The sequence below is a fragment of the Mobula birostris genome, chromosome 1, assembly GCF_030028105.1.
Source record: "Mobula birostris isolate sMobBir1 chromosome 1, sMobBir1.hap1, whole genome shotgun sequence".
In the NCBI taxonomy this organism is placed as follows: domain Eukaryota; kingdom Metazoa; phylum Chordata; class Chondrichthyes; order Myliobatiformes; family Myliobatidae; genus Mobula; species Mobula birostris.
The window spans coordinates 247,883,832-247,955,920 of record NC_092370.1 but is presented as its reverse complement, the minus strand read 5'-3'; the positions used below and the strand labels follow the sequence as shown (position 1 = coordinate 247,955,920).

At 42.4% G+C, this 72,089-nt stretch overlaps 1 pseudogene; it reads left to right on the top strand.

The window, feature by feature from the left end:
• Positions 1-44,135: 44,135 nt before the first annotated feature.
• On the top strand, positions 44,136-45,636 carry LOC140194089 (piggyBac transposable element-derived protein 4-like; annotated as a pseudogene).
• The last annotated feature ends 26,453 nt before the right edge of the window (positions 45,637-72,089 follow it).

Here is a 72,089-nt window from a genome sequence, read left to right as displayed (position 1 = left end):
GAATTGGGACCCATATCTCTGAATTAAAGATCTCTGTGTACTTGATAATTCTAGTTCTCATTCTCGAGGAGAAATTATTTCTCTCCAACGTTGATATCAAATTTTTGATTTACATTAAATTTATACACCTTGAATACTTTAATTGTGTTACCCCTTAATTTTCCACATGCAAGCTGCCTTCTCACAAAAGTGACCTAAAAATTTGAACAACTTTGTTCCAGATACATTTGTTGAAAATGTGTTGAAAACTCTTCCAACTCCAACATATTCGTTTTAGTGTCAAGATTGAATACCATATTCTGAATAGTATCTAATCAAAACTTTCTTCCATTGTAACTCTATTCCTTTGTATTCAGGCTCTCTTGGGATAAAGGCAAATCATCTATTACTTTATTAACATATTTTTGCAGGACCACTACTTTTTACAGATTTCTGTAAATGAGTTTCTTTGTTTGTCCTATCTTTTTATTTCTCCAAAGCTCCTAACAGTTTGCAGAACAGACTTCAATGTAAATTTTTAATCTGGCTAATTAAAATTACAATAGTCAGTTGAAAGGTTGTACCTCTTATTACAGGGCTTAATCCAGCAAATGAATTATTAGTATATTGTACAATTTTAATCCCTTATCTCAACAGCCTGACAGCTATATCTCACTCAGATTGTCCTCCAATGCTGAGAGGGAACATCCTTTCAATATTTATTTGAGATTAGCAGCCTTGTTAAAATAGTTTCAATTTTTCCTTGCTGTAGGCACTTCCCTATTCACTCGCCTTCTTTCCCACATTACAAAAAGACAAACAAGGGCAAGGTTTTAATGTTTGATGAGAAAGCAGTCCAGGTGGAGATGTTTTCTTTTATGCAGCTCTTCTTGTTTGGCTCCCTTTCTCTGATGTATAAATTTGATCAAGAAATATAGTGGCAAGAAGTAAGATATAAAATTCAAAGTTTAATGTATTTATACCATATACAAACTTGAGACTTATCTCCTTACATGCAGCCACAAAACAAAAATCCCAAAAGAACCCATTAAAAAGAACATTAAACACCCAATTCGCAGGGACAGACACGCAGACAAGAAGTAAGCAAATAGCATTCAGAACTGGAATTCTACGAAAGCCAAGCACTACTGCAGCTGGTGAAGGCAACAGCCATGGTTCATCGAAGTCAAGTAAACGTTGCGAAGCCACCGATGAGACCAGGCATCGTTGCAGCCGGCTCTGCATTTCAGCGTAAAGCTGAGTAAATATCATGGAGCAGCGAGCAGAACTGGTCCTTGCCTTGCCTCAGGACCTGACATCCTGGTCCTTTCAATCTAGCCCAGCGCTTAAAACATCCAACCATTGGGCTGTTCCTCACTCTTGGACCATTCTGCAGCCAGGATCCTGCTGCCATGATTCAGCCCATCCCTGACCTTTCCAACTCAGCCTGGCGCTTCAAATGATCAGACATCGAGAGTTTCTTCACTCTCGGGGAAAGCAAGAAAGGCTGGTGGTATTGGTGGGCAGATGGCAACTGAAGTACGATGCAAATAAGTGTTACGTTTTGGAGGATGAGAATAAGAGGATAAACTGCAATGTTAAAACGGATTCGAGAACTGAGAGCTCTGGATTTAAATGCATCTGAATCAATGGAAATAGCAGGGCAAGTTAATAGACTCTTTTATTTATATAAAAAAAAATGCAGGATTTTGTCCTTTATAATATACAAGAGTACAAGACATCAAATTGGTCTTCATTGCTTCGGCAGATTTCAACAGTAAGGCCACATCATTTGTATACCTGATGCCATACTCAGAATCAGATTTATTATCACCGGCGTGTGTCGTGAAATTTGTTAATTTAGCATCAGCAGTTCAATGCAATACATAATTTAGATGAAAAAAATATAATAATAATAAATAAATGAGTAAATCAATTACAGTATATGTATGTTGAATAGATTAAAAATCATGAAAAACCAAAGATAATATATATTAAACAAGTGAGGTAGTGTCCAAGGTTTCACATCCATTCAGGAATTGGATGACACAGGGGAAGAAGCTATTCCTGAATTGCTGAGTGTGTACCTTCAGGCTTCTGTACCTCCTACCTGATTGTAACAGTGAGAAAAAGGCATGCCCTGGGTGTTGGAGGTCCTTAATAATGGACGCTGACTTTCTGAGATACCACTCCTTGAAGATATCCTGGGTGCTTTGTAGGCTAGTACCCAAGATGGAGTTTACAACCCTCGGTAGCTTCTTTCGGTCCTGTACTGTAGCCCCCCCACCCCCCTCCATACCAGACAGTGATGCAGCCTGTCAGAATGCCCTCCACAGTACATTTACAGAAGTTTTCCAATGGTTCCCAACCTATGGACTCCTTGCTTAATGGCATTTGTCCAAGGCATAAACAGGATTGGAAATCCCTCGTCTATTCTGAGCTCCATCATTGGAACAGATAACAAGGCACTCAGAGGAAAATCTTGCAAAGGCATTCTCAGAGTGGTCTTGGAAAATTTGCAACATCCCCATTGACTCAGAGGAGTCCTTGTTCCAGGACGGATTCTTGTCACAGTATGTGGACAGGCCGACTAGGGGGAATGCCATACTAGATCTAGTACTAGGTAATGAACCGGGGCAGGTCACAGATCTCTCAGTGGGTGAGCAGCCGGAGGACAGTGACCACCGCTCCTCGGCCTTTAGCACTATCATGGAAAAGGATAGAATCAGAGAGGACAGGAAAATTTTTAATTGGGGAAGGGAAAATTATGAGGCTATAAGTCTAGAACTTGCGAGTGTGAATTGGGATGATGTTTTTGCAGGGAAATGTACTATGGACATATGGTTGATGTTTAGAGATCTCTTGCAGGATGTTAGGGATAAATTTGTCCCGGTGAGGAAGATAAAGAATGGTAGGGTGAAGGAACCATGGGCGACAAGTGAGGTGGAAAATCTAGTCAGGTGGAAGAAGGCAGCATACATAAGGTTTAAGAAGCAAGGATCAGATGGGTCTATTGAGGAATATAGGGAAGCAAGAAAGGAGCTTAAGAAGGGGCTGAGAAGAGCAGGAAGGGGGCATGAGAAGGCCTTGGAGAGTAGGGTAAAGGAAAACCCCAAGGCATTCTTCAATTATGTGAAGAAAAAAGGGATGACAGGAGTGAAGGTAGGACCGATTAGAGATAAGGGTGGGAAGATGTGCCTGGAGGCTGTGGAAGTGAGCGAGGTCCTCAATGAATGCTTCTCTTTGGTATTCACCAATGGGAGGGAACTTGATGATGGTGAGGACAATATGAGTGAGGTTGATGTTCTGGAGCATGTTGATATTAAGGGAGAGGAGGTGTTGTAGTTGTTAAAATACATTAGGACGGATAAGTCCCTGGGGCCTGATGAAATATTCCCCAGGCTGCTCCACGAGGCAAGAGAAGAGATTGCTGAGCCTCTGGCTAGGATCTTTATGTCCTTGTTGTCCACGGGAATGGTACTGGAGGACTGGAGAGAGGCGAATCTTGTCCCCTTGTTCAAAAAAGGTAGTAGGGATAGTCCGGGTAATTATAGACCAGTGAGCCTTGCGTCTGTGGTGGGAAAGCTGTTGGAAAAGATTCTTAGAGATGGAATCTCTGGGCATTTAGAGAATCATGGTCTGATCAGGGACAGTCAGCATGGCTTTGTGAAGGGCAGATCGTGTCTAACAAGCCTGATAGAGTTCTTTGAGGAGGTGACCAGGCATATAGATGAGGGTAGTGCAGTGGATGTGATCTATATGGATTTTAGTAAGGCATTTGACCAGGTTCCACATGGTAGGCTTATTCAGAAAGTCAGAAGGCATGGGATCCAGGGAAGTTTGGCCAGGTGGATTCAGAATTGGCTTGCCTGCAGAAGGCAGAGGGTCGTGGTGGAGGGAGTACATTCAGACTGGAGGATTTTGACTAGTGGTGTCCCACAAGGATCTGTTCCGGGACCTCTACTTTTCATGATTTTTATTAACGACCTGGAAGTTGGGGTAGAAGGGTGGGTTGGCAAGTTTGCAGACGACACAAAGGTTGGTGGTGTTGTAGATAGTGTAGGGGATTGTCAAAGATTGCAGAGAGACATTGATAGGATGCAGAAGTGGGCTGAGAAGTGGCAGATGGAGTTCAACCCAGAGAAGTGTGAGGTGGTACACTTTGGAAGGACAAACTCCAAGGCAGAGTACAAAGTAAATGGCAGGATACTTGGTAGTGTGGAGGTGCAGAGGGATCTGGGGGTACACGTCCACAGATCCCTGAAAGTTGCCTCACAGGTGGATAGGGTAGTTAAGAAAGCTTATGGGGTGTTAGCTTTCATAATTCGAGGGATAGAGTTTAAGAGTCGTGATGTAATGATGCAGCTCTATAAAACTCTGATTAGGCCACACTTGGAGTACTGTGTCCAGTTCTGGTCACCTCACTATAGAAAGGATGTGGAATCATTGGAAAGGGTACAGAGGAGATTTACCAGGATGCTGCCTGGTTTAGAAAGTATGCATTATGATCAGAGATTAAGGGAGCTAGGGCTTTACTCTTTGGAGAGGAGGAGGATGAGAGGAGACATGATAGAGGTGTACAAGATAATAAGAGGAATAGATAGAGTGGATAGCCAGCGCCTCTTCCCCAGGGCACCACTGCTCAATACAAGAGGACATGGCTTTAAGGTAAGGGGTGGGAAGTTCAAGGGGGATATTAGAGGAAGGTTTTTTACTCAGAGAGTGGTTGGTGCGTGGAATGCACAGCCTGAGTCATTGGTGGAGGCAGATAAACTAGTGAAGTTTAAGAGACTACTAGACAGGTATATGGAGGAATTTAAGGTGGGGGCTTATATGGGAGGCAGGGTTTGAGGGTCGGCACAACATTGTGGGCCGAAGGGCCTGTACTGTGCTGTACTATTCTATGTTCTATGTTCCATAAGGACTCAGATCGGAAATACACATTCCAAAGGGAATCAAGAAGCTCGAGTCTACGAGGCAGAATCCTTGGAAAGCTCACCACAAGCAGTGGAAGGAATACAACATCATAATCCCATCAAGCATCCAGGTTGGAAACTATAGGTTCTAATCTGATTATGTCAGTCACCTCAAAACCCACAGAACAGGAGTGCAAGAAAATCAGCCATAATCCCAATGGACAGAAGAAGATTTAACTTTATTCATAATAAAAAACATATTTACAGGAATAAACCATTCAATACTTTTTCATCCTTTACATTCATAGTCAATTCATATTTCATTCCTACACGTCAATATCACTGCTGACAATCGTGTGTCTCTCTGGGGTGGTATACTGCTAAAGTAACTACTGATCTTCACCCGGTCCGGCCCCTCCCTCACTGTTAGGGCATATTCTGGAATGAGGGTATGGAGCAAACACTAACTTCAGCAACCAATCTTTAGACCTAGTCCTGGATTCTTGATTAAATTTAAAATCTATTCAGAGGAATACATTTTTCCTGGAACTGTAGACAGCAGTTAATTGAACCACCAGAAAATGCTGATTAACATTTATTTTGGATGTCTGGAGAGTGAAGAAGGAGGTGTGAAAGTTACATGTAATTTGAAAGGAGCTTTGTAGATACACTGCACTGTAGAATTGTCCTTTGACCTTTAGCATCTAAAATGCCATGTAATATTGGGTTGAATAAGCCCCTTCCTCTGCAAGGGTCTCATTATGATACCTGCTGCTCGCTTTTGTTGAATAAAACACGTCTATCTCCACTAACTTCAGTGTCTCTCCGGTGACTTTGTCCATATTACAATACACAGCCTGAGGAAAAGGACCCTACACTGTGGTCCTTCCCCACTGAGCTCTGGTAGTGGCTGAACCTTGCCTCAGTGTGTCTCTCAGCACGTACTCCTGCAGCCTGGAATGTGCCTGAGAGTTTACCTTCATTTGTATATGGAGACCCCTACAGCATAGAAACAGGCCTTTAGAGCAACCAAGTACTTTTCCAACATCAAATACCCCTTTGACATTAATCCTATTTATCCTATTTTGACTTTCATGACAATTCTCCCTAGATTCCCTCACTCTCATGCACACTAGGGATAATTTTCAATGGCCAATTTGATTGCACTTAGAGTATTGTCATTAGTTTTGCGCCTGTTATCTAAGAAAAGATGTGTTGGCATTGGAGAGGTTCTATAACCTGTTCACAAGAATGATTCTGGGAATGAAAGGATTAATATACAAGGAGCGTTTGAAGGCCTGTACTCACTGGAGTTGAGAAGAACGAGGGGTATTCTCCTTGAAATCTATCGGGATATTGAAATGCCTAGATAGGGTAGATGTGGAGAGGATGTTTCTTATAGAGGGGGAGTCAGGAACCAGAGGACACAGCCTCAGAATAGAGAAACATCTATTTAGAACAGAAATGAGGAGTAATTTCTTTAGACAGAGATTAGTGAATCTGTGAAATTCATTCCCACAGGTGGCTGTGGAGCTCAAATCATTGAGTATGTTAAAAGCAAAGCTTGATAGGTTTGTGATTAGTCAGGGTATCAAAGGTTATAGGGAGAAGGCCAGAGAACAGGATTGAGAGGAATAATAAATCAGCTACAATTGAATGGTGGAGCAGACTCGATGGGCCAAATAGCTCTGGGCCTGTACTCCAGTGATTTTAGGCCCACAGCCATCAAACTCTCCTCATATGGTAACCCTTTTATTCCCAGAAACGCTCAACTCCGCTGGATCAATTGGTTAACTGGCCATTGTAAACTGTCCTTAGTGTAATTCTGCTCCTACGTTTCATGGTCTATGACCAGCATGTGTTTGGATAGCAGACTATCATCGGGTAAAAGTGCAAATTCTGTACATGCAGCACTATAGACCAGAACAAAACCCAGGCCTGTGGGGCTGTGAGCAAACATCACTATCTGCTCTACCGCCCTACCAGATGTCTTCACATCTACAACTACCTTCCTCGGTTTGAATTGCTCTTCAAAAGTTATTTCCATTGGGCACACTTTGAGTTCACTCTGCCCCAGCATGATGCGGCAATCAGAATCTAAATCAGGTTTCATATCACTGGTATGTTGCAAAATTTCTAGTTCTGTGAGAACAGAATATTGCAATACATAACAATAAAAAAACAATAAATTACAATAAGAAATACATTTAAAAAAAAATTAAATAAATAGTACAAAGAAAATAAGGTAGTGTACCTGGGTCTATTGTCCATTCAGAAATCTGATGGTGGAGAGGAAGAGCTATTACTGAATTGTTGAGTGTGTATCTTCAGAATCAGAATCAGGTTTATTATCACCGGCATGTGACATAAAATTTGTTAACTTAGCAGCAGCAGCAGTTCAATGCAATACATAATCTAGAAGAGAATAAAAAACAATAGATATAATAATAAATAAACAAGAAAATCAATTGCAGTGTACGTATATAGAATAGATTAAAAAAAACATGCACAAAACAGAAATACTGTATATATTTTTTTAAAGTGAGGTTGTGTCCAAGGATTCAATGTCCATCCAGGAATCAGATGACAGAGGGGAAGAAGCTGTTCCTGAATCGCTGAGTGTGTGCCGCCAGTCCTCTGCACCTCCTACGTGATGGCAACAGTGAGAAAAGGGCATGCCCTGGGTGCTGGGGGTCCTTAATAATGGACGTTGCCCTTCTGAGACAATGCTCCCTGAAGACGTCCCAGGCATCCTCCAGGCCAGTACCCAAGACGGAGCTGACTAGATTTACAACCCTCTGCAGCTTCTTTTGGTCCTGTGCAGTAGATCCCCCTGCCCCCAACCAGACAGCGACATAGCCTGTCAGAATCCTCTCCACAGTACAACCACAGAAGTTTTTGAGTGCATTTGTTGACATGTCAAATCTCCCCAACCCCCAATGAAGCACAGCCACTGTCCTGCCTTCTTTATGACTACATCGATATGTTAGGACCAGGTTAGATCCTCAGAGATCTTGACACACAGAAATTTGAATCTGCTCAGTCTCTCCACTTCTGATCCCTCTATGAGGAGGATTGGTATGTCAGAATTGGACACGATTCAAAGTGGCAGAACTGAGGCGAGACAGAGTCAGGGCAGCAGGGCCTTGGCCCAAGAGAGAGGAACAAGCTGGTATTTGACTGATTTAAGCTTCGAGCTGGATTGAAAAGGTCAATGTATTTGTTTTTTGGTCTCTGTGCTGTACTAAGGCTGTGGCCTGCAACTAACGGGCTCCTGGATTGGATGTGACTGGCTTCATGGCTGGGGATTCACTTTTGTGAACTTCAGTTCTGAATGCTATTTGCTTACTTTTATTGTTTGCTATGATTTGTTTTGTTGCACATTCGGTGCTTGATGGTCTTTTTTCATGAGTTCTATTGGATTTCTTTGTTTTGTAGCTGACTGTTAGAAGATGAATCTAAAGGGTGTATGTCGTATGCATAATTTGATAATAAGTGTACGTTGAACTTTGGAGAAGTCCTAGATGCTGGGACGGCTCATGCCCTTGATGGAACTTTCAACTTTCTGTGTTTTTTTTCCAATCTTGTGCAGTCGCCCCCTCCATATCTCCATGATGCAACCAGTTGGAATGTTCTCCATTCTTTATCTGTTGAAAATTGTGAGGGTTTTTGGTGTCATACCAAGTCTTCTCAAACTCCGAATGAAACGTAGCCGCTCTCATCGCATCTTTGTAATTGCATCAATATCTCAATATGTTTGGCCAGGATAGATCTTCAGAGATCGACAGAGAAGATTGGAAACAAAAAAAACTACAGGCTCATGCTTCACTTCAAATTTCAGAGAATGCATTGGCCTTGACGTAAATCTCAGTATGATTTCTTAGATACCCATGAAAGATCCTTTGAAATGGAATGGAAAGTTTTTCCATATTGATACCTCGATCATTCTCACTGAATTAATTATCTGGTCATTATCATATTTCTTTTTGCGGGAGCACGCTATGTGCAGATTGGCTTATGTCCTTCCTTCTCACAGTGACTGCACTTGAAATGAATTTCACTGGCTGTGAAGTAACAATGGCTGTTCTGAAATGCATGCGAAAAATGCAAATCTTTCTTCTCCCAAAAACACAAGGGAAATTTTTCATAATTACTTCAGCATTCATGCAGGAATCTGTGTGCCCGAGGCCAGTTAACCTATAGCTTATTCGGTTCATTCGTAAGTACACGAAACAAAGAGAAGTAGAACATAGCTATAGAAACATAGAAACATAGAAAATAGGTGCAGGAGTAGGCCATTCGGCCCTTCGAGCCTTCACTGCCATTTATTATGATCATGGCTGATCATCCAACTCAGAACCTGCACTGTAATTCTACCGTAAAATCAGAGGCCAGTAAATCAAAAGTCCATCACTTTGCTGTAGAAGCTTCCTGTGTGAAAAGTCCATCATGGGCACCAGCCACCACTCCCCAGCATCGTGGAAGTCTTCAAAAGGTAATGCCTCAAAAGGACGACATCCATCATGAAGGGTTTCCATCACCCAGGCCATACTGTCTTCTCATTGCCACCATCAAAAAGGAAATACAGGAGCCTAAAGAAACACACTCAATGTTTCAGGAACAGCTTCATCCACCCCACCACTAGATTTCTGAATAGACAATGGACCCATGAACAATTTTTCTACCTCTCTTTTCACTCTATTTACTTAATTTTGTATATACTATGTACATATTTCTTATTGCAATTTATATATTTTTAAACATTGCGTTGCACTGTATTGCTGCAACAAATTTCACAGCATATGTCATAGGTTAGTGATATTAGATTATGAAGACACGCAGTCCTCTTTTGTTGTCATTTAGTAATGCATGCATTAAGAAATGATACAATATTTCCTCCGGTGTGATATCACAAAACACAGGACACACCAAGACTGAAAAACTAACAAAACCACATAATTATAACATATAGTTACAACAGTGCAACAATACCATAATTTGATGAAGAAGTCCATGAGCACAGTAAAAAGTTCAAAGTCTCTCAAATGTCCCACATCTCACGCAGACGGGAGAAGGAAGAAAAACTCTCCCTGCCATACCCGACCACGGTCCGACTCTGAGTCATCGGAAAGCTCTGAGCTCTGATCAGCTCTCCGACACCGAGTACTGAGCGCCATCTCTGTCCGAGCGATTTGACCTCCTTCTCGGTCACCAACAGCAGGCAAAGCCAGGGATTTTGAGGCCTTCCCTCCGAAAGATTCCCGACTGCGCAGTAATGACAGCAGCAAACGAGCGTTTCAGAAATTTCTCCAGATGTTCCTCTGTGCTTTCACGTCCATCTCCATCAAATCAGAATTGTCCACGGTCTCTATTTAATGGATACGATATCATTTTTCACCGGAGGGCTGCGCACGCGGGGCGCGCTGCTTCTCTCTCCTCCCGCCGATTCTGATGGAACCTGATTCTGATTCTGATTCTTGCTTTTTCTTTCTTAAAAGTGGATGAATTCTTCTTTTGTTAACCTATCCCCATCTTCAAAAGATTCTTAACTCTATTTCTTTATTGCTCTCCTTGTATATTTTATTATTTGTAAAACATAAAACTAATTAAAAGAAAAACACAGGAGCCAAGGATAACTGTTGTATGTTTAGTTTTACTTTTAGTAAGATGCTCACATATGATCTGGTGGAGTAATCATGTATGCTATTTACATACTTTTACATATAACCCATAATAAATTATGTAAACTACAAAGAATGCTTGATCAAACAAAATATTTGCAATATTACTTAAATATTACTGAAATATTAAATACATGGCAGTGTATACAATATATATGGTCCAAGGGCAATCCTTTACTAATATTCAATGTGGCACCTTCATTAATATTTTCTACCAAATGCAGTACCATGAAATAGAGCCAATGTTCTTTGATTTTTGTAGACGAGTGTGTTTTCTGTTCTGTGTTGAACATATTGCAGTTATAAAATATTAATGGGGAAGGGACCAATAGAAATCATCTCCTCTGCTTTCCTATGGCATTAACAGTGAACAGAAAGCAAATCCTAATAACTATTACATTTGCTAATCCACTGGACTTCATTAATTATATCCTGTTCCCCAAACGTGCACCGGTGAAGAATATAAACATCATTATTAACAGGGCGAGCTTGCATTCTGCTGTGTTAACACAGTTTGTAATACTGATGTGGTTTCACTTACCCCAACAGAGCTTTCATCTCTTTTACTAACACCAATTGCCTCCACAGGTATTTTATGGAAGGAGAATTTTAATAGTGCATGGTTATTAAGTAGTGCAGGGAGTATTCAAAGCAAGTATCCTGCTATTACGGTGGAGAACAGCTACAATAATTATGAGAGTATAAGGGAAATGAAGAGGAAGCAGGATTGGAAGATCCTGTTGGACATTAGTAATTGGAATTCTGCAAGTCCAGTTTACATGCTCATTGGTGAGACTGACAGCAGCGATACTAAATGGCCTTGGTTGAGAGTGAACCAGGCTCTTGTGCTGCATTGTCGCCTGTTGCAGCCTTCCAGGGGAGGAGATGTTGGAGGCAGTGGGGCATAATAGGGGTATGAGCCATGTTGGCGGCTGGCGCCTCCAATTGGTGCTGCTCTCCAGTGTTCGCTCGGCGGAAGACAAGCTGGATTACTGCTGTATTACTGCATGATGATCGAGCTACTGAGGGTTTGTTCTTGCTGACAACTCCCTTGCACTTTCAATCTACAGCATCACACTCAGGGACTTGGTCTATATTGTGAATTTTCTTTTGTTGTCTGTATGTTTACTACTATCTTGCATGTGCTATCTGTGCGTTTTGCTGTGTATAACTGTCGGTACTGTGTTTTGCACCTTGGCCCCAGAGTAATGCTGTTTCATTCCGTTGTACTCATGGTTATTCAAGTATGTGTGAATGACTATTAAGCTTGAACTTGACCATAGAGCTCTCCAGTGTACCTGTAGCTGCCGACCTATGTGCTAAAATGGCCCAGTCATCTCCATTGCCCCTGTAGTCCTCAACCATTTTGAGATTCAGGCTGATCAAGGACCTGTGATTTTGGTGTGCAGTTGCAGACTGGATTTAGCCGAGTCCTGTGATGAGTAAACGCAGCCTCGCTGATTAATTCTTCAAAGTATTGATGGCAAGGATTGAGACTGGAAGGACCAAACACAGCAATGTGATGCTACATTGAATTTAACTGATGTTAAATTCCTGAATCCTACCAGTGAGTAGTAAGAGTGATGGGTTTCCACAAAAGCTCTGATTTCTACAGACAATAGAAAAAAACGTGCTGTTTAATGACATTCTCAATATAAAACCATAAAACATAAGAGCAGAATTAGGTCATTCAATCTATCAAGCCGCTTTACCTTAGATCTTGGCTGATCTTTTGCATTTTGTTATTTGATTGTTTGTGGTTTCTGTATTGCTATATTTACGCTCTATTCTTGGTTGGTGCGGCTGTAACGAAACCCAATTTCCCTCGGGATCAATAAAGTATATCTATCTATCTACCTATTTATTAGCCCTCTCCACCTCATTCTCCTGCCTTCTCCCCACAACCTTTGACACACTGAATCTATCAACCTCAGCTATGATGTAGCCTCCACAGCCATCCGTGGTAATGAATTCCACAGATTTCCCAACCTCTGGCTAAAGAAATTCCTTCTCATCTTTGTTCTAAATGGACATCTTTCTAACCTAAGTTTGTGCTCTCTTGTCCTAGACTCATGCATCATAGAAAACATCCTCTCCATATTTACTCTACCTAGGCCTTTCAATATCTGATAGGTTTCACTGAGATCCTCCCTCATTCTTCTAAACCCCAGATACCCTGATACTGGTCAAACATCTCTTCTCTTAAGGTAAGTTTCAGGTTGAAGTGCCCCAGACAAGTTCTAAGGGGTGCTAATTGATTTGAAAACAAAATCAGTTCAATGTAAAGCCAGGATAAATGACAGCATGCTTGATTTTTGCACAGAAAATATGAGCAGATGGTCAGAATTTTAGCAGAAAAGGCAAAATATAAGCTCAAGACAAACAGGAGTAACTTCGGGAAAAAAAAGATTTAGTTAATCAGGTGCTGTTTTCACAAACTATCCCTTCTAAACCCATCTTCAGATGCTTACTGCATTCTAAATCTCTGTCTACTTATCCATGAGTTTGATCTACAATTTTCCTGATGCATCCTGAGACATTATGTTCTGTTGATGAGATATGTAAATACAATAAACTTTTTGCAGGGGAGACATTCTAGAAAGTTTTGCAAAATCCAAAAATCTTAGCTATCCTTTTAAATTAAGTATGGAAGCCAAAACAATGGTTAATTGTACTGATTTATTAATGTCACCTGTATCAATATACAGAGGAAAAACTTGTCTTATATTTTGCTTTAACAAATCAGATCATTGCACTGTGCATTGAGGGTCATTCATTATGCACTGTGTCGTATGACATGGGTGACAATGGTCTTTCCGTGACCATGATTGTTCTTGGCAATTTTTTCTACAGAAGAGATTTGTCATTGCCGCCTTCTGGGCAGTGACTTTACAAGACAGGTGACCCCAGCCAGTATCAATACTCTTCAGAGATTGTCTGCCTGGTGTCAGTAGTTGCATAGCCAGGACTTGTGATGTGCACCAGCTGCTCAAACAACCATCTATCACCTGCTCCTATAGCTTCACATGACCCTGATTTGTCTAAGCAGGTGCTAAACCTTGACCATGGGTGACCTGCAGGCTAGCAGAGGGAAAGAAGTCTTGCATCTCCTTTGGTAGAGACAATTCTCCACCCCACAACCACAATGAGGTGGAACTAGGTAAATCAATAACAATGCAGAATAAACTTCTAGAGATGTATGGTGGAAAGTATATTGACTGGTTGCATCATGGTCTGGTATGGAAACACCAAAGCCCTTGAATGGAAATGTCAACAAAAAGTAGTGGAAACAGCCTAGTGAATTATGGGTATAGCCCTCCCCACCATTGAGCACATCCAGACGGAGCAATATTGCAGGAGAGCAGAAAGCAGTGGCAAGGACCCCCAGCACTCAGACCGTGCTTGCTTCTCACTGCTGCATTTGGAAAAAGATACAGGAGTCTCAGGACGCACACCACCAGGTTTAGGAATAGCTGTTAGCCCTCAACAATCGGGCTTTTGAACCAAAGGGAATAACTTCACTCACCCTATCAGTAAACTGTTCACACAACCTATGGAATCACTTTCAAGTACTCTTCATCTCATGTTCTCGACATTTACAGGTTTTTCTTTGTTCTTTTGTATTTGTACTATTCATTTTTTGCACACTGGTTGTTTGTCCATTCTGTTAGGTGCAGTCTTTCATTGATCCTATTGTACTTCTTGGATTTTACTGTGTATTCCCACAAGAAAATGAAACTCAGAGTTATATATAGTGACATATATAGAACCATAGAACATTACAGCACAGAAACCGGCCTTTTGGTCCTTCTTGGCTGTGCCGATCCATTTTTCTGCCTAGTCCAACTGACCTGCACCTGGACCATATCCCTCCATACACCTCTCATCCATGTACCTGTCCAAGTTTTTCTTAAGTGTTAAAAGTGAGCCCGCGTTTACCACTTCATCTGGCAACTCATTCCACACTCCCACCACTCTCTGTGTGAAGAAGCCCCCCACTAATGTTCCCTTTAAATTTTTCCCCCCTCACCCTTAACCCATGTCTTCTGTTTTTTTTTTCTCCCCTTGCCTCAGTGGAAAAAGCCTGCTTGCATTCACTCTATCTATACCCATCATCATTTTATATACCTCTATCAAATCTCCCCTCATTCTTCTACGCTCCAGGGAATAAAGTGCTAACCTATTCAGCTTTTTTCTGTACTTGATAACAAATTTACTTTGAAATTTGAACTAAACTAATCCCTTCTGCCTACACAATATGCAGGTCCTTTCATTTTCCTCACATTCACATGCCTATCTGAATGTCTCGTAAAAGTCTGTAACGTCTCTGCCTCTACCAGCACCCCAGGCTCACATTCCAGACACCCACCCCTATCAGCATAAAAAAAAATTGCCCCTCACATCTCTTTTGAAATTACCACCTCTCACTTTAAATGCATGTCCTCTCGTATTAGACATTTCAAACCTTGGAAAAAGCTGCTGACTGTCTACTCCATCTGTGCCTTTCATGATCTTTAAACCCTCTGTCAGATCCTCCTCACCCTCCACTATTCCAGAGAAAATGACCCAAGTCTGTCCAATCAATCCTTTAATCCAGACACTTCTCCGTGGATTGCCACCTTTTCGCTGTGGAGAAGCTTGTGTGGTCCTGTGATCCCGAGAGCGATGCCGTCTGGAGCTATGCTCCTGGTAGGGTCACCCATGGTGGTAAGGTCGAGGGTGAGGTCCCTGACAAAGAACAGTCCAACCAAGACCTCAACGGTGGAACAGGCGGACGAAGTTACTTCAAACTCAACGGTTGTGAAGGTGGATGAAGGCTGCAACAAATCCATCAGCTCCAATCGTTGTGGTTTCCATGCCATTGGAATCAGTTGGCTGATTTGTGAAGTATCGTGTGCTTCTTGGAGTGAAACATCAAGTATACGTTAAACAAATACACGCACAGGCGTCTTCACTCTGTGGACCACTTCTTCAGAACGAAGACCATCATCCTCGACCTCGAGGGATAGCCACGACGACGAATCCAGACAATATCCTGCTAAACAATGAAATGTATGATTGCAATCAGTATATCATGTACCTGAAGGGTAATAAATAATATTGCAACAGAATTAATGAACCTATCTTAATATACATCTACTGGTAATGTGGAGTAAATGGGGTGTCCAGTGAGGGGTAACACCTCTGGTAAAGGGCTTGTCTTGTCTGTTCTGGGGCAGCTCACTCACCTTTTTCCCCACCAGACACTCAGCTCTCACCTGTGGTTCCAAGTAGGTGTTTGCACGTGACGGTGACCACACCCCAGTACACCACTTTAACAGGTGAATTAAACCAGGTGAGGGTAGCCAGCGGCCTCATACCCCAGTGAATTGGGGAAATAGCTCTCACAGCATGACAAACTGGTGGAAAGGCAGATGAGGTCTACAGTGAGAGCTAGTGACCAGCAAGGCTCTGTGCAGAGCAAAGTGCGTGACAAGGCACAGAAGACATCATGGTCATCCACTGCAACCAAGGAAGACCCCTGTTTGTGGCTCCTGTTCATACTTCTGGACCAGGACTTCTGAGGGCAAGAGAGTGGAACTACCCCAGTGCAATGGCTGGGAGTCCTTGTGCAGGGTTCCATTAAGGTTAACTTGCAGGTTGAGTCTGTGGTGAAGAAGGAAAATGCAATGTTTGCATTGCCATTTCAAGTGTACCAGAATATAAAAGTTAATCGTATGGATAGTCAGAGGCTTCTTCCCAGGGCTGAAATGGGTAGCACGAGAGGGCACAGTTTTAAGGTGCTTGGAGGTAGGTACAGAGGAGATGTCAGGAGTAAGTTTTTTATGCAGAGAGTGGTGAGTGCGTGGACTGGGCTGCCGGCGACGGTGGTAGAGGTGGATACAATAGGGTCTTTTGAGAGACTCCTGGATAGGTACATGGAGCTTAGGAAAATAGATGGCTATGGGTAACCCTAGCTAATTTCTAAACTAAGTACATGTTCAGCACAGCATTGTGAGCTGAACGGCCTGTATTGTGCTGTAGGTTTTCTATGTTTTTATGTTTCACTTTAAAAGCTCTCCCGCACAGGTTTCCTGTTATCATCAGGTACAATGGACAGCCACCACTGGTAATATAACTATTATGATCATAGATTTTGGAGTAGTGGAGGTATAATTTGTCCATTTGTGCTGATCACCCCATCCTTGACTAAGCTGTTCCACCGTGAACACGATCTGTTATGAGTCAACATGATGCTTGCAGATCAGGTCATGCACAGCACATACCTCCGCCGCACCGCTCAGGTGTGTTTCTGGAGTACAGGGGCTAGTGACCCTTGTGCCTGTTTTGTGTTCTATGCTGAGCAGCAGTGAACCATCTGTTTGGCCTATCAGAGCTCTCTTTGGGAACTAGTTGACTTGATCAGCATTTCTGATCTGGTCATTGTTCACCATTGCACTTAATAAAAAAGAAAGTTTGTACTGGTAACTTTGCTGTTTGCTGCTTCGGCTATGAGCATCTAGCTATGATGAATGATGAGAAAATCACTTTCTCCCATTTTAAATAGCTTATTTTACTTTGAATGGGAATGGGAAACAGGTACCACCATCAACTGCCTGAACTACAGTTTTATTCAATTATATTAATTGAGACAAGTGTACGGTGTTGCAATTTGGGAGGACACCATCCAGGGTAGGACTTACACAGTGAGTGGTCTGGAAATGAGGAGTGCGGTAGAACAGAGAGATCTGGGAATACAGATCTGTAATTCATTGAAAGTGGCGTATTGGCCTTCATAAACCAATGTATTGAGTACAAGATTTGGAATGTTATGCTGAATTTGTATAAGCTGTTGGTGAAGCCTAATTTGGAGTATTGTGTATGAGTATTTCACGCACATCTGCTCTCACTCCATCCTCCCACCACCCAACTAGGGATAGGGTTTCCCTGGTCCTCACCTACCACCCCACCAGCCTCCGGGTCCAACATATTATTCTCCGTAACTTCGGCCACCTCCAACGGGATCCCACCACTAAGCACATCTTTCCCTCCCACCCCCCGCTTTCCACAAGGATCACTCCCTACGCGACTCCCTTGTCCATTTGTCCCCCCCCATCCCTCTGTCACAATGGTGGGGCATTGGGAGCAAGGGTGGACCCAAATACAAGACACATATTGTGAGGTTATGGTATGGACTCCGAGCCAGAGACTGGGCAAGGACTCAGTATCTGGGTCTTGCCTCGGGCTCGGACCCCAGAACCAGGCATGGACAAGACATGGGCTAGGGAGAAGAGGAACATGGAAAAACAGAGGCTCGATCTCGGGAGAGCAGGTACATGGAACCATGGACACATACACAGAACACAGAGTCCGGACCCCTCCTTGGAAACAGGACTTAGGGCCGGGACTCACACACAGAACAGAGAGCCGGGACCCCTCCTAGGGTACAGGACATAGGGCCGGGACTCACACACAGAACAGAGAGCCGGGAGCCCTCCTTGGCAACAGAACATAGGGCCGGGACTCATGACTCCCCACCGCGGGGCAACGGCAAGACGGCCTGACTTACCCCACGGAGGCGAGAACAATACAAGATAAGACATGACCCCCCATGGAGCAACAGCAAGACGGCCTGACTTACCCCACGGAGGCGAGGACAAGACAAGACAAACACCAAAGAACAACACAGTTCCTATCTAGCTCCAGCCATAGAACAAGACCAAGGTGCAGGCGAGGGCTACAGACGAGGGATAGAGGCGAGGGGGGCAGAGAGGGGACTCAGACACGGGGGTAGGACAGGAATCACAGACCGCCAGGGCCAGAACTTGACTAGCTACTCAGATGCTACTAGGACCAGGACGTGACTTGGTACTCGGATGCCGCCAGGACCAGGACTTGACTTGGACGTGGTACTTGGAACTGCCTGGTAGTGGCGAGCTCTAGACTCAGCCCAGGAACAGTAGACAGCGGCTCCTGATTCTCTCCGGCGGGTTAACCGACGGACCCACCTTGATGAAGAAACTTTGCAGGCTAGCTTCGGCGAGGTAACTGGACAGGGTTGCTCCGGTGAGGAAAGGCGAATTACCGGGACTCGCTTCGGCAGAGACTAGGCTTGCTCCGGCCAGATGACATTGGCACACCGTACCTTTGATGACTTTGCAGACGCTCCCGCCCGAACAGCTGAAAGCCGGAGACTATAAACTATCGGTTCAGCCGAGCATTAATTGCCCCTAATCACCAAAGCCGAGGGACATGGGAAAACAGGGAATCAACGGTCCAGATCGTAACATGAACAAGGTAAATTTAAAGGGACCCCGATCCGGACCATGACACCCTCCCCACCGATCTCCCTCCCGGCACTTATCCTTGTAAGCGGAACAAGTGCTACATATGCTCTTCAACTTCCTCCCTCACCACCATTCAGGGCCCCAGACAGTCCTTCCAGGTGAGGCGACACTTCACCTGTGAGTCGGCAGGGGTGATATACTGCGTCCGGTGCTCCCAATGTGGCCTTTTATATATTGGCGAGACCCGACGCAGACTGGGAGACCGCTTTGCTGAACAGCTACGCTCTGTCCGCCAGAGAAAGCAGGATCTCCCAGTGGCCACACATCTTAATTCCATGTCCCATTCCCATTCTGATATGTCTATCCACGGCCTCCTCTACTGTAAAGATGAAGCCACACTCAGGTTGGAGGAACTACACCTTATATTCTGTCTGGGTAGCCTCCAACCTGATAGCATGAGCATTGACTTCTCAAACTTCTGCTAATGCCCCAAATGCCCCATCTCCCCCTCGTACCCCATCCGTTATTTATTTATATACACACATTCTCTTTCTCTCTCTCTCTCTCTCTCTCTCTCTCTCTCCTTTTTCTCCCTCTGTCCCAACCTCTGGGTTTTTCCCCCCTCCCCCTTTTCTTTCTCCCTGGGCCTCCTGTCCCATGATCCTCTCATATCCCTTTTGCCAATCACCTGTCCAGCTCTTGGCTCCATCCCTTCCCCTCCTGTCTTCTCCTATCATTTTGGATCTTCCCCCTCCCCCTCCCACTTTCAAATCTCTTACTCACTCTTCCTTCAGTTAGTCCTGACGAATGGTGTCGGCCCGAAACGTCGACTGTACCTCTTCCTAGAGATGCTGCCTGGCCTGCTGCGTTCACCAGCAACTTTGATGTGTGTTGCTTGGAGTGTATTGTGTATAGTTCTGTTCACCAACCTTCAGGAAAGATATCAATATGATTAAAAAAGTACACAGAAAATTTACAAAGATGTTGCCAGGACTTGCAGACCTGAGTAATTGGGAAATGTTGAATAGGTTAGGTCTTTTTCCCTACAGCATAGGAGAATGAGGGGAGATTTGTTAGAGCTATACACAATTTATGAGAAGTATAGATAAGGTAAGGTTGTGATGGAAATTCAGATGAAGAGTAGGCCGAAGAGCCTGTTTCTGTACTGTATGACTCCATCATTTTATGAATCAGATTTGGACCATTTAGATCTCTGAACCATCTCCAAATAAAGATTGCCTGTTCACATCTTGGCCTGGATAATTGAATTGCAGTTTTATTTAATTTGCAATTAATCAAACCTTGAACATGATTGGTGAGTGCAAAAATGCCCAGCTGCTGAATCATGAATTTAAAATTTGTCTTGTCAGATTAATAATGTATTGAATGAATGGGCATTGACACTGATAAAATGATACGTAATGGTCATTCTTGTCAACAATGTACATAAAGTATAAATCTTTAAAAATAGGAACTGACTTCTTCCCTTAACTTCTAATTCTTCTATTACATTAAATAAGAAAAGGAATGACTTTTAGTAGATGTGGATAAATGTGATAATATATTGATTTATCTCTGGAAATTAAACAAATGCCACTATGCAGGATTGGAAAAAGCTGCAGAGAGTTGTAATCTTAGCCAGCTGTATGGGCACTAGCCTCCCCAGCATCGAGGGCACCTTCAAAAGATGATACCTCAAAAAGATGGCATCCATCAGTAAGAACCCTCATCAGCCAGGATTTGCCCTCTTCTCATTGCTACCATCAAGGAGAAGGTACAAGAGCCTGAAGGCACACATTCGATGCTTTAGGAACAGCTTCTTCACCCTCCCCCGTCAGGTTTCTGAATGGACAATGAACTCAAGAACACTACCTCACTGTTTTATTTGGCTCTCTTTTGTACAACTTATTTAATTTAATTATATGTAAATGTCTAATTGAAATTTATAGTTTTCATTATTACGTATTGCAATGAACTGCTGCTGCAAAACAACAGGTTTCACAACAAATGCCAGTGATATCAAACCTGATTCTGATTCGGGAAATTCACCAGTGTAAAATTGGGACAGTCGTTGTAATTCTGTGAGGGAAGCCTGACAGTATTTTGTGATTCACTTTACTCTGGTTGCGACCATTGAATTCTCACTGCTGTGAACCTTTGTAGAAGATTTGGAAGCTGAGTGATAAGAGACTGAAGAGTAAGATAGACATGTTTGTCTCAGGGGCTGTCATTGAATCTGTAGAGCTTATAGTATTCTGCCATTGCTGGATACCAAAGAGAATGTCCCACAGCTCTAAACCATGATCTCTCTGCAGAAACTTCCGATCAGTTTTCCACCCTGTCCATGTCCCCTGATTGCAGCTCAAACAGCTCTACGCAGAAGGCATATCCAGAACATATCACTGAATACAAGTCCACAACTGCAGATTATGGTAACACACACAAAACGCTGGAGGAATTCAGCAGGTCAGGCAGCATCTATGGACATGAATAAAGAATCGACACTTCAATTCAAGACTGAAGAAGGGTTTCAGGCCAAAAAGTCAACTGTTCATTCATGTCCATAAATGGCGCCTAACCTGCTGAGTTCCTACAACATTTTGTGTGTGTTACTCTCGATTTCCAGCTTCTGCACAATTTCTCATGTTATATGTTGCAGATTAAGCTCTTCACTTTACTAAAGCCTCATCAAAAAGAAGAGAGTGATATCAGGACCTTCAGCATTATCTTTAAGGGGACTTTCACCTTCTCTCTCTCACTGCAGGTGACATTTTGGAACATCTTTGTGATTGTTATCTCTTCAGTTGCCTCTCCTCATAACTACTGACCATAAGACCGTAGACCATAAGGTATAAGAGCAGATTGAGGCCATTTGGCCCATTGAGTCTGTTCTGCCATTTCATCATAGAAACATAGAAAACATACAGCACAATACAGGCCCTTCAGTCTACAAAGCTGTGCCGAACATGTCCCTACCTTAGAACTACCTAGGGTTACCCATAGCCTTCTATTTTTCTAAGCTCCATGTAGCCATTCAGGAGTCTCTTAAAATATCCTATCGTTTTCGCCTCCACCACCGCCACTGACAGCCCATTCCACACACTCACCACTCTCTGCGTAAAAAAACTTACCCCTGACATCTCTTCTGTACCTACTTCCAAGCACCTTAAACCTGTGCCCTCCTGTGGCAGCCATTTCAGCCATTTCAATCAGATGGCAGAGAGTAAGAAGCCATTCCAGAGTCATTGACTGTGTGTCTTCAGGCTCCTGTACCTCCTCCTTGATGGTAGCAATGAGAAGAGGGCATGTCCTGGGTGATGGGGATCCTTGATGACAGGTGCTGCCTTCTTGAAGCATCCCTCTTTGAAGATGTCCTGGATGCTGGGGAGTTCTAGTGGCCATGTTGGAACTGGCTAAGGTCACAAACTGTCTGCAGCTTATAATATATCAATCCTGTGCAGTGCACACCTCCCATACAGGTATTAACTATGAATAGTTTTTCGGGAGTCATCTAAATTAATTGGCACACTCTTTGTCCTCGCAACATCATTTACAATTTAACAGATTTGATTCAACAATTTCCTTCAAGGTGACATTCTTTAGTCAGTTTATCAATGCAAATCCCACAGTAAAATTGCCTGTGCAGAATTCTGACCAGTGATTCAAGTCCATGAGAACAAGATTATTTCACACTGTTTGACTTTTCATCAGAGTATTGAAGGAGCAACCAAATAAAAGAATGCAACATGTGGTAAAACAAAAATTTCTTATTAGCTGTTTAGCAGGATGTGCCTATTCTCATTGCTACCATCAAGAAGGAGGTGCAGGAGCCTCCTACACACACACACACACACACACACAAACACACATATTATTTATTTATATTTATATATATATGTGTGTGTGTGTGTGCGCATGTATCTGTGTCTATATACACATTTAAAAAATATATTTCTTATTGTAATTTTTTGTTTTTTATTATGTATTGCAATGTACTGCTGCCATAAAACAAACATATTTTATGACGTGCCAGGATGGCACGTTAGCGTAGTGGTTAGCACAATGCTATACAGTACAGGCGCCACAGGTTCAATTGCCACTGCTGCCTGTAAGGGCTTTGTAGGTTCTCCCAGTGATCTTGTGGGTTTCCTCCGAGTGCTCAGGTTTCCTCCCACAGTCCAAAGACCTGGTTTCTGACCCTGATTCTTATTCTATATTGTAAGCAGAGTAAAATGGCTTTGTGGGCTCCCAAAAGAGACTGAAGGTTCCCTTGATAGTAAAGTTTTTTTGCAGCAGTATTGTCCTCTCCTTGTGCTCTTGGCTGCTGTTGGTCTGTGGAGTGTGTAAGCAGTCAATCAGCATTCCATTAAGAAAGCACTCAAGGGCTTTAAAACAAAGTGCTCTTCATTGCTCAGTGCATTCATATCACAATGAGTCTTATTTCCAATTACTATTCACATCTGAAGTTTAGAGTGACATCATGACAGTTTAATAAAGAGAACATATGTGCTGAAGATTGTATGAGAACTACACACAATGATGTGCTGTAATAACAAATGTCTTACAAATGAAAGAACAAAATATAGAGAGCAGAAATTTGTTTTTGATTACTCTTACAAAATGTCTGATGTTGTCCTCCTTGATCAATACTAAGAAAATTAAAGGTTATATTATGGACATTTGAAGACACACTCTATGTTTTGGGAGCAGCTTCTTCCCATTTGCCATCAGATTTCTGAATAGACAATGAACTCATGTATACTAATTCACATTTAATTTTCTTCTTGCTCTCTTTTTGCACTACTTACTTTACTTTCTATAAATGTTATTATTTCTATTTAATTGTATATTATAGACCTCTGTATGTCAGGGTGTTGTGTCCTAGCTGTCTAGGTACGTAATCCTGGGCAGTACGATATGGAGAACAAGCTGTTGCCCATGTAGCAAGCTCCCCGTCTTCACGCATCTGATGAACCCAGAGGAACAGCAGAGACCACTGCAGTTTGCCACCAGCAGCATCGCAGGTCTTGCTTTCAGCGTTGAACTCAACGTTGGTCTGATATGGGGAGTCCAGCTCCAGATATTTCTCTTGAGGTTTATTCCTGAAGCTTTCCCCATGAGTGGGTATATCCACAAGGCAGTGGAGGTTTGAGATCAGAGATTTTCTTTACCTAATTGAGCTGCCAGCCATGGCTGATGAGCACCATCTGCAAAAGGTGACTGGTTTTAAGGTGCCTGTATCCTGCCTTTGCCCCTTCTCCTATCAGTAGGAATGACTCCACCAGGCTTAGTAGCTAAGCCACATGTGAAGGCCAGGAGCTAGACTTGGTTGTCAGGGCCTACTTGAGGCACACACTAGTGGGAGCATTTAGTAGGTAGTGGGAGTTAATCTCCTCTACCCTGCCCCCAGCTATGAAACTTAACTTTGATTCTGATTTTCCTTTATAGTGGAATTTTAAATTATGAGGAATAGCTTCAGAGTAAGAAATCTCTGAATTAAGGCAGAGTTGAGGAGGAATATTTTCTACATTGAATCTTTGAAATTTTACCCAAGGGAGCTGTGGAAATGCATTCAGGACTTACAGTAGGTAGGCAATCTTCTGATGAACGTTGCCTTATTGAATGGCAGATCAAGCTCTGTCTGTATGAATCTTGCTACTACTTTACGTGTACTTATGTATCAGAAACAGAACTTCTCTTTATAGACTCCTGAAAAATATAATTCTGATCAGAAAGCACTGAGGATTAGAGTGAACAATATCTACTTTTTGACTAACAGCAAAGACAGAGGATTTCCCGGACGGAAAAGCTGAAAGAAGTTTTCTGACTGTTGTCATTGTTGTCCTTGAGAAGAAACCCAATTGTAATTAAACTGCGGTTATAAACACAAGAGATTCTGCATGTGCTGGAGATCCAGAGTAACACACACAGAAACACGAGGAAATCTGCAGATGCTGGAATTTCAAGCAACACACATAAAAGTTGCTGGTGAGCACAGCAGGCCAGGCAGCATCTCTAGGAAGAGGTACCGTCGACGTTTCAGGCCGAGATCCTTCATCAGGGCTAACTGAAAGAAGAGCTAGTAAGAGATTTGAAAGTGGGAGGTGGAGGAGGAGATCCGAAATGATAGGAGAAGACACCAATTTCAAATCTCTTACTAGCTCTTCTTTCAGTTAGTCCTGATGAAGGGTCTCGGACCGAAACGTCAACTGTACCTCTTCCTAGAGATGCTGCCTGGCCTGTTGGGTTCACCAGCACTTTTTATGTGTGTAACACACACAGAATGCTGGAGGGATTCAGCAGGTCAGGCAGTATCTATTGAAGTGAATAAACAGTCAACGTTTCGGGCTGAGACCCTTCATCAGGACTGGGAAAGAAAGGAATAAGAAGGTGGGGGTGAGGAGAAGGAGTTGATTGATGAAATCAGGTGGGTGGAGAAGGGGCTGGAGTAAGAAGCTTGGAGGTGATAGGTGAAAAAGGTAAAAGGCTGGAGAGGAAGGAATCTGTTAGGAGACGAGCGGACCATGGGATAAGGGGAAGAAGGAGGGGCATCATGGGAGGTGATAGGCAGATGAGGAGAAGAGGAGAGGTGTGAGGGAAGCCAGAATGGGGAATTGCAGAGATGGGAAGAGGGAGGGGAAAAATGACCAAAAGTTAGAGAAATTGATACTCATGCCATCATGTTGGAGGCTACTCAGACAGAATAAGAGCTGTTGATCTTCCAACCCGGGAATGGCCACATTGTGGCAGTAAAGGAGGATATAAAGTGACATACCTTCTTACTTTGTTCCGCTCCCCCCCCCACATCCACCTGGCTTCACATATTATCTTTTAGCTTATGATCCTTCCCCTCTCCCCACCTTCTTATTTTAGCTTATTCCCCTTCCTTTGCAGTGCTAATGAAGGGACTCAACCCAAAATGTTGACTGTTCATTCATTTCCATAGATGCTACCTGACCTGCTGAGTTCCTCCAACGTTCTGTGTGAACAGCAGTTGTGGATTATTTATCTCAACTCTGCCGGAGGGAGAAGGCCTGGGAATTTCCTCACAGCAGCTCATTGTGTTGTTTCTTCAGTGGATTAGGAGAAGCTCCAGGGAAATATTCTGACCTGAGAGCTTTCTGTCAGAACAAAAACAACATAGAGACAATTATATATCTTGGAACCACCAAGGGACTTTCCTATTATTCTGCCTGAATCAGCACTCTGGTGGCTCAGTTTAAATTTAGGTGGTTTTAATTCCAGCCTCCCCAGAACTTTCTATCAAAGAACCAAAACAAGATAAAAGAAATGTTGGGTTGTAATTACTGCAGGATGCTTGCTCCCACTATGGAATGATGTGGCATTCAGTTAACAATGTGCAGGCACCAAACGTTATAGAATAGCATTCGAACCACATTCCTACTCAGAAGTGCAAGGTAAACATAATCCTCTGAGAATTAGCCTAGATTAAAGGTATTCTTTGTATATGCTAACACTGAATTACTCCGCTACAATGACAGGTCCATGTTTTTTGACCACAAGGAATACCTCCTCATATGTTTCAGCTTTTAGGCTGACAGAAGCAATCATACTCTCAATTAGTGTACATGTTACAGAACTGCATATTATAAGCAAACGAGCTTAACAAAGGTTGCAAGCCCACTTGTTTCAAAGCAAATGCTGAAGGAGCAAAATTTGCCTTTGGGCTCCAGCGCTGAATTGGTGTCTGGACATTGATGGTTTCAGTCCCCCCTTGGTCCCAAAAAGGATTGCACAAAAAAGAAAGGAAGTAAACTCCCACTGGGTTCCTTGGCTGCGTACATCTAGGGAATACACACTCCAGTCCCGGCAAACCATTGAGATTGAGATGGCTGTCCCACTCCAAATCCCAGTTTGTGTGAATACAGTGTAATTTGCAACCCCGTTACAACTCAGTGCCAAGTAATAACAGACAGTACATTGCATAAGATTAAAGGAATTATATTTATCAATCTTAACTAAAGGGTTAGTAAAGAAAAGAAAGAAAAAAACAAAAAGGACCCATTATAATTAAACTGTCAAATGTGCACAAGTTGGAGCTCAACTCTTCCAAAAATTCATTTTCACCGATCCTCAATCTCAGCACCTGGCTCCACCGGGTCAAATCCTATGACCGTTTTTCTCCAGCGTCTTCTCCCTTCATCTCTCATCGCACAAAAAAAAAGCCCAAGGCCAACCTTCCTAATTGGATGACACACATTCCTTATCATCCCTTATTTTAAACAATAACCTGAACAGGCTGAAAACAGAAGAGACTGCTCTTACAGAACTGCTAAATGAAATACATACAGAATAGCATTAAAATTGTGTTACAAAAGAAAGAAAGGAAGAGCAAGAATGTGATGCTGATGCTTCATAAGTTACAGGGCAGATCACATTAGGAATATTGCGAGCAGTTTTGGGATTCTTATCTGAAAAAACCTGTGAAGGGCATGCAGTCATGATTGCTTTAAGCATTTCAATGTCTCAGAAGACATACCCTCCTCCCTCATTTGTTGAGCTAATCAGAGAACGTGATGGAGGAGCAGAAGGCCTCCGTCAGCAGGGCAAAGTCCTCAGCAGGAGCGTTTGTTGCTGAAGCCACCCCTTGATACCACACAAGCGGGGTTTTGTAGGATGTGGTGAAAAACCTGCAAGCCCAGGTGTCTTGGTTGATGTCAGCTCGTCCTGCCACCAAGTGTGACAAGTCTGATAGGAAACTGGACCCAGAGGGGTGCTACTGACGGGAGTCTCTTAACAAGCAAAGCAACCAGTGTTTTCTGTTACAACTGTGGAGAGGATGGATATTTCAAGTAGGAGTGTGAAGGACAGGAAAACCTTTGGAAAGCAACCCAATGGTTTCTTACAAAGTCAGGAAATTTTGGAAAGACCCAGTAAAGGGAATGGCCTGGCATTTCGGGGTAACATATTAAAATCAATGTATCAAGGAATATACTAAAGTGCAAAACCCTATTCCTGAAGGCTCAGAGGGGCCGAGCTCCAGTGTATCTATACAGATTGAAGGTATTTATGTGACAGCCATACTTGACATGGGCCCTCAGGTTACTCAATTGTACCAATCCTTTTACAACTGGTATCTGACGCATTTACCAATGATACCACTCAGTGCCCTAGAGCTCCGGGGCCTTATTACTGATGACTACTTGTATGATGGCTACTCGTTGAAGCTGGAGTTTTTGGGAGAAGATGTTAAAGTTCAATGATGCCTTTTCTACTGATGAGTTTGATGTAGGTTGTTCCAAGAGTAGTCGCCGCACAATTCAAGTGACAAAGGACACCCCTTTCAGAGAAAGGTCTTGACAGTTAGCACCGGCAGCGGTGGAAGGTATTCAGCAGCACCTGCTGAAACTGAAGGAAACTGGAATTATCACTGAGTCAAGGTGTCCTTTCGTGTCACCCATGGTGGTGGTGAGGAAGAAGAATGGGAAGGTACGAATATGTGTTGACTATTGAACAGTTCCCAGCCAATATACTGTTCCATAGATCAAGAATTCCCTGACCTGTCTGAGTGGACAAGTGTGCTGGACCTGAGGAGTGGGTGTTATCAGATACCCACGAATGAAGCTGACAAAGAGAAGACTGTATTCATATGTCCACTTGGATTCTTTCAGTGTGAAAGAATGCCCCAGCGTGTACCAGAAGCACCAGTTATTTTCCAACGTGTCATGGAGAAGTCTGTTGGGGACATGAACTTGCTTGAAGTACTGGTGTACTTGGATGATCCACAGTGTTCTGGTCTACAATGGAGGAGTACGAGGTGAGGCTACGGAAGGTGCTAGACTTCCTGAAAGCTGAAGAATTCAAACTGTCACTGGACAAGCGCCAGTTCTGTAAGATGTTAATCCACTATGTCAGGCACAGAGTCTCACAGAATGGAATAGCTACAGGTCCATCCAAGATAGTGATTTGACCGCAGGGCCAAGGCCCAAGAATGTGAGTGCTCCAAGCTCGTTCCTTGGATTCTGCGGGTATTACCAGAGATTCGTGAAGTTCTACTCCAAAGTAAAGCATGCTTTGAATCAGCTGCTGTGTGGGTACCCTTCCTTGGGGAAGGAAGGAAGGAGAAGAAGGTAAAGTTTATCTTAGCCCTTTGGAGCCTTTTGGGAAAATATGAGACGCAAAATGTGAAGAAGTCCTTCAGCAACAGAAAGAGTTGCCGACTAAAGCACCTGTGCTGGCCTTTGCAAACCACCAGTTGCCATATGTACTGCATGTTGACAGCAGCAGTGAGGGTTTAGGGGGTATTCTATATCAGGACCAGGACAGAGGATTGAGACCTGTTTTTTCATCACCCAGAGTCTGTCACCCTCAGAATGAAACTACACTACACACAAATTGGAGTTTCCTGCATTGAAATGGGCTGTGATGGATAAGTTAAATAACAAGGGGAGGACTGACAACAATCCATTGACTTATATCCTGATCTTGGCGAAGTTGGATGCATCAGGTCATCGTTCGTTGGCGGCAATGTCTGCTTATGATTTCAGCCTGAATTATCTGCCGGGGAGCCAGAACATTGATGTAATGTATTGTCCCGACATTCGCATGAGGTGCTGGAAATGGACGGAGACTGGGAGAACCTTCTTGCCTCTGGTGTTAAAGCAATGTGCCAGCTTTCCACCATGGGGTAATAAGAGGCAAGGCTGTGGCAGGATAGAGCTATGGATTATTTGCGAGCTCCTGGTTGCACCATTCCACAAACTTACTGAACTTGACTGCTCTGGATATGAAGCAGTTGCCTGCCCTGAATCCTGAGGAATTGGCAACAGTACAGCGAGATGATCCTCGTATAGGTTCCATTTGGTCACCTGTTGCAAAAGGGGATATGGCCTGAGTTGAAAAGGCGAATCACCCTACAATACCCCTACTGACAAGAGGATGGAACAGACTGGAGTTGAGGAACCAGGTTCTATACCGAGTCTCGTCCTCTTCAGACAAGCCTCAGCGTTCTCAGTTGATTTTGCCTGAGGAGTATCAGAGGATTGTGTTGAAGTCACTTCATGATAATTCAGATCATTTGGTGTTTGACAAGACCTACAGATTGGTCTGAGATGTTCTATTGGCCCTGAATGAAACCTGAGGTTGAAGAGTACTGGAAGTCGTGCATTCGATGTATTTGGAGGGAGACGTTGCCTATCAGAGTTGCTGCATTATCCCATTTACAGAGTGTGGAGCCACTTGATTTAGTGTGTTTGGATTTCCTCTCCATAGAGGAGATGTGAATATCTTGATCATCATTGATCACTACACCAGAAAACGCTCAAGGATCAGAGAGCATCCACAGTCACCAAAGTGTTATGGGAGAAGTATTTTGTTCATTATGGCCTCCCAAGAAGGATACACAGTGATCAGGGAAGGGATTTTGAGAATTGGCTCATACTGAGGATGCTTGGCATCGAGGTGAATGGTCACGCCCTATCACCCTCAGGGTGATCCCCAGCCTGAAAGGTTCAGCCAGACATTGTTAGACATGCTTGGAATTCTGGAAATCAGCAAAAAATAACAAGTGGTGCCAGCATATTGAACATTTGGTCCACTGCACAGTTGTACACAGAATGAGGCTACCAGATACTCGCCATACTACTTGATGTTTAAGCGAGAAGTGAAATTCTGTAGATCTCTCTTTTAGAGCCAGTGGGGAAGCCTTGCTACTGAGTATGTGTCTGACATGAGGAAAGAACTGTAGAAGGCTTATGAGCTAGCAGATGTCTTCGTTACCAGGCAAAATCATGGAAACACAAGGAGATATTGGATTATGAGGACACTCAGTCCTCGTTTATTGTCATTCAGAAATGCATGCATTAAAAAATGATACAACGTTCCTCCAGAATAATATCACAAGAAAACACAGGACAAACCAAGACTAAAACTGACAAAACCACATAATTATAACATATAGTTACAACAGTGCAAAGCAATACCATAATTTGATAAAGCGCAGACCATGGGCACGGTAAAAAAAGTCTCAAAGTCCTGATAGACTCATCAACTCATGCAGGCGGCAGAAGGGAGGAACTCTCCCTGCCACGAACCTCCAAGTGCCGCCAACTTGCCGATGCAGCACCATTGGAAGCACCCGACCACAGCGGACTCTGAGTCCGTCCGAAAACGTCAAGCCTCCGACCAACCCCTCCAACACAGCCTCTCCGAGCACCATCCTCTGCCGAGCGCTTTAACCCCGCCCCAGCCGCCGAGCAACAAGCAAAGCTGTGGACTCGGGGCCTTCTCCTCCAGAGATTCCGGATCACACAGTAGCAGCAGCAGCGAAGGAGGCATTTCAGAAGTTTCACCGGATGTTCTTTCATGCTCTCACATCCGTCTCCATCAAATCAGGATTGTGCACGGCACCCTACTTGACAAATAGCAGGCATCACCACTGGAGTGGTCGCTGTGAGCTGCGCCACACCACCATCTTCTCCTCCTGATCACTGACGGATATGATTAAAAGATTAGATTCTCTCAACTGATAACTGGAGACAGCGTTTTAATAAGAAATTTGGGGCTGCCAGAGAAGCATAAGTTAGCTGACCACAAGGTGTCTGTGCACTATGGAGTGCAGAGTCAGATGCCAAATGTGCCAGTTTTCTAGGTGAAGCCAGAAGATGCAAATGGACCTGTCAAAATTCTCCTTCGGAATCACTTTTTAACCCTAGGGCATGAAGTACGTGCTGACTCAGAGCTTGGTATGGAACCTACACCAAGTTGGAGAACTTTGTGCAGAAGGAGGAGAACAGAAAGGCAGATAGCAGAAAGACCGGAATAGGAGCCAACCACTGAATGCTGTATGGAATCAAGAGTGTGAGAAATGAGGGTGAGGTATACGTTACCCTAAGCAAACTCCCCAAACATTGATGAAGAGATTCCTGGCTCTCCCAACACAGGCTCAGATCTAACACAAGGAGGAGGGGAACAGCAGTGGACAGGCAGACGCGACACTAGACAGTGAAGGGAAATTGGGCTCTAATGTAATTTGGGAAGAAGCTGGGCTCAGTCAGGTGACAGGGGGACCTGAGTTGCCGGAAGACATGAGTAATGGGCAGTGGGCAGCATCCCCAAGTGGACAGGGAAGGTCTCAAGGAGTGTCTGAGGCTGCAGAAGCTGAAGATGAAATAAGAAGGTGTGAGAGAATCGGGAAACCTTTAGATAGGGTGGCGTATGATGCACCAGGGAAGCAGGGTGTTGTGTCCATCCCCATAATGGGATATGTTCCTGCCATTTACAAATGGCTTGGAAGTCTTGAAATCATGAAATTTATTTGAATACTGTGCTATTAATATTGGCTTGATAAATTTCATGACTTATTTTTGATGGAGGGAGAATGTAACACCCTGGTTAAGATTTCTACTGCTATGCTGTAGGGCATTTCATTTAGTAGCTTCCTGTAAAAGCAGAGTGTGCTGCTAATAGAATGTTTTGGTTTCAACAAAAGATAAGGGGCTACGATGTTCAAATTAAGAATTTTTTGTCAGTTAATCAAGATGGTGGAATTGGGTAAAGGTTCTAGAGAGAACTGGGTGGAGAGAAATTTGTGACAGACACTGGTGTGTTTCATGGTCTTTTGGTGGGAGATGCGGGGAAGAGAAATTCAGGAGAGACAGCCATAGGATTTGATCCAAGGGGAAGGCGCGATTGCAAGTGGTGTCACGAGACAAAGGAGTTCAAGGTGGGATGTTCTACTGGTGATTGGTGATGAGTGAGTAATGGTTATACCCAGCTTTTGGACAATAGGGGCTCTAACGATGTGCACATTTAGACTGGTTTAAGTGTAATGAGCCCAATTTTTTTCTTTTCTTTTTTTCTCCTTAATAATTGTTTGACAAAGCTAAAATTAGTAAATATACTTTCTGTATAACTGTAATAACTGTATGCATTGTACAATGCCATTTCTTGCCAATAGATAATTGTGTATGGGCAGTATTTACACAGCATTCACTCAAATCTGGGTTCTGTTAATCGAAACATCCCATCTTTCCTGTTTGGTTGCACCCAAATCATCCCGACCCTGGACATATATTGTTTAAGAAAGGTGGCCTGCTCACCACTGAGTCATGTGACTGTTAGCAGGGCTGGCTAACGAGCCAAGTTTGCATACAAGCCTGGTGAGGGGTTACAATATTTATTATGTTTCTTTATTATTGTTGCATTCTATATTTTATTGTGTTTTTTTTGTGCTGCGTCGGAACTGGAATGAGAATTATTCTGTTTTCCCTTACACTTCTGTACTAGAAATTACATTAAATAAGCTTGAATCCTGTAGCCTTTTCATTAATGCTATAGACATCACATGGACAACAAAAATAAATTATAGAGTCTTATTAAAATGATTAAATATTGTACACACCTATTACTTAGACAGCTCTCTGCATGGTCACTGAAATCCCTTTATTATCTCAAAATCAGTTATAAGCATCATAGCACATCAAATGGGATTCTAGATTGGTTTGTTCTATTGAGCCAGGGAAAGGATGGTAGGGTGAAAGTGCCATACTTGTCAAGAGAGGCAGATTCAATGTTCAAGATTCAAGATTGTTTAATGTTATTTCCAGGGCACAAGTGTAAAGTGGAACAAAATAATTGTTACTCTGGGTCTGATACAGTGCAAAAAAAACATAATAAGATAAAGAATGCAATATTGAAAAAACACAACCTTATATACAGTACATAGATTGACTATGTCCATAAGTTGGCGCTAAGTACAGGAGTGTGTATTAAGGTGACTCTGACAGGAAATGATAAATTAGTGTTGGTGGGGTGGGTCAGTAGGTTATTTCTTCTTCTTCTTCCTCTTCTTCTTCTTGGCCCTTCTCTCCCATTGGAGCAGAATCAGAATCAGTAGGCCATCGATCATCCAAAGTTGGTGGTATAGTTGGAGTTCACCAATGCTTCTGTAATCACTTGTATCATTTGTACTGGGGATTGCTCTATACAGCTTCACCAGAGCTCTGTTGGTCGACCTTACCTGTTTCCACCTCTCAAGATGCAGACCCTGAGGTCTGAACTTTGAGAGGCTGTGGATTATTTAGCCTCTTCGCCTTCTACACCTTATGAAATAAACCATAAAAAAATCCAAAACCTTGGTGTGTAACTGTTTCAATGTGCTTTCTCTCATAACATTCATAGAAACATAGAAACATAGAAAACCTACAGCACAATACAGGCCCTTTGGCCCACAAATTGTGCCAAGCATGTCCCTACCTTAGAAATTACTAGGCTTACCCATAGCCCTCTGTTTTTCTAAGCTCCATGTACATATCCAAAAGTCTCTTAAAAGACCCTATCGTTTCTGCCTCCACCACCGTTGCCAGCAGCCCATTCCATGTACTCACCACTGTCTGCGTAAAAAACTTACCCCTGACATCTCCACTCCAAAGCACCTTAAACCTGTACCCTCTTGTGGCAGCCATTTCAGCCCTGGGAAAAAGCCTCTGACTATCCATACGATCAATGCCTCTCATCATCTTATACACCTCTATCAGGTCACCTCTCATCCTCCTTCACTCCAAGGAATAAAGGCAGAGTTCACTCAACCTGTCTTCATAAGGCATGTTCCCCAGTCCAGGCAACATCCTTGTAAATTTCCTCTGCATCCTTTCTATGGTTTCCACATCCTTCCTGTAGTGAGGCGACCAGAACTGAGCACAGTATTCCAAGTGGGGTCTGACCAGGGTCCTATATAGCTGCAACATTACCTTCTGGCTTCTAAATTCAGTTCCACGATTGATGAAGGCCAATACACCATAGGCTTTCTTAACCACAGAGTCAACCTGCGCAGCTTCTTTGAATGTCCTATGGACTCAGACTCCAAGATCCCTCTGATCCACCACACTGCCAAGAGTCTTACCATTAATATTATATTCTACCATCATATTTGACCTACCAAAATGAACCACTTCACACTTACCTGGGTTGAGCTCCATCTGCCACTTCTCAGCCGAGTTTTGCATCCTATCAATCTACTTTCTGTCTACTTTCTGTTTTATAAGTTTAATCATTCATAGTAAATCACTGGGAATGATGACAGCTATGATTCCAGAATCCAGTTGTAATGTTAGGAACAATACTGTTCAGCTCATGTAAGAAATGTAATGTTTACTTAGCTAAAGGTCTGTCTCAGGAGAGGTGACACCAGAGGTGGTGTGGTGCGGTATCCATGCTCAATTGTGAGTTGGTCCCTCCCATTGGTGCTGCCCTCCAGTGTTTGTTTGGTGGAAGACAAGTTTGAGGAGAGAGTAGGTCACCAAAGACTCACAAGTTTCTACAGATGAACTGTGGAGAGCATTCTAACTGGCTGCATCTCCGCCTGGTATGGAGGGACCTCTGCACAGGATCGGAAAAAGCTGCAGCAAGATATAAACTCAGTCAGCTTTATCATGGGCACTAACCTTCCCAACATTGAGGAGATCTTCAAAAGGCAATGATTTAAAAAGGTGGCATCTATCATTAAGTGGCTCCATCGCCCAGGACATGCCCTCTTCTCATTGCTACCATCAGGGCAGAGGTACAGCAGTCTCAACATTTCAGGATCAACTTCTTCCCCTTTGCTATCAGATTTCTGAATGAAGGATGAGCCCATGTACATTACCTCATTTTTTTTAGCTCTCCTTTCGCACTACTTGTCCAATTTAATTCTTTTATGTATTTCTTCTTATAATTTATATTTTTTTAAATTATTTTGTATTGCAATGTACTGCTACTGCAAAACAACAAATTTCACAACATATGCCAATGATATAAAACCTGATTCTGATTCTGACCACATATGAAAAGGTTAGTGTGTAGAATCACTAAAGTCTAAGCCAATCAAAGACATAATTCTGTTTGTGTCATCAGAACAGCACATTAACATGTGGCTTAATGCTGCTGAATCTTTTTACCTCTGTTCTTCGAAACTCCTGTAATTAAATTAAATTTCAAATGGAGAGCAGATTTTCTGCTGTGAGCTATTGTGTCCACTATGCATCATTTATAAAAAGTTATTTTACTTGTGTCAAACTTCGACATATTACACATCACCCACAGAAAAATAACAGATTAGATGGCCAGACAGGCAGCTAATTCAATTGGAGAGTGATGAGAAATATTTTATATTAAAAAAGTTTGGAAAAACTAATAACATCATTACTCATTCCATTAGATCACTGGTTCAGTGAAACAGAATCATAATCTATTTTAAATTTAGAAAATGTTGGTTGAATGAATTAAATGAACAATTAAAAAACAACCAGATCATATATTCAAGGTTATTGCAATTGTAGAGAATAATTAATTCATATTAATACTTGCTATGTCCTTATATGGGGAAAGCATGTAATTGTCATGAGCCCTGTGCACCTGTATTTGTTAATTGTTTTCTTATCTAGAGATGTTAAGCCCATAAGCTTTCTATTTAATCTTGTCAAGCTTATTATGACTGGTGCAGGTTTTCCATACTGTGATTATTTAAAGTGGACTCCCAATTAACACTGATCTTGCAGTCCTTGTGTTTCGAGAAAAATTGGTCCCATGGTTTCACTTGGTCAAGCCATCAATGTTCTGTTGGAAGCCCAATGAATAATCTCTTGTCTCTGTTTCTACATGGTTGTCTGTCATTCCTCTGCAACTGGTTTCAGTTGTTGCCAGTGCACACCATGACAGTATTGTACCATAAATCTACAGGCCAGGCCAGAGAGAGACTTTCAACTTGGGCAGTAAGGGACACCTCAGGGATGTGTGCTTAGCCCATTGCTCTACTCACTCTACAGCCATGACTGTGTGTGTAGGCACAGCTCAAGTGCTATCTATAAATTTGCTGACAATGCAAATATTAGTGAAGTTTCAGATGTTGACAAAAGGGCATATAGGAGTGAGATTTATCAGCTAATTGAGTGGTGTTACAGCAGCACCCACTGCCCTCAGCATCAGTAAGACCAAAAAACTGATTGTGGATTTCCGAAGGGGTAAAATGAGGAAACACACACCAGTTCTCACAGTGGGATCAAAAGTGGGAAGAGTGAACAATTTCAAGTTCCTGGATGCCAATATCTTTGGGAGTCTATCCTGGACCCAACATATCAAAGCAGCTACATAGAAGTCATGACAGTGGCTATATTTCATTAGGAGTTTGAGGACATTTGGTATGTCATCAAAGGCACTTGGAAATTTTTACACATGAACTGTGGAGAGCATTCTAACTGACTGCATCATTGTCTAGTCTGGGTGGCTACTGCACAGGATGAAAATAAGCTGCAGAGCACTGTAAACTTAGGCACACAAAATGCTGGAGGAACTCAGCAGGCCAGGCAGCATCTGTGAAAAAGAGTGAACAGTTGATGTTTCAGGCTGAGACCCTTCATCAGGTCTTTGGTGGGTGCTGCTTTTGATTTCCAGCATCTGCAGATTTTCTTGTGTTTATAAACTTTGTCAACTACATCATGGGAACTAGTCTCCATAGTATTCAGAACATCTTCAAGGAGTAATTCTTCAAAAACCCCATCACCCAGGTCATGCCTTGTTCTCATTGCTACCATCAGGAAGGAGGTACAAAAGCCTGAAGGCACAGACTCAACGATTCAGGCACAGCTTCTCCCCTCTGCTATCCGAGTTCTGAATGGACAATGAATCCATGAACACTACTTCATTACTTTTTTATCTGTATTTTTGTGCTACTTACTTATTTTAAGTAATATATATATATATATATATATATATATATACACACACACATATGGCTATTGCAACTATACGTGCTATCAGTGCTCTGTGTGACTATTGGTTTTGTACCGTGGCCCTGGAGGAGCCTTGTTTTGTTTGGCTGTATTCATGTGTATGGTTGAATGACAGTTAAACTTGAGATTGAACTTGATGTATTTCCAGAGTAAACATGGTTCAGCGATGCGATTCCACCACTGTCTGCTCTGTATCAGCAGTTTCCACCAGCTATAGACTCATGCAAATCCACCCAACAATTATCCCTCTCTCTTCCTCCTCATACAGATTCTTATTGACAGGAGAACTGTGAAGAAAGGACTGAATGCGTGGCACTAATTGAATGAGGTAAAGGATAAGGCAAAGGTCCAGATAAACCGATTTTCCACAAACTCTCGTTATTGATTTAGATTAGCTAACGTGTGAAACTTTACTGCTTCTTGGGATGTGCACAGGAGTTGAAGGACAAGAAAAACACAACCAATACTCCCAATAATCTGAGGATGTGCATCTGAACACACAAATGCTCAATAGCATTAAGAGCTCATGCACACCTCCCTGAAAGGTCAACAAAGGTACTTTTCTGTTCTTGCCCTGACTTCTTCCCTTCTCTCCTTAAGATGAAACCATAATGCCTTCACCAAAAATTGATAAACATTTTTGACAAAAAATTGTAAAGTTCAGATTGTCGAAACATGAAGGGACTGTATGTTTATAGACAGATCCAATCACGCCAATATTTGGTGCCTGTTACTCTGTGTATTGCAGGGTGTGATGGATTTGTCTTCTTCTTTCTTCTTCCTGAGCCCTTAGATACCATTGGAGCAAAGGCCATCAATGACCTCCTTTTTTGGAGTCATCAGTGTTTCTGTAATCCACAGTACAGGGGATAGGCCGATACATCGTCACCAGAGCCCTATGGGCCAGCCCTACCCATTTCCTGCTCTAACGATGGGGATGTAGGGTTGGACTTTGAGAGCTGTGATGGATTTGTGCATGGATTGAATTATAAACTAATTACTTAAACTTGATAAGCTTCACAATTGATGCAGCTTGCAAATGGTGATGAAGAAAAGCAAAGAATGCAGTCCATCCTTAGACATAACAGTGATTGTGACAAGTACTCAGAAGGAGACAGAGAGACCTCCATTCTGGAAATAGGGGTTGGATCACCTGCGTGTAAGTGACATGAACCCTTCTTCCAGATATAATAGCAACAGTTCTGCAAGAACCTGTTGCTGTATAAAGCCTGAGTTCTATATACAGTATAGCAGAAGAAACGGCAGATAGCAATTGCATGTAGATCCAAATATAAACTAAGATTAACAACGCAATACCTTCTGAGAGAGAACAGTGAACAAAAGTCTGGCTGACATCAAGACTGATGCAGTGAATGTGAAATTTATTTTGAACATCATTTGTGTCGTGAGCAGACATGGCATGGAGCCGTGAATGCTTAAATTCGTAGTGCTGACCAATGGCAAATTTTGTGGAATTTGTTGCCATGAGCAGCTGTGGAGGCCAAGTCACTGGATGTATTTAAGGCAGAGATAGATAGGTTCTTGATTAGCCAGGGTATCAAAGGGTATGGGGAGAAGGCAGAGGAGTGGGATGACTGGAAGAATTGGATCAGCCCTTGATTGAATGGGGGAGCAGACTCAATGGGCCGTATGGCCTACATCTGCTCCTATATCTTATGGTGTAAATAGTTAGTAAGGCAGATTAATAAAGACTGATTTATTCATTTGGAGTGATGATACACCAATATATTCAGTTCCCTTCTTTTAAAAGAATTCAGTCTGTTTTAAGACTTCCTCTAGGAAAGGTTTGAATACACTGGGGAAAATGCAATGTGTCACTGGTATGCCAGCAACCAAAGTTACTAACAGTTGTAGCTGATACCCTGAGCAATATCATCCTGTGTAGATTAGCTAGGAGGAATAAAAGTCACCTGCAAGTTTCCATGCTACTCTGACATTCCCCCTGGGATTTGCATGTAACGAATGAAGCTAATCTTTCTTCATAGAAAAAAATCCCTGTTCCACAAATAAAATGAGATTTTTAAAAATCCTGATGCTGGTATTTCCAAGAATAAAATATATATATATACAGCAGCTAGTGTCCTTCAGACTTTTGCACAATACTGCACTGCTGTCACAAAAAAAACAGATTTCATGACTTACGTGAGTGATGATAAAACAAATTCTGATATAAGACCATAAAGACCACAAGAAGCAGAATCAGGCCATTTGGCCTATCAAGTCTGGTCTGCCCATCATGGCTGATACAATTTCCTTCTCAGCGCCAGTCTCCTGCCTTCTCCCTGTATCCTTTCATGTCCTGTCTAATCAAGAATCTATCAACCTCTGCCTTAAATGACCTTAATATCGAATGACTTGGCCTCCACAGCCACCTATGGCAATGAATTCCACAGATTTACTATTCTCTGCCTGAAGACATTCCTCCTCATCTCCTTTCTAAAAGGATGCCCCTCCACTCTGAGGCTGTATCCTCTGGTCTTAGACACCCCCACCATAGGAAACATCCTCTCCACATCCACTCTATCAAAGCCTTTCAGATTTGAAAGGTTTCAGTGAGGTCACCCCTCATTCTTCTGAATTCCAATGAGTAGAAGCCCAGAGCCATCACACTCTCCTTATATAAAAAGCCATTGAATCCTGCCACAAACAACTGAAAATCTGCAGATGCTGGAAATCCAAGCGACACACAAATATGCTGGAGAACTCAGCAGGTCAGGCAGCATCTAGGAAAAAGGTACAGGCAATGTTAACGGTTAAGAGCTGGCAAAGCTTGAAAGTGGAAGATTAGGTGAAAGCAACACAAATTGGATTGTCAACTCCAGTCATGGTGGTAATTCAATACTAGCGAGAGAAATTATTTGCCAAGCATATTCTGTTATTTATTTACCGCCTGAGGCAGGCCCTTCCACTCCAGTCAGCCGCTTCATCCAACAACCCATTGATTTAAACCTAGCCTACTCACAGGACAGTTTACCAAGACCAATTAAGCTACAAACCAAGTACATTGATGGACTGTGCGAGGAAACTGGAGCATCCGTGCTCAGGAGGAGAACGTACCAACTCTTCACAGGCGGCTCTGGAATTGCACTCCAATCTCTGGAACACCCCGAGCTGTAATTGTGTCACATTAACCACTAAGGTACTGTGGTGCCCGTTTTTTTGTGTAGCATTTTGGTGAATCTTATCCTGTTTGTATCCTATATGTCTCACAGCACACAACCACAGCAGATAATACAATACAATTTCAATTCTAAGCCGCATCACGTACAATTTCTATAACTAGGCAGTCTACTTTGGATTTGGCTGGGCTGCAAGTAAAGGCTTACCGGTACTTTTGAGAAAAACGGTATATGTAGTGTTTGAAGCCTCCATCGATTAGGGTGGACCATGAATATTGTGCTCTAGCTGTCTAGATATGCAACTTTGGCAGTACAATATGCGGAGCAAACAGTTGCACATGTAGCAAGCTCCCCCTCTCTATGCATCTGATGAACCCGAAGGAACAACAGAGACCAATACAGTTTGGCACCAGCAGCATCACAGGAGTTGTCAGTCAACGTAGGACTGCCTTATGGACTGCAGCTCTGAATTCTTCCCTCACGGCTTACTTCTGAAGCTTTCCTGTGTTTTTCTTACAATTAGTTTCTGGGGCTACAAAGCATAGCAGAGCAACAAGGAGCTTTAAAACGAAGCTGCGACAACTACCTAACCATTGCAGTGCAGCACGTTTTTCTTTGGAAAAGGAAAGCGAGACATTCGAGTTTTTTTTAAAAAAGCAGAGCACCTTTTTCTCTATCGGAAGATAGCTACGTTTGATCGCAAATCAGATAATTGGAAGATGTACACTGAATTCAGCAGTATTCTGAAGCAAATAAAATAGCTGATGAAAAGTGAATGCCAGTGTTACTGAGTGCAATAGGTGGAAAACATGTGCTTTGCTTAGAAGTTTAACTGATCCAGCCAAACCAGCCAAAATTAGTTCTGTTGATTTCATGAAAGCAATGCAGGAACACTTAAAACCAAAGCCATTGTTGCTTGCAGAACACTGTAGGTCTCATTAGTGGAATCAAAAGGAAGGGGACTACATTTCAGCTTATGTGGCTGAATCTTGAGCATTGTCAGTTCAGTGATGGACTTAATGAGAGATCATTTAGTTTCTGTAATTTTACAAGAAAGCATTCAAAAACAGCTCTAAACTGAAACATAACTCACATATAAAATAACAGTTGAAATCACTATATCAGTGAAAACAGGAGCCAGAGACACAATTGAGTCACAGTTAGGAAAGAAAGTTAATGTGAACAAAATTGCAACATCTAAACGGAAACCTGCCTGGCCAAACAAATTGTGTGATCATTGTGGCAGGGGCTCACATGCATCAGACCAATGCAGGTTCAAAGGCAAAATCTGCAGAAAATGCAACAAAGTTTAAAGTTGAAATCACATTTTGGGTTCAGATGAGCTAAGCTGTCTGCAGGCCCTGTTGCTGCCTGCTACTCAGAAGCATTGAAGTTGGTGCAGTATAACTGTAGGAGATTGTCTCGGACATTCCAACTGCTGGCATGACACTGTTGGACAGTGATAATATCTGTTGCTACAAGCCTGATACCCTTGTCTGGTGGATGGGACTGGCAAAATGGAAGCTGCATAGCCTCGGTTGTAATGAGAACTAGGCCTCATGGCTCGGGCTTGCCTGCTGCTGCAGACCAGTTGACAAGACACGGAAGCATTAGAGCATGGGGTCATCGCTCAGCTGGGGCTTGGTCTCTCTCAGCGGTGCTGCCCTCCCGTGTTCAAGTGGTGGAATGACAGGCTGGATTGCGTGCATCTGCTCACTGTTGGGAGACTGTACCATCGATGGCTGGACATTGTCACTCAAGGTCTTGGATTATATATGTGTTTTTTTCCCAAGTGAGTATGCTTTTTTGCTTGCTATTTTGAATTATGTTACTCACTATTTTGAATGTTTGCTTGCTACTTTGAATGTTTTACACTTGGACCCAGAAGATTGTTGTCTCAATCAGCTGTATGGTTTGAATGATAATTAATATTGATTTGATGTGATACATTTATTATCAACTATGTATATATTATACTACTTTGAGACTTGTCTCCATATAGGCAGCTACAAACAAAGAAACCCAAAAGAACCCGTTAAAAAGACTATAAAACACCCAGAGATGGAAAAGAAACAAACAAATCAAGCAAACAATAGAAGTAAGCACATAGCATTCAGAGCAAACGTGAGTCCTCAAACACAAAGCCTAGAGCAGTTGGAGCAGGCAATAGCCTCAGCCTCATTTCTGCACAGAGCTGATCAAATATCACAGAGCAGTGAGTGGAACTGGCCCGATCATCGCCTCTGGTCCCAACACCCTTCCTCCTCAATCTCTGACATTTAAATCACTTTGATACAATCTGAGTCTGGACCCGCCATTGCGTTTGGCTCACACCCGACTTTTCCAAATCAGCCTGCTGCTTAGATCGATGAACCTTGGGTCTTCATCAATTTTGGTTTAGGTGGACGGGCCTTGCCTCGAATCTGCCTCATCTCTGCTCGCCTCGACTTTGCTTCTCTTCTGCTTGCCTCAACTTTGCCTCACCTCCACTTGCCTTGAACGTGCCTTGACCTTGCCTTGACTTTGCTTCACACCAGCTCGCTTAGATCTTTAACTCAACCCTGCCTGTCCTTTGTCTGCAGTGATTGTTTATCATAAATTTTACCACAGGAAGTGCTTTAACCCATACATACTGTTCGGGTCAAATTTTACCCATTTTGACATTTGACAGAAGTAAAAACACCCTAAATGCCATTTTTTAAGCCAAAAATTGATGACTTTTCCTAAAGTGACCCAAAATGTGCAATAATGAAAATATTTAAAAATGTTATACTTTTGTACAGGTGCTACAATTTTTTGTACAGTGAGGCTGTTCCACGTCAAATTTGACCCGTATCTATTGAAGTGGATTTTAGATCCACCAGTGTGGGTCAAATCAAGGAAAATGTTGGTTTTAGGGAATCTTGAAACTGTGAAACTGTACATGCCATGTCTGTGTGTATCTTTTATGGGACAGTAGTGACAGAATTCAAGGGAGACCTCAACACTGTCACGAGAACTGCCTGCGTTCCCACAACGTTTGCCCAGGTTCCCACCGAGACAGGCACCTGTTGGTCTTTGAAGTGCATTGGGGGAATCTCGAAACAGTGAAAGAGTAAAACAGCATAGGCATGATCATATATCATAAGACTATAAAGGTACCTGAGCTGCCATTTCAGTGACTGAGGTTATGGCAGCAAGACTCACTGTCCAAGCAGTCATTGTTCTGGTCTTCCACGATGAGCAAGCAGACAGTGATTTGCAGGAGGAAGTGTCAGAGCAGAAGGACAACACGGAGGAAAACTCTGATTACAGCCCCTCGGATGAAGATGACTCTGAGAGAGAGGAGCAGGAAGCAAGGGAGACATTTATGTCCAAGGACACAACCAGTTGGTCCTTACTTCCGTATCAGGTTACAGGCAGGATGGCAGCGGAAAATATCATTTGAATGACTCCAGGACCCACAAGACTGGCTACTTCCCATGTATCCGACATCTTATCAACTTTACAGCTCTTCCTCCCTCCAGCCATTGAAAAGATTGTCATTGAAATGATAAACATGGAGGGGATTGAAGGGTATGGTCAAAAATGGAAGACTATGGATCTGACTGACCTACATGCCTGCATGGGGCTTCTAATACTGGCTGGTGTGTATAGGTCCCGAGGTGAGGCTGCTTCTAGTCTTTGGAATGCTGAGATGGGAAGACCAATTTTTTGTGCCACAATGTCCCAGGAAATGTTCAGTACCATATTGGCGGTGCTCAGATTTGACAACCGTGAGACAGGACCTGCACAGCGCGTCACTGACAAACTGGCAGCAATCAGGGATGTCTGGGACAAGTGGGTGGAACGCTGCCTCTCATGTACAATCCTGGTCCTGAGGTCACAGTGGATGAAAGACTGGTTCCATTCAGAGGTAATAAATACCTGCCCTTTTATTGTTAGACTAGTTAATCACTGTTTCAATATATACATGCTATTGGTTGTGATATCAAATGATGTTTCCCCTTTTTGTGTTTTTGCAGGTCGCTGTCCTTTCCACCAGTACATGCCTAGCAAGCCAGGAAAATATGGATAAAGTCATGGGCAGCCTATGATGCACGTTCCAGTTATGCTTGGAACATGCAAGTATATATTGGGAAGCCAGCTGGGGGAGCCCCGGAGAGAAAACAAGGCATGCGCGTCATGTTAGAGATGGCAGAAGGGCTAAGAGGACACAAAGTGACCTGTGACAACTTCTTCATGTCTCATGAGCTTGGTCAGGCGCTCCTGAAGAAGAACATCACAATGGTGGCACTGTGAGGCGGAACAAGCCTGAGATGCCTCCTGCTGTGATTGCAACAAGCGGGAGAGACGTCTTGTCTTCTAAGTTAGCTTTCACCCATGACACCACAGTTGTCTCATATATGCAAAAGAAGAACAAGAATGTCATCCTTATGAGCACATTGCATAAGGTTGCAGCAGTCAGTGCTCAGGGGGACAGAAAACCAGCCACCATCCTTGACTACAATGCCAACAAAGGAGGAGCGGACAAACTTGACAAAGTAACAGGCACATACAGCTACAAGAGGAGAACAGCCGGCTGGCCTCTCACCATATTCCATAACATCATTGACATATCGACCTACAATGCCTTTGTCATATGGAGTGAGCTGAACCCTACCTGGAGGGCAAGCAAGAGGAACTGGAGGAGGTTCTTTTTGGAGGAGCTTGGGAAGGCCCTTGTGACTCCTTTTATGAAAAGGCGACACTGCCTTCCCCGCACAGCAGCCTCAGCAGCACTGGTAAGGGCAGAGCAGCGATCTGAACCTGGCCCTGATCCACAAGTCCCACAAGAAGCCAACACAAGGGGACAGAAGAGAAGGAGATGCAACTTCTGCTCTGCAAAAAAGGACTGCGAAACAGGGACAACTTGCTGTGAATGTGGGAAACAAGGGCCACACACATAAGGTTTCCTACCACTGCTTTGAATGCGAAGACTAGATGCAAAAAGCACTTTCTTTTTGTTTTGTTTGTTGGTTAAATGTTAGTTAATATTGAATTAATAGTTAATAGCTATAATTAGATAGTAGTTATGAGGATTTTTATGATATAGCAGTGAGGACAGTGTTTGATGGTTGTAATAGTTATAAATAGTTATATAATAAACCCCACAGTTCCAGAATGTTCTTGCCATTTTCAGTTTAATAAAATATATTTAAATCATTATGGCTGTTATGTTTTCATGTCTCAGATAAAATAGGACATGATATTGTGTGATAGTAGATGTTTTTTCTCCACGAGTGGTGTAAAACCTAAAAAATGCACTCTCCCTGCTCTCTGAAACATTAATTAAGGATTAATCACCATTTATTAATGTCAGACAGGCTGTTTATACATTCTAAATAGATCTGTGGTTCAAAATTTGGTTTAGACACTTGTTATGAGGGGATTCTTGGGCCGGGTCATACTGTGAAGGTATGGAATATGAACAGTATGTAAGGGTTAATAAAGTATTTAGTTATATTCTTTGTTTTGTTTTCCAGCAGTAAGTAGTCACTGGGCTTCACCAGCGCCATCTTAAACCAGAAGTAGGATACATGCAAAGAGCATGCTTTTATTCTGACTCGTTTTTGGAGTTACAAACCATAACACAACTTCCAGGAGTGCACATCTTGCACAACCACTCGTGGTCCTTGGACACATCTTACGCAATCAGGAGAGGACACCAATACCTCTACTTTTCTGAGGAGGTTGAAGAGAGCTTGGCTTTGTCCATTCATACTCATGTCATTCTACACATGTGCGGGAGAGAACCTGGACAAGCTGCATCACTGCTTGGTACGGAAACTGTACCGTGGCAGACAGGAAGGCTCTACAACAGGTAGTCTAAACTGTCCAGCACATCACCGGGGCAGGGGGTGTGGGGGGGAGGACACCAGCCTACCTGGGCATACATGCAGAAAGGTGCTGGAAAAGGGCTGGTAACATCATGAAGGATCCCACCCACCCTGCTCATGGACTGTTTGTCCCACTCCCATCAGTGATGAGGCTATGTAGCATCCACACCAGGACCATCAGACTCAAACGTTCCCAAGCAGTAAGTCCCCACCACAACTTTATCATTTCTGGTCAATCACCTTATGTACAGCCCCATATCACTTTATGGACATACAATTAATTTATGTATGTAAGCAATGTTATGTATTTATATATTTTTTAATTTAAATATTACCATGTATTTTATCTTATTGTGTTGTTTTTGTGCTGCATCAGATCCACAGTAATAAGTATTTCATTCTCTTTACATTTATGTACTGGAAATGACATTAAACTATCTTGAATCTTGATAGATGCAGCCAACGAACAGCATCAGAAATATCGATACAGGAGAAACATGCAGCACTAACCACTTATCAACAATAGTTTTCTTTTGGAAAATATAATCCATGTTTTAGGGACTTGCTAAATTTAACTCTCAACTGCATCAATTAAAATTTACTGCAGAGCTTATAAATTCTGCTATAAAGGAAATGAATTATTACTTGCTTTATCCAGAGTGCTTCATGGGAATTTAGTAACAATGAACCTGATTTCTCCTCCAAGAGGGCCACAACCTTGTCGTAGGGTTTGGAGGTGTGTATGCCTCAATGACCTGGAGAGCTATGTTGGCTGGAGTCAGGGCTTTCTATTTTGGCTTGTGACCAAGTAACCCATGCCAAACAGATCAAACTGTAGAGGCCAGACTAAGAGAGATCCACTGGTCCTCCAGATTCAGGGTTTCAGCTTAGGGCTAACAACCCTGATTTGCCATAGAAAATTGTTACAGAAACAGCGATGAAGAATCCTTCTATCTCTGAGTGTGACTGTATTCTTGAATCTCCACCTGGGACTTGCACACCACCTGAGTTGAAGGACTATAATTGCTTCTCTGAATGCCTGCATGATAATGAGTATTAACAGAACCAGGCTATCTGCTCACCCGGACAAGTTGGGTGACGGTGCAAAATAAATGGTGTCAGATTAGGTTCATGATTTTAATCTCAGTGATAGTACACCTGTTCAAAGATCAATACAAAATCAAAAACTGCTTGTGTCACAAACAATGGTTTCTTTCATTATTCTCTCTTTACAGAAGCACCGTAACAGGGCCTTCTGGCCCAATAAGCCAGCATCATTTCATTACAACCATGTGACCAATTAACCCGTACATGTTCAGAACATGGGGGAAAGCCAGAGCACCCAGAGGAAAGCCACATGGGAAGCAAAATTGTGGCAAAGCTCAGCCAGCCATGCTGTGTCTGTGTACAGGGAGTCAGGCTTAACATTTCAGTTCAGAAGAGGTCATCAGTCTGAAAACTTACACATTCTCTTTCCACAGGTGTTGCCTGAATGATAGTTCGAACACAGAACATAGAACAGTACAGCACAGGCCCTTCGGCCCGCAATGTTGTGCTAAACCAAAACAATTATGTGAATAGCTAAATAACTTAATCCCCTCTGTCGACACAACGTTTGTTGTGTCTGTAAACCTATATATCAAATAAATAAAAGTACACATAGGATAGATGAGATGTACTGACGTATTCACATTGCAGGGAGAGAGAGAGAGAGAACAGATCGTTACGCATGCGCAGACAACAGATCAGTGTGCATAGGGAAGTTATCAGTTCGTGAATTGTGCTTAGGGGAATGAATTCTCTAAAAGAAATAGAACAATACATTACACTTCCTCCCCTTTTAGATTAATGTGACACAAAACTGTGTATGTAACAAAACGTTCCATTTCCTTTAACAAACCATACTCAAATAAACATGCTTTAACAATAACGGTTCACAACTAACTTTACTGTTCTAAAGATTCAGGCATTGAGCACACACTCTGTTTCTTTCAGGATCGTGCCTTTGGACCTGTGGAGTGGCATTAGGTTTGCCTGGTGTCTTGTTGAAGACAACCTGTTCTTGGTGTCACATTGCTGTTAGTACCATGATCAACACTGAGAGGCCTAGTCCAGTGGCTGTAATGTGTCAGTCTTGTCGGATGCAGTTGACTCAGATGTGATCTCTGGCTAAGCAACCAATATCTGGTCCACACAATGCCTCCTGGCCTATAATCTTTCTTCTGCCTCTCTCCCTTCTTGAAGAGTGGAGTGACATTTGCAATTTCCAGTCTTCCGGAACCATTCTAGAATTTAGTGATTCTTGAAGGATGATTACTAATGCCTCCACAATCTCTTCAGTCACCTCTTTCAGAACTCTGAGGTGTACACCATCTGGTCCAGGTGACATTTTACATTCAGACCTTTCAGTTTCCCAAGAACCTTCTACCTAGTAATGGCAACTTCACACACTTCTGCCCCCGACACTGTTGAACTTCCACTATACTGCTGGTTTCTTCTACAGTGAAGACTGATGCAAAATACTTATTCAGTTTGTCCACCATTATTTCCTTGTCCCACATTGCTACCTCTCCAGCATCATTTTCCAGCATTTCAACATGCACTCTTGCCTCTCTTTTACACTTTGTGTAGCTGAAGAAACTTCTGCCTTCTTAACAACCCTAATCAATCTGTGTAACCACTTTCAGGGAGCTATGAACTTGGACCCAAGATCTCTCTGCTTATCAACAGTGCCAGTGTCTTGCCCTTAACATATGGGCATGTGGCCAAGTGGTTAAGGCATTGGACTAGTGACCTGAAGGTTGTGAGTTCGAGCCCCAGGCGAGAGAACATGTCGTGTCCTTGAGCAAGGCACTTAATCACACAGACCTCTGCGATGACACTGGTGCCAAGCTGTATGGGTCCTAATGCCCTTCTCTTGGAGAGGGGAGACTTGCAGCATGGGCAACTGCTGGTCTTCCATACAACCTTGCCCAGGCCTGCATCCTGGAGAGTGAAGACTTTCCAGGCCCAGATCCATGGTCTTGCAAGACTAACGGATGCCTTTACTATGCCCTTAACAGAGTACGATCTCTTTACATTTGACAAACGAAGGTGCAACACTTTACGTTTTGCCATGTTATACTCCAGTTCAAAAATTAAATTGCTTAAAGTGCACTGAAGATTACATTGTGTTTAGCTATCATAATATTCCATAGGAGTAACTGAAAAAACTGTGTTGTATCTGTTGACTTCTTTTGAAAATCAATTATGGGAGGAACAGAATTCGAGCTTTTTTTTGCTTCAGTAACTACATTTAATGTTGGCCATTTCACAGAGCTGTGGTCACAGGTTTAGCAAGTAAAACTTCAACTTCTTGATCATGTGGCACCTATTAGAAAAAAATGAATCATCTCTTGTACAGGCCGCATTCCTTTACAAAATCAAATTCATCTTACTCCCCAAATGCTTTCTGTTGGTTTGTAATTGATTTTGCCAGGGCTGTTCCAACAAATAATAGCTCTATCAAAATTGAAGTACTTGTTGGAAGAGAGAGAGAGAGAGAAAGGGGGGAGAGGGAGAGAGGAGGAGAAGATGGAAAGGAGAGAGAGAGGGTGAGGGATAAGGAGATAGGGAGAGGGGAGGATTGGGAGGGAGAGGCAGAAGAGCAGAAGGAGGAGGAGGAGGGACAGAGGGAGAGAGAGAAAGAGAGGGATTGGGAGAGAAAGAGAGGGAGGGAGAGAGAGGGAAAGATAAGGAGATAGGGTGAGAGTGAGGGGCGAATTGGGAGGGAGACGAACAGAAGAAGGGAGAGAGGAGGAGAGAGAGAGGGGAAAGAGAGGGAGAGAGAGGCAGAGAGGAAGGGAGGGAGGGAGAGAGAGGATGAGAGGAAGAGAGGGAGGGGGTGAGAGATTTCATAGCTGACAGAGAAAACCTTCAACTTGATAGTTTCTCATTATGCAGGTAGCAAACGTGCTTCATGTTTGATATTTCCCAGTAATTACTACAGATTGGCATTCACATTATAAATTGAAACCCCTAAGCCATCAAGTCAGATGCTATATCAAGAGAAATGCTAACCCATGAAGGCAGAAAGGAGTTCTCTAACTGAAGCGTTGTCCATAGTCAGCAAAGCCATTGATCCTCAACAAATCAATAAGCACGACAGTGCCTCTACTTCCCTTGGATTTTGCAGAGATTTAGCATGACATCTAAGCCTTTGACAAATTCTGAAGATGTGTAGTGGAGAGTATATTGACGAGATGCATACAACTATAAGACATAAGAGCAGAATACAGACCAGCAAGTCCGCTCCACCATTTCACCATGGTTGATCCATTTCCTTCTCAAAACCCATTCTCTTGTCTCCTCCCCTTAACTTTTCACGGCTTGACTTAACAAAAACATATCAACCCTCACCTTAAATGCATCTAATGATGTGATCTCTGTAGCCACCTGTGGCAAGGACTTCCACAGATCCACCACTCTCTGGCTAAAGAAATTCCTCCTTATCTCCATTCTATTCTGACACTGTGTCCTCTGGTCTTAGACTCACCTACTACATCCTCTCCACATCCACTCTTTCAAGGCCTTTCAACATTCAATATGTTCCAATTGGCCATCCCTCACTCTTCTAAATTTCAGTGAGTAGAGGCCCAATGACATCAAACTCTCTTCGGATATCAAGCCTTTCAATCCTGCAATCATTTTCGTTGACTTCTTGTGAACCCTCTTCAATGTCAGCACATCTTTTCTTAGATAAGGGGCCCAAAACTGCTCACAATACTCCAAGTAAGGCCTTTCTGGTATTTTATAAAGCCTCAACATTACAACTTTGTTTTTATATTCCAGTCCCCTTGAAATAAATGCTAACATTGTATTCGCCTTCTTCACCACCTACTCAAACCTGCAAATTAACCTTTAGGGAATTGTGCACAAGGATTTCCAAATGCCTTTGCACCTCAGATTTTCGAATTTTCTCCATGTTTAGAAAATTGTCTATTCTTTTATTCCTTCAACCAAAGTGCATGACCATACACCTCCCAATGCTGTATTCCATCTGCCACCTCTTTGCCAATTCTGCTGATCTGTCCTTCTGAAGCATCTCTGCTTCCTCTACACTACCTGCCCTTCCACCTATCTTCATCTCATCCACAAACTTGGCTGAAAATTCCTTAATTTCATCATCCAAGCAGTTGACACATGACGTAAAGAGAAGCAGTCCCAACACCGTGGTCATCAGTAGTCAACCCGAGAAGCATCCCTTTTTTCCCCACGTTTTGTCTCCCACAAATTAGCCAATGCTCTTTCCATGCTTGTATCCTTCTTATGGTACCTGAGCTCTTACCTTGTTTAGCAGCCTCATGTGTGGTACCTTGTCTAAGGCCTTCTGAAGACCCAAATACACAACATCTTTCAATTCTCCTTTGTTTGTTCTGCTGGTTATTTCTTCAAAACATTCCAACGGGTTTGTCAGAGTGGATATGGGACCCAATGAAAACAATGCTGGAGTGGTAGTAATGGGGGACAAGGAAATAGCGGTAAATTGAATACACATTTTGCATCAGTCTTCACTGTGGAAGGCACTAGCGGTATGGTGGATGTTCCAGATGTCGGCAGTCATGAAGTGTGTGAAGTTACCATAACTAGAGAGAAGGTTCTTGGGGAACAGTAAAGTCTGAAGATAGTGCTTATAAAAAGTTTTCACTCCCCTTGGAAGTTTTCATGTTTTATTGTTTTACAACAATGAATCTCGGAGGATTTAATTTGGCTTTTTTGACACTGATCATCAGAAAACATCTCTTTCATGTCAAAGTGAAAACATATCTCAACAAAGTGATCTAAATAAATTAAAAATATAAAACACACAACAAATGATTACGTAAGTATTCACCCCCCCCCCTTTTAATATGAAACACCAAATTATCACTGGTGCAACCAATTGGTTTTAGAAGTCACACAATTAGTTAAAGGGAGATCTGCTTTTGGAGATTTGTGTGCAGTCAAGATGTTTTAATTGCAAAAGTTCACAGGTATCTGGAAAGTCCAATTGCTGGTGAGTCAGTGTCCTGGCAAAAACTACACCATGAAAGCAAAAGAGTACTCCAAACAACTTCACAAAAAGGTTGTTGAAAATCATAAGTCTGGAGATGGATACAAGAAAATTTCCAAGTCATTGAATATCCCTTGGAGTACAGTTAAGTCAATCATCGAGAGATGGAAAGAATATGACACAGCTGTAAATCTATCTGGAGATTGCCATCCTCAAAAGCTGAGTGAATGTGCTAGAAAGGAATTAGTGAGGGAGGCCACCAAGAGACCTATGAGGAGTTACAAGCATCAGTGACTGAGATTGGAGAGATAACACATACAACAGCTGTTACCCAGGTGCTTCACCAGTCACAGCTTTATGGAAGAGTGGTAAAGAGAAACACACTGTTGAAAAAAACACAGATGAGACCTCAGCTAAAGTTTGCCAGAAGGCACATGGGAGACCTTGAAGTCAACTGGAAGAAAGTTCTAATGTCAGATGATATCAAAATTGAGCTTTTTGGTCATCAGACTAAACGCGATAATATTTGGTGTAAACCAAACACCGCACATCATCAAAAACACACCACCTTTACTGTGAAGCATGGTGGTGGTTGCAACATGCTGTGGGAATGCTTCACTGCAGCGGGCCCTGCAAGGCTTGTGAGTTCTGAAAGAGCTGGCTGGAGAGATTGTGGAGGCATTAGTTATGATCTTTCAATAACCACTAGGTTCTGGAATGGTTCCGGGAGACTGGAAAAGTGCAAATGTCATTCCACACTTCAAGAAGTGAAAGAGTCAGAAGAAGGGAAATTATACCTAGGTGGAGAGGCAGAGAGATTTGAGGAAATAGAACAGATGCTGAAGGACTTAGACAGATTAGGAGAATGGTCAAAGAAATAGAAGATGGGACAGAGTGCTGTAAAGTGTACAATCATGCATTTTAGTAGAAGAAATGAAAGGTTTCACGATTTTCTAAATGGAGGGAAAACACACAAAAAAAATTAAGGTGCAAAGGAGCTTGGAATTCTTTGTGCAGGATTCCCTAAAGGTTAATTTGCAGGTTGAGTCTGTGTTCAGGAAGGCAAATGCAAAGTCAGTATTCATTTCAAGAGAACTAGTATATAAAAGAAAGGATGTAATGTTGAGGCTTTATAAAGCTTGGCTATTGTGAGCGGTTTTGGGCCCCTTATCTTAGAAAGGATGTGCTGAAACTGGAGAGAGTGCAAAGGAGGTTCATGAAAATGACTCCAGGATTAAACGGTCTATCATATGAAGAGCGTTTGATGGCACCATGCCTGTATTCAGAAGAATAAGGTGTGACCTGATTAAAGCCTATCAAATGATGAAAGGCTTTGTTAGAATGGATGTGGAGAGGAAGTTTCCTATGGTGGGAGAGTCAAAGACCAGAGGACACAGCCTCAGAATAGACGGGTGTTATTTTAGAAGGGAGATGAGGAGAAATTATTAGTCAGAGAGTGGTGAATCTGCAGAATTCTTTGGCACAGGCAACTGTGAAGAATATGTTTTTGTGGATACTTAAGCAGACATTGATAGGTTCTTGATTGGTCGGGTTATGAAGGGATGCGGGAGATGGCAGGAAAATGGGTCAGCCCTAGGGCAGCACAGTTTTGATAGGCCAAATGGCCTAATTCTGCTCCTATATCTTATGTATTGTGGTCTTATGGTCAGGCAAGAATTGAGGAAACTATGCTGAATTTGGACTATTTTGTCATGTGCCTCCAAGTACTCTGAAACCACATCCTTAACAATCAACTCCAAGATCTTCCCAAGCACTGAAGTCAGGTTAACTGGCCTATAATTTTCTTTCTTATACCTCCCTCCTTCTTGAAGAGTGGAGTGACATTTGTAATTTTCAAGTCCTCAAGAACCATACCAGAATCTATTGCTTCTTAAAAGCTCCTTCTTCTAGAACCTTTGGGTGTAGTCCATCAAGTTCAGGAGACTTATCTACCTTCAGATCTTTCAGTTTCTCAAGCACCACCTCCTTAGTAATAGCAACTGCACTCATTGCTGCCCCTTGACACTCCTGAACTTCTGGCATTCTTCTAGTATCTTCCACAGATGCAAAGTACTCTCAAAGTAGTCTATTCAGTTCATCTACCATTTCCTTGACCCCTGTTACTTTCTCTCCACCATCATTTTCCTGTGGTCTAATATCAAGTCCTACCTCTCTTTTACGCTTTATATATCTGAAAAAAAAACTTTTGGTATCAATGTTGATACTATTGGTTAGCTTACCTTCATATTTCATCTCCCCCCAACCCCTCATAGTTTTTTTTTTGCTACCTTGCGTTGGTTTTTTAAAATTTCATAAACCTCTAATTTCTCACTAGTTTTTGCTCTATTATATGTACTCTATTTTGTTTTTATGTTGGCTTTGATATCTCTTTGCCTTGTGTAGCTGGATTCTGTACTTCCTGTCAGATTACCAGCAGGTGGTAAGAATGGACACTCTCACCTCTGCCCCCTGACCCTCAACACAGGTGCCCCCCAGGGCTCTGTATTAAGCCCCATCCTTTACTTCCTGTATACCCATGACTGTGTCGTTACCCATGACTGCGTCGTTACCCATGACTGCAATCTGCTAATTAAATATGCTGACAACACTATACTGATTGGCCTAATCTCAGATAATAATGAGGCAGCCTACAGAGAGGAGGTCATCAGCCTGACATAGTGGTGTCAAGAAAACAACCTCTCCCTCAATGTTGTAAAAACAAAGGAGATGGTTGTGGACTACGGGACGAATGGAGACAGGCTAACTCCTATAGAAATCAATGGATCTGGGGTTGAGAAGGTGAACAGCTTTAAGTTCCTCAGCATAAACATCACCAAGGATCTCACGTGGTCTGTACATACCGGCCGTGTGGTGAAAAAGGCACAACGGCGCCTCTTTCACCTCACATGGTTGAAGAAGCTTGGTGTGGTCACCCAAATCCTAAGAACTTTCTATAGGGACACAATTGAGAGCATCCTGACTGGCTGCATCACTCTTGGTATGGGAACTGTACTTCCCTCAATCGCAGGACTCTGCAGAGAGTGATGCGGACAGCCCAGCACATCTGTGGATGTGAACTTACCACCATTCAGGACATTTACAGAGACAGATGTGTAAAAAGGGCCTGAAGGATTGAAAACCTGAGTCTCTCCAACCACAAACTCTTCCAGCTGCTATCATCCGGGAAACAGTACCGCAGCATAAAAGCCAGGACCAACAGGCTCCGGGACAGCTTCTTCCACCAGGCCATCAGACTAATTAATTCATGCTGATGCAACTGTATTTCTATGTTATATTGACTATCCTGTTGTACATAATATTTATTATAAATTACTATAGTTACACATTGCACATTTGAATGGAGATGTAACGTAAAAAAAAATATTCCTCATGTATATGAAGGATGTAAATAATAAAGTCAGCTCAATTCAACTCTTGTCTGCCACAGTTATGTCTTCAGAATACTTCCTCTTCTTTGGGATGTATCTATCCTGCACCATCCAAATAGCATACAGAAACTCCACCCATTGCTGCTCTGCCATCATTCCTGCTAGTGTCTGCTTCCAATCAACTTTGACCAGCTCCTCTCTTATGCCTCTGTAGTTTCCTTTACACCACTGTAATAGTGATACATCTGACCTTAGCTTCTCCCTCTCAAACTTCAGCATGCATTCTATCATATTATGATCACCCACTCCTAAGGGTTCCATTACCTTAAGCTCTGTAATCATATCCAGTTCATTACACAACTCCCAAACAAGCACTGATGTTCCCCTAGTGGACTGAACCACACGCTGCTCTAATAAGATATCTTGCACCCTACAAATTTCTTCTGCTGGGATCCAGCATCAACTTAATTTTCTCAATCTATCAGTATATTGAAATCCGCCATGACAATTTTAACATTATTTTTCCTACCTCCCATTGCAATTTGTAGACTACATCCTGGCTACTGTTCGGAGGCTGGTAATTATCTCCCATCAGGTTCTTCTTATTCAAATTTAACACCTTTAGTTCTGCATCTCAGCCTGGAATGGAAACCCCAATGCCCTTGAATGGAAAACCCTACAAAACTAGTAGATTTGGCCTAATTCACCACATGGAGAGCCCTCTCCCTCTGTGAAACACTGTCACAGGAAAGCAGCATCCATCATCAGGGACCCTCACCATCTCAGTCACGCTGTCTTTTCAGTGCTGCCATCAGGAAGAAGGTACAGGAGCGTTAGGACTCACACCATCAGGTTCAGGAACCTGGTTATTACACCTCAACCATTAGGCTCTTGAACTAGAGGAGATAACTTCATGTGCCACATCATTGAAATGTTCCCATGACCAATGGACTCACTTTCAAGGACTCTTCATCTTATCTTCTCAATATTTACTGCTTATTTATTATCATTATTTCTTCTTTTTTATTTGCACAGTTTGCTGTCTTCTGCACTCTAGTTGAACGTTCCAGTTGAGCGGTCTTTCATTGATTCTGTTATAGTTATTACTCTATGGATTTATTGAGTACACTCACACAAAAATTAATCTCAAGGTTGTACATGATGACATATATGTATTTTGATGATAAATTTTCTTTGAACTTTGAATACCTCGTGCAAATGGATGCTAGATTTCTTTACTTGCAGAGCCCAGCCTGTTTTGATTGTCAACAACATCTCCTCCACAGTCTCCATCAGCACTGGTACACTACAGGACGGTGTGCTTAGCCTTCTCCCCTACTCACTTTACACTTACGACTGTGAGGCTAAGCACAACTCCAAAGCCATATTTAAGTTTGCTGATGATACCACTGTTGTGGGCTGAATCAAAATTCGTCATGAATGGCATATAGGAGGGGGATTGAAAATCTGGCTGAGTGGTGCCACAGCAACAACCTGCCACGCGATGTCAGCCTTGGCAGCAGGACTAAGGAGCAGATTACTGACCACAGGAGGAGGAAACCAGTTGTCCATGACCTTGTCCTCACTGAGGATTCAAATGAGAAGCGAGTCAGCAACTTTAAATTCTTTGGCGTTATCATTTCAGAGGATGTATCCTATCATAGCTTTTCATTCATCAGTCCAACACGCAAGTGCCATTAACAAAGAAAGCACGGCAGCACCTCTGCTTCTTTAGAAGTTTGCAAAGATTTGACATAACGTCGTAAATTTCTATAGATGAGTGGTAGAAAGTATATTGACTGGTTGCACATTGGTATGAAAACACCAATGAACTAGGAAGAAAAATCCTACAAAAAGTTCAGATACAACCCAGTCCATCATGAGTAAAGCCATCTCCACCATTAAAAATATCTACACAGAGTGCTGTCACAGGAAAAGAGCATCCATCATCAAGGACCCCATCATCCAAGCCATACTCTCTTCATGCTGCTGCCAGAAGGTACAGGAGCCTCAGGTCTCACATTGCCAGGTTCATAAACAGTTATTTCCACTCAACCATCAGGCTCTTGTACCAATGGGCATAACTTCAGTCACACAGTCACTGAACTGTTCATACACTCCGTGGACTTACTTTCAAGGGCTCTTCATCTCATGTTCTTAATATTAATAGTTTATTTATTATTATTTTTTTTCTTTTGTATTTGCACAGTTTGTTGTCTTATGCACATTTATTTTTATGTCCATCCCTTTGGGCGCGGTCTTTCATTGATTCTGTTGTTTCTAGGGTTTACTGTGTATGCCCGCAACAGATCTCCAGGTTGTATATGGTAACGTATATTTACTTTGATCATAAATTTACTTTGAACTTTGAAACATCTATAGACAGATGAATAGATCATTAATATCATGGTACACCACACTCACTCCATTCTGCTATGAGTGAAATCTGTTTTACTCTCAGCTGGTAATCTAACCCACAGTGCAACACATTCAGGTTGGTTTAAAATATAGGAATACTGTGTCCATCATGGATTGTTAATTCAGTTCCAGTGAAGTCCTCATGAACAATCTTTGCCTGAAATATTGACTGTTTGTTTATTTCCATTTCCTGCCTGACCTGTTGAGTTCCATGAGTACTTTGTGTGTGTTAGGATTTCCAGCATCTGCTGAATCTCTTGTGTTTATGATTCAGTTCCAATTTTCTTGTTCCCTAAGTCTCCTTTTACCCATAAGTGTTGCAACGAATGAGGCGAACTCAAACACAGGACATAGGCATGGAGATTGAGTTAGGATGCAGATGCTGGTGTGAGCAAACAGGAGGGAGTGCAGGAAAGCAGGAGGCAGGCAGAACTTATTTTGACACAGAGCGTAGAAAGGAAAGCAGCAGACAAAACTTTTCTTAGCACCGAGAGATGGAATTACACAGATAAACCTTGGCGCTGAAGTAAAACTTAGAAAACTTATCTTGACATGGAGAGACTGAGTTTCGCTGATAAATCTCAGTACTGAAACAAAACTTAGAACACACAATCCTAAGAGGCCGGGAAACATTAATTACCACACTGGCAAAACCAACGATCTGGCAACTAGTGGGTGCAAAGCCGGGGTTCTTATGCTGCAGGTTTTGATTAAAACCAGGTGTGTCGCCTTCAAAGGAAATTAGGAGAAAATGGGGACTTAACGGTCAGAACCGTGGCACAATAAAAGGGAATTAGGAGAAAATGGGGAATTAACAATCGGGACCTTGACAATAAGACAATGAAGTCACCTCTTCCTGATGAGACTGATTGGTTGAACAACTGATCAATTACCATTTCAGGCAAAAATATTATATTGAAAATGTGAGATCTGTAATAGAATAGGAAATATAGAAAATTCCCCCATCTCCCAAGTCATGTTCTCTTTCCATTACCACCTTCAAGGAGGAGGTACAGGGTCCTGAAGACACACACTCAATGATTCAGGAATAATTTATTTAGTTTATTTTTTCATACTTCCTCTTGTAATTTATAATTTTAAAAATTGTTATGCATTGCATTCTACTGCTGCCGCTAACCAAGAAATTTCATGACATATGCCAGTGATATTAAACTTAATTCTGTTTCTAATTCTCCCTAAGGCTCACTTAATTGTCTTCATGCCATCTACCTTCACTATCTCTCTGGGCATTTTTTTTCTCCTAAGGTCACAGTCATGCTGCTCATATGCATAATTTAGCTGAAATGTCTGCTCTTTTTTTTGCAGCTATAATGCCTGTAATCACAATCCTGCTGATCGTAATGATCATCTCTCGCTTGTAAATGTATAGGCTTGTTATGACTTTCTTCGCCCTTGATGAAACAATTTATCTTAATTTTTAAAAAGCCATTCAAATATGTGACCTGATTTTTTTCCTTCCCCAGGAATTCAAGAATAGGTGTAAATTTTCTAACTTTTTATTCTTTTGGATTTTTGAGATGTACAGTATTGATAATATTAGAGCGGCTCATTTAGAATAATGCATCTTAACACATTAAAGGTGATTAGACAAAGATGTGGATTTTCTTTCAACAAAAAAAATGTGGGGAAGTTGGAAATTCACCACCTAACTAGGCAATAATGCTGACTTTGCATGTACGAGTTCCTGAGTTTAATCCCCAGCATCTCCATCAATTTTGAACAGTGAGCAGAAAATCCCATTCGAATGTAGAATGGATTTGGGCTGCAAAATCCAAATCTGACATCGCTCTGAGTCCAAACAGACAGATCAGTATATGAGTTGGTGTCTGATGCCAATATAGCAATGTTGTGATTCTAACGGTTTCTCTTTATCTTGTACTGCTGAAAACAACTTCAGTGACAAGAGGAACAGCGCAGCAGTGTAGCAGTTAGCGCAATGCTTTACACTGCCCGTGATCAGTCATTTGGGGTTCAATCCCCACAACTACCTGTCAGGAGTTTGTGCGTTTTCCCCGTGTCCGCATGGGTTTCCTCCCACATTCCGGGGTAGGGTTAGGTTTGTAAATTGGAATCACAACAACAATTGTGATCTATCCTGAGCACATCTCCAGTCTCTGTTGGTCATTTACACAAACATCACATTTTACTGTATGTTTCAATGTGTCGATATACATGTGACATGTAAAGCTAATCCGACACATTTTATTAAAATCCCAAATAACTATTTGCAGGCTGGTTGCTGGATTGCACAGGGATTGGATCAGCTTTTTGCACAGGGATGTCCAGGTCCAGTCATCACAACTGGAGTCTTCCTTCGTTGCAGTGGATGACCGTGACATCTATGCCTTGTCATTCCCTTCACTCTCCCCAAAACATTGCAGAACTACCTCCCTGGCCGTTGGATCTCACTGTAGATCTCATCTGCCAAGTCCACCAGAACTGACTTCACAGGCACATCCCTATCTCACTGTGGTATGAGGCGCACAGGCTACCCTCACCGAGCTTAGCCCACTTGCTGAAGAGGTATACCAGGGTTCGGCCGCTGTTGCATGTGAACAGCTACTTGGAGCCATAGGAGCGAACTGAGTGTCTGGTGGGGCGTGAGGGTGAGTGCGCTTCGCAATCCGGGACTGTACCATACAGAGAGCAAGCTGTTGCCCATGTAGCAAGCTCCCCCTCTCCACACAGCTGATGAACCCAAAGTAGCGGCAGAGTGGTACCAGCGGTGTTACAGGAGTTTCCAGTTAGTGTTGAACTCAGCATAGGACTGCCTTGGGAATTGACACTCTGGATTTAAAAACACAATAACTATAAATACGTAAGTTAGCTTCCCTGTATATATATAGATTGATTGTATGTCCATAAAGTGACACAAGGCTGTACATAAGGTGAATGGCAGGAAATAATAAAGCAGTGGTGGAGTTAGACCATAAGATATACGAGCAGAAGTAGGCCATTCAGCCCATCGAGTCTGCTCCACCATTCAATCATGGATGATCCAATTCTCCCAGTCATCCCCACTCCCTTGCCTTCACGCCATACCCTTTGATACCCTGGCTAATCAAGAACCTATCTATCTCTGCCTTAAATGCACCCAATGACTTGGCCTCCACCACCACTCGTGGCAACAAATTCACAGATTTACCACTGACTGAAGTAATTTCTCCGCATCTCTGTTCTAAATGGATGTCTTTCAATCCTGAAGTCATGCCCTCTTGTCCTTGACTCCCCTACCATAGTAAGTAACTTTGCCAAATCCAATCCGTTCTGGCCTTTTAACATTTGGAATGTTTCTATGAGATCCCCCCTCATTCTCCTGAACTCCAGGGAATACAGCCCAAGAGCTGCCAGATGTTCCTCAAATGGTAACCCTCTCATTCCTGGAAACATTCTCATGAATATTCTCTGAATCCTCTCCAATGTCAGTATATCCCTTCAAAAATAAGGAGCTCAGAACTGCACACAATACTCTAAGTGTGGTCTCACCAGTGCCTTATAAAGCCTCAACATCACATCCCTGGTCTTATATTCTATACTTCTAGAAATGAATGTCAACATTGCAATGGCCTTCTTCACCACCAACTCAACCTGGAGGTTAACCTTTAGGGTATTCTGCACAAGGACCCCCAGGTCCCTTTGCATCTTTGAATTTTGAATTCTCTCCCCATCTAAGTAATAGTCTGCCTGTTTATTTCTTCCACCAAAGTGCATGACCTATATTTTCCAGCATTGTATTTCATTTGCCACTTCTTTGCCCATTCCCCTAAGCTATCTAAGTCTCTCTGCAGACTCTGTTTCCTCAACACTACCCACTCCTCCACCTATCTTTGTATCATTGGCACATTTAGCTACAAATCCATTAATCCCATAGTTCAAATCATTGACATACATCGTAAAAAGCAGTGGTCCCAACACTGACCCCTGTGGAACTCCACTGCTAACCGGCAGCCAGCCAGAATAGGATCCCTTTATTCCCACTCTCTGTTTTCTGCCGATCAGCCAATGTTCCACCCAAGCTAGTAATTTCCCTGTAATTCCATGGGATCTTATCCAGCTAAGCAGCCTCATGTGCAGCACCTTGTCATAGGCCTTCTGAAAATCCAAGCACACCACATCTACTGCATCTCCTTTGTCTACACTGCTTGTAATTTCCTCAAAAAATTGCAGTAGGTTAGTCAGGCAGGATTTTCCTTTCAGGAAACCATGCTGGCTCTGGCCTATCTTGTCATGTGCTTCCAGGTACTCAGCAATCTTATCATTAACAATTGACTGGAACAACTTCCCAGTTAATGGGTGGAGCTGTTAATCAGCCTTGCTGCTTGGGGAAAGTAACTGTATTTGAGTTTGGTGGTTCTGGTGTGGATGCTACATAGCCTGCTTCCTGATGGGAGTGGAACAAACAGTCCATGAGCAGAGTGGGTGATTACAGCCTCCTCCTCTGCTATCAAGCCAAATCTTTGAACTTGTCAGTTTAAGCAATTTACAAACTAGTTGAATGAATAACTTGGAAATCTTATGTTCAGCTACATGAGGTCTAAATGAGATTTTAATAGCATATGAAGATATAATTACTGCTTAGCAAACTCCCTAGTCCTACAGAAAACTGATTTATGTACTTGTGAATAAATTCACCCAGAAATACTTCAGAATATAATGGATCATCTCATTATAAAGGTTTTCTTATAAGATAGGACCTGTATTCACTGGAGTATAGAAGAAAATGTTAGAAGCTATCCTTCAGTCTGGTGGGATATGCTTTCAGGATTTTTTATCTTCTACGTGATAGAAACATAGATAGAAACATAGAAACATAGAAAACCTACAGCACAATACAGGCCCTTCGGCCCACAAAGCTATGCTGAACATGGCCTTACCTTAGAAACTATCTAGGGTTACCCACAGCCCTCTATTTTTCTGAGCTCCATGTACTTGTCCAGGAGTCTCTTAAAAGTCCCTATCATAACTGCCTGTACCAATGTCACTGGCTTCCCATTCCATGCGCAAGTGATGGTAGGGAAGAAAATAGAGAATAATGATGATGGTAATTATAGTTTGGGTTGTCGGAGTTCAAAGTTCAATTCTGGCCTGTGAATGCGTAGGTTTTCTCTGGGTGTTGTGGTTTCCTCCCACAGTCCAAAGACATATGAATTAGTAGGTTACTCAGTCATCGTAAATTGTCCTGTGATTTGGCTAGTGTTAAATAGGTGGTTTGGTGTGCAGTACTGCTTGTTGGACCAGAGAGGCCTGTTCCACACAGGATCTCTAAACTTTAAAAAAATGAAATATTTACATAATTCCTCTGTGTAAATAAAATCACCAGAAAACGATGGTGTACTGACAAGATTACTTCACAGTGTCAATATGAAAAATAAGGCTGTAACTTATCTGTCAAAGATGGCATGAAAGTATTGATTTTTTAGGAGGTGCTCTGACACATGCTGCTAACTGTAGACAGACCTGAGACAGATTGCTTTCTGAGTTTAGTTCTGTGACAGACTAATTTTTGAGGGGAGAATTATTTCTCTAGCGATAAGTCTGCTGATCATTTGGTTCACTTGTGCTGCACAAGCTGCTGTAGAAATGTCTGCGACTTGACATATTCCACTGTGATGTCTTTCCTGGGGAAAGTATGACTTGTTAACAAATGCACATGTCTATACAACTCGTGCAATGTGTATTGTGTTCCACAGTAGCTTACAGAAAAATATCAAGTGGGCAGTCAGCAAACCATGTGAACAACGTTTAGAGGTTTGACTGGAGGCTACATTAGAAAGATGGACATTGGGAATATTACTATAGGAGAATATGATGACAATACAGGTCAGGATGTTTGCTCAGGGGCTGATTTCACCAAAACCCTAACAGTCAGAGCAGATGATGGACAGAAACCCAGAGACATGAATAGCACATAGTGCAGGAAGATTTGCCAGATTGGTGACTTTGGGATGTGTAAGTTCTTAGGTTGAGGGCATGGATTTTAAGGCAGATGCAATGGGTGCAGAGGAAACAGTGCTGCTCACAAAGGATGGTATTAATAAGTAAGACAGACAAAGTGTATGTCAGACTGAAGAATATCTACTGATATGTACTCATGCACTGATATATACTGGTATGTACTGATTCTACAAACTATCAACTAATTTTTACAACTTTACAACTTGCATTCTCAACTTTTATTGTGTATTTATTTATTTTTATTTTTCTATTTCTACAGTTTGTTGTCTTTTGTATATTGGTTGTTTGTCTATCTCTGTCATGTGCATGTTTTCATTGTATCTATTATGTTTCTTTGTATTTACTGAGAACACCCGCAAGAAAATGAATCTCAGGGCTGTATATGGTGACATATCTGGACTTTGATAATAAACTTACTTTGAACTTTTATGTACAGTAAATATCTGTTCAACTGAACACTTGGGACTTTGGTAGCACTAGACTGCCAGATTTTCCAGTCAGATGGGACCGCAGAGACTGCTGAGAGGATCATCGGGGTCTCTCTTCTACTCATCAGAGATATTTACCAGGAGTGCTACAAACACAAAGCCTTGAACATATTGTCATTGATCCTTCCATCTGTCCAACAATGACTTTAACCCCCTATCATCAGAGAAGAGGTACTGTATTATTAGGACAAGAACTGTTAGGATGGGAAACAGCATCTTCCCCCAGAGTATGAGACTACTGAACTCACTGCCACCACCCAGACCTTGTCATGTATGAAGCAACAGTAGCATAATACAGTTTTTTTTTTACTTAGTTGTAAATGTGCCATATTTTTTGTTAATTTATTTGTGGTCCGTCAGTATCCTGGGACAGAGGTGAGCTTCCTTGATGCTCTGTAGGAAATAAAGGTGTGTTGCGCCTTTTTGATCAGGATGGAGGAGTTCAGGGACCAGGTGAGATCCTCAGAAATGTGGACACCAAGGAATTTGAAGCTTGATACATGCTCCACTACAGCTCCGTTGATGTAGATGGGGATGTGAGTGTGGCTCCTAGCATGCCTGAAGTCCACAATGATCTTCTTGGTCTTCTGGGTGTTAAGGGCCAGGTTGTTGTCGGCACACCACGCGGCCAGGTGCTGGACCTCATCCCTGTAGGCCATCTCATCGTCCCCTCTGATCAGGCCAACCACCGTGGTGTCGTCTGCGAACTTGATTATGGAGTTAGAACCATGTACAGGAACGCAGTCATAGGTGAAAAGGGAGTACAGAAGAGAGCTCAGCACACAGCCTTGAGGCGCGCTGGTGTTCAGGGTGAGAGTGGAGGAGGAGAGGTTGTCTAACTTAACTGATTGGGGTCTGTTAGTCAGAAAGTCCAAGGTCCAATTGCAGAGGGATGAGCTGATACCAAGCTGGCAAAGTTTGGCGATCAGCTTGGAGGGGATCACAGTATTGAATGCTGAACTAAGGTCAATATACAGCATTCTGACATAAGAGTTGGGGTTGTCCAGGTGGGTCAGGGCAGAGTGAAATGCCGTGGAGATGGCATCCTCTATTGACCTGTTGGTGTGATAGGCAAATAGTCAAATAAGGTTTTATTTCATTATTGTTACAGATGTTACACAGTAGTACAATAAATACTACTTTGTATTGAAGCATTTACATTGAAGCCTGTAGATATAAAACATGTAAGAGCCCTGATGAATTGTAAGGGAGTGTGGAAAAAGAAGCTGGTGAGCTTAAAGAAATACACACAAAATGCTGGAGGAACTCAGCAGGTCAGGTGGCATCTATGGAAATGAATGAACAGTCAACGTTTCAGGCCGAGACCCTTCTTCAGGACTGGAAAACAAAGAAAAAGAAGCTAGAATACTCCTTACCCTCCCCCACATTCTTATTTTGGCATCTTCCTCCTTCCTTTCCAGTCCTGAAGAAGGGTCTTGGCCTGAAACGGCGACTGTTTATTCATTCCCTTAGGTACTGCCTGACCTGCTGCATTCCTCCTGCATTTGTATGTGTTGCTCTCGATTTCCTGCATCTGCAGAAACTTTTGAGTCTCTGGTGAATTTAAAGAGATTCTTTTGTCAGACCTGCACAGGTATGCACCTCATAGTCTCCACCCAGCTAACAGGAATTAAAAACCACTTACTTCCAACTCATAAAATGCAGCCAATTTAAACAATCACTTTAAATTCACCAGCGACACAAGAGTTTCTGCATTTAAACCCAGCTCACATCCGCATTCCTCTTCACTTGTCTGAACTAGCCAGCCTCAACCAGTTGTTCCTAGCCTCCAGTTACCTTGTTGCCTTGTTGTGATCCTGTAAGTATCCCTCCTCTATTGTTTTGTACCCCTGTGGCTTGTTATTTTGCAGTTTATTATTAAAGTTACCACTCACCGTTAGATAGTCTCTGCTGTTCTGTGTTTGGGTCAAGCTTCCTCTACATTGCTTGATATCTATCTGGGCAATGCATTGATTCACTTGCACATCTTCCAGTCTAGTTCACCATATTCAGTGTTCACATAGTGGCTTCCTCTTCACTGGGGAAATCAAACACAGATAGGTTAATCACTTTACAGAACAAGACATTCTCTCTTATCCACCTTCTCTGTTACTTTGACTAACCTTATTTGTCTTTCTTGAATCTGAAAAAGGGTCTTTGACATGAAACTTCAACTGTTTTTTTTCTACAGATGCTGCCTAACCTGTTGAGCTTTTCCACCATTTACTAGTTTTCTTTCAGATTTATAGTACGGTTTGAGAACCCCTTATCCAAAATCCAAAACCTCCAAAATCCAAGATTATTTTGAGTGCTGACATAATGTTGAAAATAGAAAATTTCACAAGGCATTGGGAAGGTTCAAAGGCAATGTGCAGGTCTTTGTACACAACAGACTGTTATGAGAAGTGACCTCATATATGTAATGAAAAATAAATAAACACTGCACAAAGCGAAAAATGAAGATCTCGAAGATGTATTGAAAGAGTGGATTTTTCAGTGTTAGAGTGAATATATGGTGTGACTGGGTCCTGAATTACCCCGATGAACTGTGCTTTTGAAAAGAGGGAGAGAGAGTTATTTAACATGGACATCTTGTTTTTAAGAGAGAGAGAGAGAGAGAGAGAGAGACGAAGACTGCTCACAGTTTGTTTATACCTTCCCATGGACATCGCCTGCTTGTACATTCTTACAGACAGAGAAGGGAGGAGCTATTGTTTGAATGACAGTACCGGGAGATAAATAGAAGGTCAGATGATAGACCTGAGACACATGATTTTGGACACTGAATGAGCTTTGTTGTGCCCACAGAAAAAGTATGTTTTGTTGGATCAATCAGGCGGATCAATCAGTGGCTCTCGCAGTGTGGAGAAGGTGTGACTGGTGGGGAATTGTTTGTGTGTCCTCACCTGGGTTGATAACTCCACCACAGAAGAATGGTCCCCTTTTGTTGTGGTCACAGACGGTGACTTCTGAAGGATTTCGGAGGACAACGGGAAGATTGACAGCGACAGCTCACTTGAAGACTCAAATCTCTCCCTCTCTCTCTCTCCATCACTACTCAACTGAATACCACGAACTGAGCTGAACCTTACTCAGTATCGTAAGACTGTATCTATTTACCCCTAGACTTGAAGAAGCTTGATTTTCATATATTTCCACACTTACTGATATACTTACTTATATATAATCATTGCTAATCTGTTTGATTTATCTGCATTTATATTACCGTATTGTGTAGTTACTAATAAATACCGTTAGTTAATAGCAATACTGGACTCCAAAGTGTTTTTCCATTTCTGCTGGTTCTTTAACCCGTCATGGAGTACGTGACAATGGTATGCTGAATCATGAAACATACAAAGATCTATTATGACGATCTGAAAATTTAAAGAAATTCTGAATATTCAGCAGGGAGGTTGCAAAAATTTAGGAAAAGGCATGGCATTAAATTTTTAAATATTTATAGTGATAAAGCATCTGCCGATGGCAAAGCAACAGTGAAATTTATTGATGTGTTTGCCAAGATCACCATGAATGAAAATCTAACATGCTAAATGGTTGCATCAGTACATATGTGTGATGATCAGGTGTAAGAATTCCAATAAGAATCAGTTAAATGCCGGCAGGTTCTCTCATGGCATTCCAACCACTGGCCCAGTCTTACACTGATGAATTCCCTGAATCGGAATCAGTTTTAGTATCACTGGCATACGTCATGAAATTTGACATTCTGCAGCAGCAACACATTGCAATACATAATAATAAAAATGATAAGTTACAAGAAGCAAATATAAAAACAAATGAAATAAGTACTGTGAAAAGAAGGGGAAAATGCTGAGGAAGTGTTCACTGGTTCATTGTCCATTCAAAAAATTGATGGTGGAGGAGAAGTTGTTCTGAAAACATTAAGTGTACTGTATATCTTCAAGCTCCTGTACCTCCTCTTTGATGGTAGCAATGCGACGACGTTCCTAAGTGATGGGGATCCTTAGTGATGAATGCCGCCTTTTTGGGGCTTTGCCTTTTGAAGGTGTCCTGGATATGGGGAGGCCATTATCCATGATGAAGCTGCATGAGTCTACAATGTTCTGCAGCTCTTTCTAATCCTGTGCAATGTTCCATATCCCCACTCCCATACCAGACAGTGAGGTGACCAATTAGAATGCTATCCATGGTACATCTGTACAAATTTGCAAGTGTCATCAGTGACATTCCAATCTCCTCAAACTCCTAATGAAATACAGCTGCTGCCACACGTTCTTTGAAATTGCATCAATATGTTGGGCCCAGGATACATCCTTAGAGATGTTCACTCCCAGAAACCTGAAGCAGACAAAGACTGCTTACTGGTAGCACGTAAAATCTTAGAGTCGTGAATAACAGTTTTGTCCAGCAGCCACTGACTGTTCACCTGGCCAGCCAAGGTAGTGATAGCTTACTTATCTGATGGTTCAATATATACATTATTCTTTCATGCACAAATTTTTTTAAAATATTATATAAAAACTACCTTCAGGGTATATGTATAAGCTGTTTATGCCAATGTATAGACTTGGGCCCCATCCCCAAGGTACCTCATTACATTGATAGGAATGTTCTCCAAAATCCCCCAAAAAATGAAAAATCTGAAGCAATTTCAGCCTCAGACATGTTGTGCTCAGTGGTGCTCAACCCATCTTATACTGACCAGCCTATAGTTATCCAACAAGCATAAAGTCCTGACGAAGGGTCTTGGCCCGAAACATCGACTGTACCTCTTCCTAGAGATGCTGCCTGGCCTGCTGCATTCACCAGCAACTTCTATGTGCGTTGCTTGAATTTCCAGCATCTGCAGGTTTCCTCGTGTAAAGTCTTTAACCTCTTGTTTTGAAAAGGTTATAATATTGGCCATTTCCACGCCCCGGTATGTCATGAGAATTTTTGGAATATTACATTCAATGCACAACGTACGATCTTGGGATAAATTTTGCCCAAGGCATTTGCCCCTTTAACACATTAGTTTGCCCAATACTATTTACCCAGCAATGCTGATCATGTTTAATCCCTACCCTACATTTCGTTTCAGTGTATTGGGATGATTGTACCATCTTCAGAAGTGAAGAATGGTACCAAATATCTCATTGATTCCTATGTTCTTTCCTTGTTTCCCATGAGTATTTCAGCAGCCTTATTCTTTAAGAGGCCTATGTTTACTTGGACCTCACCTCATGGCTATGTATTTAATGAAACTCTTATGGTCAGGTTTATATTTTTGCTGATTTACCCTCATATTTTTCTTTCTTACTTTAGTCTTCTTTTGCAGGATTCAGAAATTATTTCCATCTTGGGTCTGCCCTTTAATGATTTCCATCCGATATGCAGCGTCTATAAAAAGAATTCACACACCACCCCCCACCCCCCGGTTTTCATGTTTTATTGTTTTACAACATCAAATCACAGTAGATTTAATTTGGCTTTGTTTGATTTTCTGATCAACAGAAAAAGACTCTTTCCAGTGTTTCTCTCTCACCTCTCTCACCTTTTAAATCTATTTCTCAGCTTTTTTTCTCCAGTCCTGCAGAAAGGTCTCGGCTCAAAATGTTGACTGTACTTTTTTCCATAGATGCTGCCTGGTCTGCAGAGTTCTCCCAGCATTTTGTGTGTGTTGCTTGGATTTTCAGCATCTGCAGATTTTCCCTTGTTTGTAATTGGTGAATTTATCGTTTCCTGTCAGAGTCACCTTTTGAAGCAGCACCCTGGCGTAGTGGTTATTGTGAAATTATTACAGCTTGAGACATTGGAGTTCAGAGTTCAATTCTATTGCCACCTGTAAGGAGTTTGTACGTTCCATCCCATGTTTGCATGGATTTCCTCCGGGTGCTCTGTATTCCTCCCGCGGTCCAAAGATGTATTGGCTAATGGATTATTTGGTCATTGTTAATTGTTTTGTGATTAGGTTGGGATTAAATAGGTGGTTTGCTGGACGGTGTGGGTCGTTGGATCAGAAGGGCCTGTTCTGTGCTGGATCTTGAAATAAATAAATGTACAGACACTCCTGTACCTGGCATCACTTTATGGACGTACAGTCAATCTGTGTATATCAGCAAATAGAAACATAGAAACATAGAAAACCTACAGCACAATACAGGCCCTTCGGCCCACAAAGTTGTGCTGAACATGTCCCTACCTCAGAAATTACTAGACTTACCCATAGCCCTTTATTCTTCTAAGCTCCATGTACCTATCCAAAAGTCTCCCCAGCACCTTAAACCTGTGTCCTCTTGTGGCAACCATTTCAGCCCTGGGAAAAAGTCTCTGACTATCCACACAATCATTGCCTCTTATCATCGTATACACCTCTATCAGGTCACCTCTCATCCTCCTTCACTTCAAGGAATAAAGGCCGAGTTCACTCAACCTGTCTTCATAAGGCATGCTCCCCAACCCAGGCAACACTCTTGCTCATAAGGCATGCTCCCCAACCCAGGCAACACTCTTGCTCATAAGGCATGCTCCCCAACCCTCTGCACCATTTCTATGGTTTCCACATCCTTCCTGTAGTGAGGCAACCAGAACTGAGCACAGTACTCCAAGTGGGGTCTAATTAGGGTCCTATATAGCTGCAACATTACCTCTCGGCTTCTAAATTCAGTTCCACGATTGATGAAGGCCAATACACCATATGCCTTATTAACCACAGAGTCAACCTGTGCAGCTGCTTTGAACGTCCTATGACTCCAAGATCCCTCTGATCCTCCACACTGCCAAGAGTCTTACCATTAATACTATATTCTGCCAACATATTTGACCTGCCAAAATGAACCACTTCACACTTACCTGGGTTTAACTCCATGTGCAACTTCTCAGCCCAATTTTGCATCCCATCAATATCTTATCTTAATCTTATGCACTCATGTTTATTGTGTTTTTTGTGATTGTGTATTTTATTTTATGTATATTGTGCTTTTTTAATACTGCATCAGATCTGGAGTACCAATCTTTTCTTCCTCCTTTCCCAGCAGATACCTGGGAACACCACCACTTGGAAAACCCCCTCCAAGTCACTCACCAACCTGACTTGGAAACATGTCACCATTCCTTCATTGTTGCTGGATCAAAATCATGGAATTCCCTCCCTAACAGCACTGTGGGTGTACCTGCACCTTATGGTCTGTAGCAGTTCAGGAAGGCAGCTCATCACCACCTTCTCAAGGGCAACTAGAGATGGGCAATACTTGCTGG